Source organism: Anastrepha ludens, chromosome 6, assembly GCF_028408465.1.
Source record: "Anastrepha ludens isolate Willacy chromosome 6, idAnaLude1.1, whole genome shotgun sequence".
In the NCBI taxonomy this organism is placed as follows: Eukaryota; Metazoa; Arthropoda; class Insecta; order Diptera; family Tephritidae; genus Anastrepha; species Anastrepha ludens.
The window spans coordinates 107678778-107750866 of NC_071502.1; the positions used below are offsets into that span (position 1 = coordinate 107678778).

The following is a 72089-nucleotide window of genomic DNA, read 5'->3' on the forward strand; positions in this document are numbered from 1 at the left end:
GCCCTTTGTGGGTCAGCCTTGGCGTTTGAAGCCCCAGAAGAGGGTTAGAGTGGATTTTTTTTAGGTTTGCACTTCGACTGCATGGTCTTTTGTGCTCTCTAGAAGAGGGTTACGGGTACAATAAGGTTGTCTGGAGTCTATAAGAAGGACATGTTCCACCCCCAGAGTAAAGGTAAAAAAGCTGGAGACGAGTTTTCTTCAAAACCTTTGCAGCAACAAAATATACAGCTTACGTTTACAAAATTTTTTTTCAGAATTTTAATTTATTTCTCTGCCCCGTTAAGGTACTTGACCACCTTATAAGTTTCAAAAAATTAAATTTGTTTTTTTTAAATTTTTTCAATCCTTATACTTTTAAAAATCATCACCTGAAACTGTTTTTTTAAATTTGAATTCTAACAAAGTGAAATCAGTGAAAATGTGCAGGCGCATCCTGCACTCATTACTTGCTGACTCAGCGGAAAGAAAATAGCAAGTTTTAACTTTAAACGCGTTTTTCCAGAAATTACTTTTTTTCGAATGGCGGGCACTTTATCTCCGAAACTGCTTAGCCGATTTTAATGATTTTGGTCTTGTTTTATTTGTTAAGATGTTTTGTATGCCAATTTACCACATTTTGCAAAAAAAAAGTTAATAAAGTATTGCTTTTTAAGCATAACATTGTGAAAAACAGGGGTGTTTTCTTAACTTTTTTTCAAACATCCGCCATTTTTTTATTATTTTTTTTTTTGTCAGTTTGTGGTAAATTCTCACGCAAGGAACCTTCCTTTTGAAAATTTTGTTTCTCTCTTTTGTTTTAGAATTACCATTTCTAAGATTAACTGTCCGCCGCAAGACATGATTTTCTTCAGGCCTCGACTTTGGCGCCTCCTGGATATATGTTAAAAAAAGAAATTTTAATAAATCAATTTTTTTTTGTATTTTATAAGCTCTAAATAAAAATTTAAAAAAAAATTTATTTTAATATATTATACAGAACATGAAAAAAAAATTATTGAATATGTTGTACTTTTTAGCTTTCCAAGGTGGTCAAGTACCTTAAAAAAGTTTCTTAAAATATTCTAATTTTTTCCACTGCTACAGTGAGCTAACTCTTGTATTCAATGCAGAAGAGACCTCCCTTTTCCTTTGTCATTACACCAGATATCCCATCGAATAGAAAGAAAACAATCAATTGAGCTGTTTGTTTTATTTAAATTGATTTCTTTGATGATTCTGCAGTACGCTTCTCGTTGAAAGAGCTGTGTATTTTATAATATTTACGACCTAAAAGCAACAGAAGTTTTTTGCCAGATGCCGCTCATCAACATACCCATTTTGCCTTGTAATTTCCAATCATACAGATTTAGTGACGGCCTACTGGGAGAGGCTGAGTAAGGTGAATGGCAAAAGATCTTCCAAAAGTAATTTTTTCATTGTCTGACAAGTTTCAAAGTACTTTATTAGGATTCTATATTTTTATGTCTGAATAGTCTATGGTCATAGTCCAAAGAAGTCCAGCATACCTCCTTTCTTATTAGAATAATGCATTCAAAATTATCAAAATTTAGTAGAATATTCAGAGCCCAGCCACTTCTGTCAGGTTCTCAATTTGTCGAGAAATAATCAAACCTAGAATATTTTGCAATATTAATGATTTATTACGCATTTTAGTAGCTCAGCATATTTGGCAACTAATCTAGGAAATAATCGTATTCAGGAACTGATATTGGACGCATATAAAGGTAGACATGCAATGAATACTAATCAGAAATGTGGCGCATCAAATGAATAAGTCAATAAACGACTTCAGATTATGTTGATAGGAGCAACAATGGCAAAAACACTGTAGAGAATACGGAAACCCATTTTCCCACGTAAGCGGGCATTTTTAATGATGGAGGTATGTAGGTGTATCGTAGGCAAACGAAACTTAATAAAAAGAAAAAAATGTACTCGTAAATTGGTGGGAAGTGATTAGCTGCTCGTTGATACAACCTAAAATGAAGTGCGCAAACGACGATGTCCATTGAATTATAAATAAGCGCCACCGGTCTACTAAAAAACGTGGCAGGAAAGAAGTGTGAAGCGAATTTTAAAACAAATAAAATTAATTCGTTAGCCGAGCACGCGACTATGATTTGAGAGGCTATCAATCAAAGAGACAATTTGAAATGTGAGAAAATTTTCCTAACAGGAAAGAAGAAATGAGGAATGCAGAAAAATATATATAGAGATCTCACTTTTTTATGGGACTTTTTTTTATATTTTTTTGTTGAAATTTTTTTTATTAAAATTTTTTATTGAAATTTTTTTAGTGAACATTTTTTTAATAACAATTTTTAAATTGAAATTTTTTGGTGAGAATTTTTGTATTAAAAATTTTTGGTTAAAATTTTTTATTGAAATTTTTTAAGTGAACATATTTTGATAACCTTTCTTTTTTCGACATTCTTTTAATGAAAACTATAATTGAACTTTTTTAAATGAAAATTTTTTAATTGAAAATTTTTAATTGAAAATTTTTTGTTGAAAAATGTATATTGAAAATATTTTTATTAAGCAGTTTTTATTAAAATTTTGTATTCAAAATATTTTTATTGAAATTTTTTATTGAAAATTTTTTATTGAGATTTTTTTTTGAAAAGTTTTTATTGAACATTTTTTTATTGAGCAGTTTGTATCAAAATTTTGTATTCAAAATATTTTTATTGTTATTTTTTATTAAAAGATATTTATTGAAATTTTTTTATTGTAAGTTTTTAATAGAAACATTTTTAATACAATTTCATTCTTTTCAATACAAATTCATTATTTCTACTCGCGGAAGTAGCCAATTAAACGCATTTAAAATATCATAGTTTTAACACTTAAAGGCCTTGCACAAGTTCAAAAATATAATAAAAAAATACAATTACCAAATATGCAATGTAAACAACCAATTATTATTGTAAATAAACGCTTTACATGCTAACAAAAACACGAGAAAGAGATCATAACATTAAGAGCGGCGCTCACTTACTGCCCATCTCGCTTGCCGTCGCGTGCTGCACCGCCTGGTTGCTTACAAATGGGCAAGTTGTGTTGTCATTGACAACAACTATAACAACGAAAACAACAACCGGCTATTGCTTCCGTTTTTGGCGCAACAATAAGCTCTGACGTCATTTATATGCTCACTTTGCTGGAGAGAGCTGCTGAGTGGGTAAAATGCCGAGCACGAGTTCGTTGCTAAAGTCTTTTGTTTGTAGTGAGCAGAGTGGCGTACTTTACTTTGATTTCATTTTGCTTTACTTTGATGTTTCTTCTTTTTTTGCTGTTATATAATATAATATATAATATATTATCACTTTACTTTTAATTCTAGTCAGTACATTACTTGTTTAACGACAATTTTAGTATGCAATTAAACAAATCAGAAACAGCTGATTCACAACCCAGTTCTCTCGGTTCTGCGCTCACATCGGCACCTACTTTGTTCTTTATTTATTTATTTGCTGTTTTTAGTTTTATGATAATTTTTTCTTGCACTTGCTAGCATAAGGCTTTGGCTAGCACATCTTCGCATAGCGTTGGTTTAGTGTAGATTTTTGCTCGCACGGAATTGGTTGCATAACAAGCGCCGGCGCAGTGTAGCAGACGGAAAGGACAGAAAATTATTTAAAAAAAGTGAATTAAGAAAATAATATGATTGAAATTTCAAATCCATTGGAAATGATAGATTAGAGAATATGTGCTTAAAATTAAATTCTAAAAATTTATAAAGTTAGAATAAAAATCAAATAAATTGTTTTATTGAAATAAGTTTATGAAATAAAGCAAAGTTATAAGACTGATTCTTAAAGGCACATAAAAAGTGATGTGACTATATATTGGTGGAAAATATTTTTTAAATGCTGGAAATTATCAGCGCTTGGGATATATAATATAAACAGAAAAATTGAAATATGTATGTAAAAATAGAATTTGAATTTTTTTCAGAAAAAGTGTGAAATGTGATGAAAAATAAGTTTTTTTCTAAATTTACTTGTGGCATGGGAGATAATAATAAAATAATATTAATGAAATTTGAAAAAAACTGTAAATGTAATATATGTTTTTTTGTTAGTTTGTATTAAAATCAAAAATTAGTTAAAATTGTGAGGAGCTCTGCAACTTTTTGAACTGTATAAAATACTTAAATTGATTCGAAAATTTTACCAAATAGCCAAGAAGCCAAATTTACTTGTAACCTTAAAAGTTAAAAAAAAATATTTAGAAAATTTTTACTAAAAAGTTTTGCAAAAAAAAAAAAATTTAAACACAATTTTTCAAAATCTATTTTCTCTATATAGAAACAAAAACTTAATTAAAGTTTTGAAAATTTTTAAATAAATGTTTTTTTTTTGTTATTTTATTACATTAAAACTGAATTAAAATTTTCATAAACTTTGCAGTTGGGATTTTAATTAAAATTTTGAGAAATTTTTAAATGCCTAAAAATATTAATTAAAATTAAAAAAGACTATCCAGTTGCGGTTTTTGAAGTTGTAGTCAAAAATAAAATAAAATAAAATTAAAAAAAAATAAATAAAATAAAATAAATAATAAACAAAATTCGGTTTTTGAAAATCCATTTTTATTCTAATTCTATTCTTGGCGGCCGCCGTAGCCGAATGGGTTGGTGCGTGATTACCATTCGCAATTCACAGAGAGAACGTCGGTTCGAATCTCGACGAACACCAAAATTAAGAAAAACATTTTTCTAATAGCGGTCGCTCCTCGGCAGGCAATGGCAAACCTCCGAGTGTATTTCTGCCATGAAAAAGCTCCTCATAAAAATATCTGCCGTTCGGAGTCGGCTTGAAACTGTAGGTCCCTCCATTTGTGGAACAACATCAAGACGCACACCACAAATAGGAGGAGGAGCTCGGCCAAACACCTAACAGAAGTGTACGCGCCAATTATTTATTTTTTTTAGATAAAAAAATTAATTATTTTTTTGAAAAACGCCTTTTGTTCTATATTTCTTTACATTAAAATAAAAATTGAATGACAATTTTCATAAACTTTGCAGTTGGAATTTGGGAAGTTTTAGTCAAAAAAAGAGAATAAAATATTGAAATATACTTTATAAAGCCATATTCTAATCTGTGATAAAGTAAAAATTTATCTTAAATTTGAGAAATTTTTGAACGCCTTAAAAAATGAATTAAAATTAAAAAAGACTATCCAGTTGCGGTTGTAGTAAAAAAAAAAAAAAATAAAATAAAATAAAATAAAATAATTAATAAACAAAATACGGTTTTTGAAAATCCATATTTTAATTTAAGTAGAAATAAAAACTTAATTAAATTTTTAAAAAACACCTTTTCTTTAATATTTCTTTATTTCAAAAAATCATAAACTTCGCAGTTGCGTTTTTGAAAGTTTTAGGCAAAAAAAATATTTAATTACAAGATATGAAAATCCATATTTTGATTCATATAGAAACAAAAATGTAATTAAGTCTTGGAAAAATCTTATAAGCAAAAAACAAAAATTAGATAGAATTTTTATAAACTTCGCAGTGGCATTTTGGGAAGTTTTAGTAAAAAAAAGAGTTAAATAATAAATCAAATAAATAATAAACAAGATACAATTTTTGAAAATACATATTTTAGTCTAAGTAGAAACAAAGGTTTAATTAAATTTTTGAAAAATGCCACTCTTTTAGTTTTCTTTATATTATATTAAAACAAAAATTAATTGGAATTTGCATAAACTCTGCGTTTGCGTTTTTGGAGGTTTTGAAGGCATTCAAAAACAAGTTAAATTAAATAAGCAAAATATTAAAACTAAAATAAAATAAATAAAAATTGAATTCAAATAAAAAAAATATTAAAAACATGCTTTCGAATAAAAACCCAATTCAATTATGTTTCGTGAAATTCATTAAAAATTAAATGAATGAAAAAAATTCAATTAAAATTTTAAATGTTTTGAAATGCATTGCTTTTTTACATTTTATTAAAATAAAAATTTATTAAAATTGTGAAAAACTTCAAGCATGCCTTTCATAGGTCTTTTTCAAGTAATAATTTCATTAACATTTAGAAAAATTTTAAGTGTCATATTTTGTGATTTGTATTAAATTGAAAAAGTATTATAATTAAAAAAAAAATGAAGTGACTTTTTTTGTAATTTTTATTAAAAGTAATTTAAAAAAAAGTATTAAAATAAATTGGATCACAAATTTAAAAAAGTTTTTTTGTGACCTGCCTTTTTCTAATTTTAATTTTCAACATTAAATTCGAATTTCAAAAAGTTAATATTTTAATAACTGAAAGAAACTTCTTCACAATTTTAGAATAAGAAAAGTTATTGTAAATAAAATATATTTCGAGTAAAATTGAAATTAGTTGAATGATACAAATTATTATTTTATTGAGAACTATATTAAATAGGTTCAAAAGTTAAGTAAAGGGTTAATTCTAAATAAAAAATTATGCGGTATTAATATTTAAATACATTTTTTTCAAAATAGAAATTCGTATGGAAGTATAATGAAAATAAAATAAAAATATAAAAGGATACTTAAAAAATTAAACTAAATGAAATTTAAATAAAACTATATTCACCCGCAACTAGTTTTTATTCAATTTATATTTATTTTCAAGGCAAACATTTTTTAAAATTTATTGAAGTGACACTTCTTAGGCGTCGATGGACGAGCGAGAAAGGAGAGTAAAATTTCAAGGCCATGCAACGTTTTCGGCATTTTCGTTCCGCGAGAGAGCAAAAAGATATAACGTAGAGGAAAAGGAGAGAGAGGGGTATACCTTATACATATCTTAGATACACTTTAGGCTATTTTTCCTGAGTTTTTCCTTAGAGTTGCTAATTTCTAGTGAGAAATAACACTGCCTACTATTTGACGCTTGTTTTTTGGTGCAAACTTGTTGGAAATATATTTTTGGTGCCTACTTTTTGGCGTTATATTTCCTTGGTGCCTACTGTTTGGGGGCGTTTTTTGGTCCCAATTTTTTTGGCGTTTTTTTCGGTGCCTACTTTTTGGCTAGTGCTCGTGGGCACTATAAAGTGCTATCCATTCCGGCGTCGCATTTATTGGTATTACCTTGCGGTAATTTGTGCCGTTGCTGCGTTTGTGCGGGTGATAAACGCTCGGATAAGTGCGCGTTGTTGCCGCGGTTTGTGTCCGGCGTTTACCTACACCGGTCGACCCTTCTCCGTTTTTTGTAAATTTTGTCTATTTGTATTCTCTGCAAATGTTGTGAACTTGTTTAGATATATATTCTTTCTCTCTCTCTCTCTCTCTCATTATTTCTCGGGTCTCTCCTTCTTTCTTTGTCTGCCTTGAAAGCTGCACTTCTGTTATGTGTATGAAATAAATATGAAAAATATAAATATTTATAAAAGCATTTAAAACTTTCAGTACACTTCCTCATAGTTTTTTTAGTCAATGTGAATAATTCAAGTTTTATATGTACCAGTGATATATGCGAATAATCTTTCAATAAAATAATAAATCACTTAAGGGATAGATTACAGAAGGGATAAAGACCGGTTCCAGTTCTGTAATTACTTACCAGTGTGAGATCATTTCGTATGTTAATTTTTGTCAATTCATTTCAATCAACTTGCTAAAACAGCAAAAAAAAAGCAAAAACCAAAAAATTCTTAGCGCTAAACTTGACCTTCACCAGCAACGAGAATGCTTCCTGCTACTTCAACATTATGTGGAATATTTTCACTACTAATAGGTGAGTACTTAGCACTTATAAATTAGAGACTCGTTAAAAAATTTTAGAATAAATTTTGTGCTTCGACTTTAAATGCGATAAAAATATGAAATGCGGAAGCCGAAAGCTGAATACGAGGAAATCATAGAGCGGTTTGCTAATTATGAGTTTGAATGAGAGATGGGTCAATTATTGGCTGCTGTGCACAATTCATACTTTGAATGAAATGAAGCGTAAATAAAGCAAGAAAAAATTCTAATGGATGTACGTGACTAGAAAAAGAATTTTGTTTTCTCTTTTGAATGCTTCAAATATATTAATTATTATGCAATAAGTTCTAGAAATTATTTTGTGAATGATAATCTGTGAACGATAATTGTGTAGCAAAAAACTTTTATTCTAAGGTCGAAAATGCTAAAAAAAAACAGCAAAAATGCAAATATTATATATTATTAATATGTATATACTATATTTGTGTGTTTATCTATCAGCTAAAATTTAGCTGTCTTCGTTTCTGGGACATGAAACTATGGCTACCACAAGCCCATTCGATAACCCAGTATGTCTCTCTTGTCGGTAGGAGGATGATAATTCGTAGAACTTTCCCTGTTTTTGTCTGGTTTTAGCTAGACATGAATCAGCTAATTAGTCTCAGCCATTCATCGGATTTTGCAAATTCGTTAAGACATCAGGGAAGTTGTAATGTTAAGGCAATGTTAATTTTAAGAAAATGTTAAGTGCATTCTAGAGCACCTCCTGTATCACTGCAATTCGCGATAACATTCCCCCTCTGAGGCCTAAGTCCTGTTATTGTAGTTGTTTTATCAGCATAAGTGACAGTCTTTGGCCGAATATAAATCCGGCACGTTCTGGAAACGTAGAACCGATTGTCGTGTGAACGTCCTCTTCACCCTCTCTTGTCAATACTACGAACCAGTTGTTGTCTAAGTGAGATTGTTGTTAGATCAGTCAACTTAACATAATGTATTTCACCATTTTAGATCTTAAACACAATAAATATTTATACTCTACTCTAATTATGATCTCCTGTTCTACACAAATCCAGCCTAATCCAATTCTTCTCGTAAATTTCTTAAATTTTCAAAAATTGAAGGCGCTGCTGAGCCCAAAATTCTTCTGAGGATTTTTATGCCACTCGTTTGGCTTGATGTGTGGCATAAATATATTTGAATCTGACATTTTTTTATTTATTATAGAAACATATTTGTAAAGAAGGCGTAATCTAAGTATAGCAAAGTACTATGAAAAATAAAAACATTACGCTTATTAGTCCAATTATCACATGTTCAGAAACATTTTAATGCCACTTGGTAGAAAACAAAGAACTATTCAATTCAGAAAAATGACTAACAAAGTGTGAACAAAATGGCCATAAAATATCGCAAATCAGTCATAAAAATAACATAAATATATTTACACAAAAGGCGCGTATATAAATAAATACGAAATATAAACAACACAAAAACTGTGGCTTGTTAAATAGCGCCAATTGAAGTTAATGAAAACTAAACAAAATAAAAAAATAGTTTTACCACGTATAGAGAAGAACAGTCATATTCAATATACATATTTATAATAATAACAAAATGAAGAATCCAGTCTTATACATTAAATAAAAACGAAATAGCAAGAAAAAATATAATATAATGGCATGATTGTTTAGCGAAAACTAGCTAATTGCACACGCAAGCAACGCGAATTTATGAACTAGCGAAGAAATATAGTAAGTTATTAGTGGTATTCACGAAACTGTGTACACGCCTTGTTGATTATAAAACGATATTGCAGAAATTTAAGAGATTTATTTAAATAAAGCCAACACTTTTTTGTGTTATGATCACTACATAAATAATGACTTTTTTACATGTCGCATTGATGTTGAGTGATGTGTTCTGTGACGCTGACACGTAAAACTGCTTCTAAGCACATATAACAGTGAGCGCTAACATGAAACTGCGAAACTGTTTGAACAACATCTGTAAAGTAGCATTTTCCTGGTGCCTTATGTAACGTTCCACTAGTAACAACGCATTTAATAGTGCGCACTAACATGAAACTGTGAACTTGTGAGAGCAACCGATGTAAAATTAGCATTCTCATGGTGTCTTATATCAGATTAACATTCTCTGCTTATATAACGTTGATAGTGAACAACGTATTTAACAGGGCGCGCTAACATGGAACTGTGAGCTTGTGAGAGTAATCCATGTAAATAGGCATTTACGAAGGGCGCTTTTTTATTGTTAAATGTACAAACAACACAGCATTTAACAGCAAGCATCAATATAGAATTTGTAACCAGCAATACAAATATTTAACATAATATCGGCAAATATCTTATGACTTAAGTGAATTTGTAAGGTTTTTTAAAGAGAAGAATCTCATTTATTGCAGTCATTTAATAGATTTCGCCATCATAACCAGTTTTTCATGATTTATTTCATTTGCATTCGGCCGCCGTAGCCGAATGGGTTGGTGCGTGATTACCATTCGCAATTCACAGAGAGAACGTCGGTTCGAATCTCGACGAACACCAGAATTAAGAAAAACATTTTTCTAATAGCGGTCGCCCCTCGGCAGGCAATGGCAAACCTCCGAGTGTATTTCTGCCATGAAAAAGCTCCTCATAAAAATAGCTGCCGTTCGGAGTCGGCTTAAAACTGTAGGTCCCTCCATTTGTGGAACAACATCAAGACGTACACCACAAATAGGAGGAGGAGCTCGGCCAAACACCCAAAAAGGGTGTACGCGCCAATTATATATATTTATATAATTTATGATAAAGTTGAGAAGAATATGAAAAAAGTCGCATAAGAAGTTTTCTGGCATAAAATAGCACCAAGGTTAGATTAGATTGAAGTGGCTACCTACAACTTTTAACTGCAATTGTCATTTATTTACCTATAACGCCGCAATAAAAAAGAATTATGGTGGCATTAGGTAGCAAAAATTAGTTTCTATAGTTTTTATATGCAAAATGATATGAAGCACAAAAATCGATGTTTTATATGGGTCTGAAATTGTGTAATGTAATGTAATTACAAATAAAAAAAAAAAACGAAATGCGATACAGAATTTAAACAAAAAATTGTAGAATTAATTAGCAATAGGTGAAATAATGTACGATAATAATAATAAAAGCATTAATATGGTCAAAGAGAAACTATTTTGTTTGTGTTCCTCCGGTAGACATTTTGCTGTTCTTCTTCAACTCGAAAAAGGGCTATATAAAGTAAATGAATATTGTCGCAAGTCTTAGATTAGGACATCTAACAAACTCCTGCCTTCCTTGGCCTAGCGCCAAATAAAAACAATTCGTACCTCATACGAGCTGCGCCCCTCGTGTTGGTTGGGTGAGAATATACTCATCCTTGGAAACATATAAATTTCCATTTACACAATAGGAAAGTAGTAATTTTGACACTGAGGGTTAGAAATGGTCTGAACAAGCAAAAAAATGTTAAGATGAAGATTGGGAGGCATCACTCAGTGAACAATAAAATGTATTGGTACTTAAAAAGTACAGAAATTGTATGCTAGATGAGTTCAAACCTTGCAAGAAGCGACTTTAGATGTCAAAAATGTGACTTCGACGCCTCAAAAATACTAAGTTCTGACCATAGGAAGTCAAATGTGAAGCCCGGCTAACTCGACACAACGACTGCGTTACCACGACAGTCGGTTCTACGTTGTCGGAATATCTGGATTAATATCCGGCAAAGGACTATCGCTCATATATGGGGAATGTTTATGCTATTACAACAACAACAACAACTTTGAAGTCGAACATTTATTGTACTAAGGTGGTGTTGTGTTGTAAGTGAGACTAGAAGCGAGAGTTTTACAAAGATCTGTTAAAATATAGAATCAGAGAGCTGTTGAACCTTCAAAAATTACTCTATCTGATTTAAAGAGAGTATAAACAGAATAATTACCAAGATTTGAGAACCTAATTTTTCGTCATCACAATATTCAATCTCACTGTTACTATATTAGCTAAAAATTATGTGCAAAATCGTCGAGGAAAAGACATATCGAACACGCATAGTATTCACGTAGTCTGATGACCTTGGCTGCTTTGTATGTTCACTCGTTTCTCTCAAGCAGAAAGATTTTTAAGGAAATCGGTTAATTTAAACAGGAGGTATCAAAAATTTGAAAATCAGATACCCTTTGGATAGTATTGTAGCAGTGACTACTTTATTATTTTTATGTTTAAACTACTATTTTTATTTCTATTTTTATTTTATTTTATTAAATTTTTTTATTTTATTTTATTTTTACTTTTATTTATTTTTATTAACTTTTTATTTTAGTTTCTAATTCTTATTTTTTAATTTAATTCTAATTTTTATTTGTTTTTATTTTTATTATATTTTTTAACATTTTATTTTACTTCTTTCGCTTTTAAAGACTTTTTAGTTGTTATTATTTAAATTGTTTCTTCAATTTTTATATTTTTTTATTATGTTTTTATTTTTATTATATTTTATAACATTTATTTTTTCATTTTTAAAATCATTTTCTTTGCAATTTTTTTAATTATTTCTTTAATTTTAAAAGTTTTTTATTATGGCTTTATTTTTATCATGCTTTTTAACATTTTATTCTAATTTTTTCGTTGTTTAATTTTTTTTAATTGCATTTTTTTACATTGTTTCCTTTACATAATTTTATTTTTATTTTTTTGGTTTTTGTTTTTATTATTGTTTTTTTTTTCAATTTTACTTTTATTTTTACTTTTGCTTTTTAACTTTTTATCTTAATTTCTAATTCTTATTTTTAAATTTTTTAATTTTTTTGTTTAATTTTTTTATTATGTTTTTATTTTTATTATATATTATATCTTACCATTTTATTCTAATTTTTTCGTTTTTCAAAAAGTTTTTTAATTTTAATGTTTAACATTTTTTCTTTTATTTAGTTGTATTTTTTTTTTTGTTTTTATTTCAATTTATTTATTTTTAATTTATAATTTTTAAATACCTCTAATTTTTTAAATTTTTTTCTTTTATTTATTGTAATTTTTTTTTATTTGGTTTTTATTTTCACTTTCAAACGAGCGAAGCGCATCCAAATATGATACTTTATATTTGTACAATCAATATCATCATTAGTAGAGTGCTAATTAGTAATGCAAATTTTCTCTAGCAAACAATTTTGCAAAACAAAAAATCACGCACTTAAGAGAAAAAGTTAACCCAGCGATGCACAGACAGAACCAGAAGAATTGCCGCCGTGATCGCTGTCCATCAGAGCTGAGCCCAAGCAGCAGTTATTGACAAGGTCGTTAGGTGGAGTAGAATATCGAGTTGGTATAAAAAAATGTGTATGCTCGTATTTTGTTTTGTTCTTTTTCATCTAAAATACCAAAGGTAGAAAATAAGCAAAACTACAAAACCAATTACCGTAGAGGTGCCAGTGAAGTATTCTGCTGAAATTAGTAATTTTCTGCAAGCTATTGAAGTTTATCATCTTACAATTATTACTATTTTATTGTTAATTTGTTAGCTTCTTTAACTATTCAACTTCATCGCGATTTGAAAAAGCGGAAAAAAATTAATTCAATATCGCCGCATTGACTCAAATACCGTAGCTTATTGCCATTTGAACTTGCTCATAATTCAAGTTCATGGCTTCGACTAAGCCAAGCACGCGAAGTCATCAGCATTGTTGCCTTAGTTGGTGGCTTTGGTGCCGGCTCTTCTGCGTTGTGGCCTTCAATCGAATGCATGTAAAATTAATAAATTTGCATTGAAGCGAAGCACCGCCAAAAGAAAAACATACAAAATTGTGGTAAACAAAGTAAAAAGAAAAAAGTAGGCGCGAAAACACACGGAAATTGGATGAGGTATGCGAATAAAAAAATGTTTTATTAAAAATTAAAAAAAAATTAAAAAAAATTGATAAAAAAGAAATAATAATTATTATTATGATTATAAAAATGAAAATATAAATTCTATATTATTAATTTAATCAAGCTTTTGTTGTGTGTGCATATACGTATGGAAACCGTGCGTTACAATAGCTGAATGACCTAATCGTTTAAAGGCTTGAGCAAAAGTAAATGGTGACCATTTCGAATGAAAATTTAAATTCTTTCTTTAATATTTATTTATTTATTTAAATAAAACTAGCTTCACTAAAAAAAGTATTATAATTTATAACGGACTTAACTTGTAACAGAACTTATGGCAGGATTAAGTATATTAGGGTGTGCACCTAAATAATAAAAATTTATGAAAATTCTAAACTCTACTCCTAAATTTGTTTTCGTTTTTGTGAGAAATAATATTTCCTATTTTTGCAGATTTCATAAAATAATTCTCAATTCCGAGGAGGTTATTCTAAAAAAATTAACTCAAAATAAAAATATATTTTTATAATAAACATTTTTGTTTAATGGTTGATACAATTTGAGTGTTTCAAATTTTATTATTTTTATTAACATCTATAGTATTATTTTAAAACATGGCGCTTATTCTGACTAAACTACAATATGTACAGATATGAAATATATATCAAAAGAAAGGTTTTGATGAGCATATATCCGGAAAATTATAAAAATTAAAATTGGTTAATTTGTTCATGAAATACTTGCGTGTAAAGTTATCAAAATTCTCATATTGGTAACAGCGATGTCTATGCAAAGCGGAATGACACACAAATATACGCATATATATGAGTACGTTTGCTTTGTTTAGCTCTCTTTCTAATGAGCACAGCATTGTATACATTTGGATTCTCAATAATTGTTTTGTTTTGTTATCTTTGCTAAAAAATATGTATTCATGAACATAGTCCCAACGGGTGCTGCGAATTTTTTTCAAAATTTTGTTGTGATGGCAATAATTGGTAAGAATTGACAATTGACTTGAAATTTCTCAATTCACTTAAAACAACGGTAACAGTGCAAATTAGAAAGAGTTTTGGACAGACGCAAAATAGAATTTATTTTAAGAAAAAAGTACATCCATAGTTAATTTTAAAATATGCCTAGGACGACCAAGTGATATTGAAGTCGATTTGATATGCGCACAAACATTAAAAGATCAGCTTAGTCGAGAACAAAAACACATTTTTGACGAATTATGTAAAATGTTAAATGATGAGGGCATATCTGTTAAAGCTGTTTTTATTGATGGTCCTGGTGGCTCTGGAAAAACATTTCTATATAAAACTCTTACTCACTATATTCGTGGTATTGGAGAAATCACTTATTACCGTAGCTTGGACAGGTATAGCTTCAATTTTGTTGCCAGCCGGCGAACTGCTCACAGCGTTTTTAAATTCCCCATACCGTTGACTGAATCGTCAGTTTTTTTGGTAAAACCAAACACTAAAGCTGGTCAGGCATTAAAGGCAGGAAAAGCTATTATTTGGGATGAAGCTAGCATGGTACCTGGCAGAGCTCTGTTGTGTTTAGATCGTCTTTTGCGCGATATTCACCAAAATGAGACGCCTTTTGGTGGGAAAATTATTATTCTGGGTGAAGACTTTAGGCAAGTTTGCCTGTGGTACCGAGAAGTACGCGAACTGGCATAGTTGGTAATTGTTTAAAGCGTTGCTCTTTGTGGAAATTTTTTAAACCATTTAAGCTCACAATCAATATGCGTAGTCAAAAACCCGGCTATTGTAATTTTCTTTTGCGCATAGTTCACGGCGAAGGGCAAGATAAAGTAATTTAAAAAAAAATTACTGATTTAACTGAAAAAAAATTTTAAAAATGTTATATGCATAAGTTCTTACATATTACATATGATGATTACTTTCCGTGGGAAAAAAGCCTACCCCATTTTCGGGGGATACATACTAGTTTTTATTTATTTCGATGAATTTTGGTAATAATTTTTTTTAGAAATATTTGTATATAACAATAATTTATTATCTGTAAATATTATTGTATTAAGGATTTGCAAATATTATTAAGGATTTCATGTTGAAAAATTATGATGAAAATATGGTTTTGTAGATTTACCATATTTTATAAATAAGTTTTTTCATAAGCTACTAACTAAAATATGTAGTAATGAAAATAAATTTTTTAGAGCCATAGTGTTTAAAAAATGAGTTAGTTTTTTGGACATAAACTACGAAAATATTCTTATATTAGACTCGTCGAGAACTCAAAAACATTTTTAAAAAGTCTATAGTCGCCGTAGCCGAATGGGTTGGTGCGTGATTACCATTCGGAATTCACCGAAAGGTCGTTGGTTCGAATCTCGGTGAAAGCAAAATTAATAAAAACATTTTTCTAATAGCGGTCGCCCCTCGGCAGGCAATGGCAAACCTCCGAGTGTATTTCTGCCATGAAAAAGCTCCTCATAAAAATATCTTCCGTTCGGAGTCGGCTTGAAACTGTAGGTCCCTCCATTTGTGGAACAACATCAAGACGCACACCACAAATAGGAGGAGGAGCTCGGCCAAACACCTAACAGAAGTGTACGAGCCAATTATTTATTTTTTTTTATAAAAATAAGAAACAATATTCTTCATAAGAATCTGCTAAAGTAACGAGAAACCCCACAAAAATCCTTAAAGGAATCTGATAAAATTACGAGAAATCCTATAAAAAAAATTATTAAAAATTAATTAATAAAAAACAATAAAAAAATTAATAAAAAATAAAGAAACAAATTTTCATGAAAAAAATTGGGAATTTGAATCTGATAGATTTGTTTTTGAATTGTCACCCTAATGTAAATGCATCCATTTGATGATTTCTTGGTAAGAGCTCTACTGATTTGGATGACAAAAGTTTCTAGTCAGAGAATATTTCACTTCTTGACTTATATACGATGCGTTATTCTCGCACAAGGTTGCTACCTTTTTCAAATTATTTCAAAAGTTAAAAAAGTTAACAAAATTCAATACGTGCATCAAATGGGAGGTATTATTCGTAGCTTTAATTCAGAAAATCTTTCCATAGAGTTGCCATTTAATTGTAAATGCAAATTTGTTTATTAGTTACCTAAAGAGGGTGTAAGCTCCAACTATTGTTTTGTTTTAGTTATTTGAAATGTTTAAAATACAATGCGTAGGTAACAAACGGTTATTTGAAAAGCTTTATCTAGATATATAGGTTTTGTCAATGGTGAGGTTGCCACATACTTTAAATTATGCATTTTAGGTTATTTTAAATTATATAAATTATTATAGAACTATCAAAAGGGGCAAAGGGGTTGTCAAGCTATCTTAATCCACTCTATTGCTAAAATATTTTTGAACAGGTTTTGCCACCTGTATTTTTTTTGGTTTTAATTATTTTTTAGCAAATTAAAATACATTATAAAATATATAAAGTTTTGATTACATTTTTACGAAAATTTTTAAAAATGTTATAGATCTTGTGCAAAGTGGGAAACTCTGATTTATATTATTTTATATATATGTATATTTTTATAAAATAATAATAAATATTAAAATGTAAAGGGCACGCGGTTACAATTGGGCAGAATATATCGTTTCTATTATTTTGGTCAAGGTTGTAGTATCAAATAAAATAATTGGTAATACTTCACGCCTTTGTTACTTTTCTGCACGTCCAAAGTGGAAAATTCCGTAATTTGGTTTATGTAAATCCGTTTTCAACAAGATTTTATTACAAATCTTTCCAATACTGAAACTTGAAAAGGTTAATAAGGTCCTACTAGGCATTCCTGATATATTCGATATGCAAGTAATACCAAATTCCCTAGATTAAGTGACTAGGGACTTCCGGGTTTGACATCCCTAATACACATATGTACATACATGCATAATATATTTATATAATTAGCTCTTAGATCCAATTTACTTTATAATAAAAAAATACTGATATCCCGAGATATTATAATCTCGAAATTTCGGGACTGATAGCACTAATATATGTTATTGGCACGTATATCCTTTATTATATCCTGATTTTGTAGTGCACGCCTCGGTAGGGCGAAAAAAATACTGAAATTCCGAGATTTCATAATTCTGAAGTTTCGGGATTGCCATCCCTAATATATGTTACTGGTGCGAAAATACTTTATTATATCCTGTTTTTGTTGTATACGCTTCGATAGTTCCTAAAAAATAATGAAATCCCGAATTCCAAAATCCTGAAATTTCGGGTTTGACAACACTAGTATACGTTATGTTATATCCTTTATTACATCCTGTTCTTGTAGTGTACGCCTCGGTAGTACCCGAAAAATGGAGGGACCAGTAATGTTTCAAATTTTTCAGTTGATATTTCTGAGAAGCTTTTCCATGGCAGAAATGCGCTCAAAGGTTTGTCTATTACCTGCCTTGTGCAAACGCCTTTCCTTAATTTGACTTTTTATTTTGTATTAGATGTACATTGAACTTTGAATGCGGACCAACCGAATTGTAGTTACGTCCGAACCCACTCGGATACGAAGGTCGCACTAACACTAGTCTAAGTATGTATGTATTGTAATTAAAAATACATACTATTAGACTTGCTTAATAAATGCAATTATCAACATGACCTCTGATGACTGGGAGTAATTAAATTAAGGAGAATAACAACAAAAAAGTGAAGCTAATTAAATTATTGCTCTAAATTCCATTGTCAATAAAAACTGAAAATCTTAAAAAATATTCTGGACTAGCCAATTTAAATCTCGTACTTGGTATTTGTTTTATGGCTTCTAATTTGTCTGTTGGCAATTTGCCTATTACACGGGCTGGTGCACACTCATTACTGTTCGTACGCCTAAGTGCGAGTGAGCATAATGTCATTTAGGGAAGAAGAAGAAGACTCTGGGCTGTGATAATTATGACAAATATTTATAATTTCATTTCCAAATGCAAAATATAAGCTTAGTTGGAATGGGGAATGGGAGTTATGAAAATAATTTGGGGATTACGTTCAGAAGAGGGGAATTTAATTAAGCGTTCACCAGGGACTGTGATTTATTTAAACAAAATATGCTATATATATTTTCAGGTGTATTGATCAAACGGAATGGTTAGACTATGAAAGGGGTTAAAGTACTTACTTTTTATTAATCTTCATTAAAAGTTTTTTAAATTTCATATTTTATACTCTGGTATTTTTGGGATGCCCATAAGTTTACTGAACTCGAACCACTGAGCCATTTATCCCGTTTGTACATCGGGGTCTGCTTGGTATATGGATATTGACTGTGGGTTGCGAAGTTTCTTCCTGCTGGTTCGTCGGCCCCTAGGGCTGAGCTGCAAGTGTTAATAGATGTAACTTCTTTCGGTTTGGCTGCTATAGAGTCAGAATAAGTTGCGAAGAGAGAGATTTTTCGGAATGAAAGAGGCTTTTAAGAGGGCAACTATTGGTTAGAACAAGACAAAATCGCTGAGCCTATAGCTCGAATGACCCGATAACTTACGACTACAACCGCGATCTGAGACTTGTTGAAATAAACCGGAACTTCTGAGTCTGAGTTTCTTAATTATAACTCATTTGAGAGAGAAACTCTTGTTTAGGAAGCAAAGATCGCTAAGATTATAGTCAGATCGCGTGACTTACGAACGCAGCTGCGATGAGAGGCTTGTTAAAAGAAATCCGTACCTCTGAATGTTTTTCACTGTTCAGACATTAACCGCTCACAGCAATTTCGCATGAGAGACATCATGGGGATTCTAATACTGTGCTTGTTCCGCTGAATTGGAAGATTAGCCACATGTTTTGTTTGAATCCCTGAAGTACTATGCGAAGAATCTTCTGAAGCACTATGCTAAGCATCTCCAGATAGCTGCCGCAAAAGAAAGTCGAAATTGTGCTGAAGTTCACCTCAGTTATGCCCATTGTACAGCATCCTGTTAGGACACAAACCGCCATTGAGAGTTGTTACTTTGTTCGTCTTAGAATCTCCCTCGAACGTCTCTGATCCACACATGACCATGGTACATATAAGTACAGAGACCGAAACTTAGTTGTGGTACAACGAGGATTAGGAGCTCCCACAGCTCACTGCAACTTTTTCTTTTTAAAAGGTTCTGTCCTGAGCTTTGGAAAGCTTGTCTGCGAAGTCAGTTAAAAACGCATAGTTACCTTGGTTTCAAAATCTTACTTACGCAGTATAGATTGACACTGGGAGCAGCGGATCACTTAGATCAAACGATGGATCCCTTTTCTTGTGGATCTCGGGTCTGGTTTTTCTGCACTTTTCCCTATAATACCCTGTAACATCCTCGATGATAGCGAATACATCAACACTTTTTAATGCGAACACAACTAGATTTATTTGCAGATCCCATTTTGGCTACGTTTACCGTAATATCCAGCAGCAGTGTTTCACAATTTGTAAGGAGGTTTTACATCTCAAGTTCATATGCCATGCAGTTGCTCTCTAGGTCACGGGCGAACCCAGGTAGAGTTTTTGGGTGTTTGAAAAATTTCAAAGGCAGAAAAGTATACATTTTATGTTGAGTTGATTAAAGGAAAGCGAATAATAGTATTTATTAAAAAATATTCTCCTTTCATAACTAATCTTATTTGACCAGAACGAGCCAAGTGCTGTAACGGATAGGTGAGGTTAGGTTAGACTTGGTTGATCCTCCAGATCGCACATAAACCAGAAATTGATCCATAGTGATAGTATGGGAAGTTTATTTTATATTTTTTCTTTAGAACACAGTATGAATAATTTAAGTAGGCTGCTAATGTTTTGATCTACTACACTTTCTAAAGTTCAATATGACACAGAACATATTTTCAGGGTTCCAATTTGTCACGGCCAAAGTAATTTTTTAATATTTAATAAAAACATTTTTCATATCTGCCGTTCGGAGTCGGCTTGAAATTGTAGGTCCCTCCATTTGTGGAACAACATCAAGACGCACACCACAAATAGAAGGAGGAGCTCGGGCAAACACAGAAGTGTACGCGCCAATTATTATTATTTTTTTTTAAGTAATTTTTTAAAAGAAATGACCGAAAATCTTAGAAACGGCGTAAGAATGCATCGACTGGCGACTGAAATGCAAATCAAAATGTTCAGGTTTTTATCAGAAGCAACACGACATCCAACACAAATACATACAAACATACATACGTAGATATGTCAATGATGCTGCAACTGTCTGCCAGCCGACCCTTATGCTTTTCCGTCTTGACGCCACCTACAGCTGAGACTAGACGTGGCCGCGCTGTTTGAAAAAAATAAAATAAAGAAAATATCGCAATTGCAGGAGGAAGTCAGCCGCAATTTTTATATTTTCATGTCATCCATACACCTACATAATCATAAACAAGTATTTATGCGCGCTGTTTGGTGTACAATTTTTCCGCTACTCTCTACAACTCACCTACTTCGCCTTTATGTGTTACTTCGATTTCGTTCAACTGTATTTTTTTGTCATGTTTTATGTGTTTTCCATTTCTTTTACATTCACTTTACTTGTATTTGTGCTTGTGTAATAGTTCTCGTTTTACTTTTATTTCACAGCTGGTTCACCAATATTCTATAGTCCTGCGCCACGTGGTGTCTGCTCCAATTGCTGTGCGATACGTGAACGAGAAGATATTAAATTTCTGCTCTACACGAAGTAAGTACACCCATTAAGTAACTAGGACAATGAGGATGGAAAAAATACGCAATTCTCATAGCTTTACACATTTCTTAGTAGGAATTTCACTTATATATATGGACTTACACATATAGACCAGGTATTGGGTATTTCTATATGCACTGCATGGCTCTGGTTAAAAACAAAAAAATAAAAATGGAAGAGTTGCAAGATACGCACTAAATTCTTCCAAACCAAAAAAAAAAAAATCCACACTGGTGCAAAAAAATATTTTTCTAACCAAAAAAAAATTTGAACTGGTTATTACCTCTTATGGCTTCCTTAACTACTTTAATGAGTAATTTTTCGATCACAAATTGTATGGAGAGTATCAACTGGGCCAGAACGACTCATCAGTGCTATACAATTGCTCCTAATTTTTTACTTATTTTGTGTTACGATATAAAATATTTGCTCCGCCACGCCTGGTCTCTTTTCTTATTTCTTTGTAAGGCCACATTTTTAGCGTTATTAGCCGCTCAGTTGATTTTAACTCGCATTGGAGGACCGCAAAATATGGAAAGAAATGCTGGTAATATGAATTGCTCTGACTCTGCGTTACCTGAGCCTCCAACGGGAACCTTTCTAGAATTGCAGTTTCTCGTATATATAAGAAGAAATTACTTTCAATGTCAAAAAACCTTATCAAATGCGTTGGCCTATTTTGCTCTGACCACGTTAACGGATATGTGACTATCCACGCAACCCTTTGTTATACTTTTTGATCGGCCATTGAGAACTCTAAGGGAAGCAAGCAAACAAGTATATGCGTCGAAGCATTGAAGTACTTTGTGAATGGTATTAGCGGTAACTTTGATTATTCATGCCCGAAATAATCGTCTTACTCACTGAAAGACCTTAACTAGGGAGCTTAGACTACGAAGCTTAGCTATCTTAATATCTACATCAGTAGATATGAGGATAAAGCCAAGAAAAGACGAAATACATTTTGAGTCCATGCAATAGTTTAAATACTTAGGCGTAGTACTTAGGTACTTAGCAATAAGGATCCGTCCTTATCAATACAAGATCGTATTTAGGTAGCTAACAAAGCATACTTTGGCCATATCAAACTGTGATTCAAAGTTTTCCTTGATGTCAAAGGAACAAAAGCTCCAGATGAACAAAAGTATAATAGGTAGGTAGGTAGCTAGGGAGGCTGTCGCAACGACACCCCTAGACCTTTCGTAGGTCCATTGTGATACCACTGGAACTTATCCTTACCCTATGGGTTCGTTTCCAAGCCATCCGGTAGCTTTAATAAACCAGCAAAGCTTCGTCAATTTTAGAAGCGCTATGTCCGCGCTAAATTAGTTAAAAATGCCGCATCAAGAGTGCGCAACCTCCTGATAGCTAAGCTTTCACACTCACCCTGTATTGTCTTAATATGCAAATATCGAAGTACGGGAGTCCTAACCTTCCAGCGTGGCTGCCTATTAAACAATGACCAGTTAATACCCCTATCATTTTTCTTATAGCTTCTCTGTTAAATCTTAACAAGCTTTTTGATCGACCGCTGTTCCATTGCGGCCATATCTGTCTGCTTAGTTTGCATGTAGTGAGGATTTGACAGTTTGTAATTATTTACCTTGTCGATGGTTTCCCTATCTAGAAGTAATTTACAAATGGCTATAGATATAGGTATCAGCGTCTTATCTGGTTGAAGAGGTTGTACCGGTTCAAGCAAGTTCATCTACCTTGCGGTTCCCTGCTATATTCGTGTGACCTGGCACCGAAATAAGGTGTACTTTGTCGTATTTAGATACGTCATTTACAAGTTTAAAACATTCTAAGACTGTTTTTGACGAGTGTGTTTTAAATTTTAGCGCTTTTATTGCTGCTTGACTGTCCGAGTATATGAAGACTTCATATGTGGATAATAATAAATAAATAAATAATTGGCGCGTACACTTCTGTTAGGTGTTTGGCCGAGCTCCTCCTCCTATTTGTGGTGTGCGTCTTGATGTTGTTCCACAAATGGAGGAACCTACAGTTTCAAGCCGACTCCGAACGGCAGATATTTTTATGAGGAGCTTTTTCATGGCAGAAATACACTCGGGGGTTTGCCATTGCCTGCCGAGGGGCGACCACTATTAGAAAAATGTTTTTATTAATTTTGCCTTCACCGAGATTCGAACCAACGACCTCTCTGTGAATTCCGAATGGTAATCACGCACCAACCCATTCGGCTACGGCGGCCGCCTGTGGATAATACTCTCGTTTTTATTACCGTAAGTCCCTCTTTTATGACAGTGATTTCCGCCTGAAATACACTGCAATTATCCGAGTTTATCGAAGTAAACCCCTTCACCTACTCTGTTGTCTAGTTTTGAGCCATCTGTATCGATGTCTATATATCATTTTTTCGAACAATCAATCAGCAACAATCAGCCCGTTGGCTCATTCCGCTTTGGAAGGAAATACTGTGACGAAGAATTTATTTAAATTGATATCCTTGGTCTTACAGAAATCCGTTGTACCAAGAATGTAGGTTCTCATAATCTGAAAGCTGCTTTGGCAGCTGTTAATTGCTCTATTGGTAATAGGTATAATAAGACCGGTTGATGACGTGAATTTACTGATACGATTTGAAAGAAAAATTCTCAGAAAAATATTCAGCCCTACACGATTAGAGGACGGTACATATCATATACGGTCTCAAGATTACGGTGGTGTGGATACATTCTAGGAACGAGCAGCGAAAGAGCGACCAAAAAAGTTTTTGAAGCACATCCTGATGGACAAGAAGGAGAGGCCGGACAAGGCGACGATGGTGGCAAGACGTAGAAGATGTAAGATGAGAATCTCACAACATGGAGCGAAAGCGGCTATCGAGAAGAATGGTGGCGTATTGTAAGGAGCTAATGGCCCACCCCGGGCTATGCCAATATGATAATGGATATGAGGAGTAGAATTTTAGAGAGTACAAAACAAAAAAATTGTAGCAGGGAGAAAATTCATTATCCTTCACTTAACAAGACTTCGGACGGTAAATAGACAGTCTTCGAAAAACCATCTGAAAAGATGATGGTTAGGTTGGGTTAAACACTGCCCTTGTAAAAGAAAGGCTCACTAGGACAGCGACTGAGAATACGTACATAGTGATACTATTATATAAAAAAGAGTAAGGGAAAGACGATGATTCAGAAGTCATATTTGTAAGACGACATTGTGTGCGCAGTAGAAATTCTGCTTGTGATTATGAAACTGGCGCATGAGTCTAATAAAGCAATGGGATATCAATCCAGGCGGAGCTAATAGGTAATAACTAAAAACTTAGTCTCGCAAAGGCAACGCAGTTGAGGAGTAGGTGCTGAGACGTTTCCACCTCAAACGTCTCCGATCCGCACATGGCCAGAAGGTCGTAGCGTCAGAAACTCTTCTCGTCTAACTCTCGCTGAGCCGGATTCTATCACCCACCAAGGTCCACCTTTCAAAGACCATAGAACCAAAGAACATACCATATGTAGCCAAGGGAACCTTTATTCTTTTCTTGTACGTAGAAGACAAATCAAGAATTAGGTTTAAGGAGCCATTAAAACATATGCACGATGTATTAACGGATCCACCCTCTTGAAGCCTATTAAGACGAGCTAAGTTTAGCTTTTGCTGGAGACGCATTAGCAAGCATTGTCGATGTTATCTTTGGCAGTTTAACTAACGTTGCAAACATAAAAGAGCGTAAACAAGAGGGATATTGATATTGGGGGAATCCTGATAAAAACAAGAATTAGGAGATCGGGTAGTAAAAATAATCTAGGTCATAGCTCTGCCCAGAGAAGTCGTTTGATGCTTATACCTGCGTCCTTTAAGACTGGAGGGAACTTTTTATACGAAGGGTCGGCACATATTAAATGATAGCCAGAAGTTCAATTTAGTTTGTTATATGAAATTAATTATGCAAGTAACTTATTAAAGCTCGTTTAGTTTAAAATACTTTAACGCAAATTTTTCACTGTCTAAACTTGAAAAACGAATAATGCGAGCCCAAAACCTACGTTGGGATATCATAATTTCGATTGGGGAAGAAAGATGCTATTCATATAATACGCTAATGTTGAATGCCTTCAACTCGAACACTACTGAATACCAAAACTCGCCATCTTTGACCTGGAAATTAATTCAAATTATATAATATGAATCATGAAGAATAAAAATCGTTGGCAATTCCTGCCAAAAAGCTCGTGTGCCCTTGTAAAAAATATGTGCTTTTTTACTTAACTTTTCCTAACTATCTTTTTAATTTTTCTTTTGCAGCAAAAATCCGCAAAAATCACAAAATCTCTACCTGGCCGATGAACGTCGGTTGGCTAAAAGTAATTTCGATTTGCAACAACCGTTAGCTTTCTATTTGCATGGCTTCTCAGAATCGGCCATCGGTGACAATCAGAGCAGCCAACAACTGAAGGATGGTGAGTGAATGAATGGATGAGTGAGTGAGAAGTCATTAAGCGAGGGCAGTGAGGAGTAGAAAAGCTAAAGCGCAAAACGTAAACACCACGTCGTTCGTCCGTCCATGGCGTCCATTCGTGTTAAGTGATTGGCCAAGCTGTAGGCGCTCTTGTATACGTTCATATTTCAGCAATCGACGATTACTTCCGTCCTCGTTGTCAAATTAAAATCGCATTCAAATTGAATTGCAATCAATGAATGAAAATCAAAATCCGAAATGTGAAGTGAAATGAAATGAAATGCAAACATAAATTGCTTTTTGGCGCTATGACTGAGTTTTGCAGGATCAGCGCTTGATGAAGGCGTTGACTGGGGAAGGCCTAGTCACTATTTAGATACACTTTTCATGTACTCATACTTCATATACATCTGTCACCCCATTTAAACGGCCATTTTAATGGGTTTTCAGTGCTTTTGCTATCCGCCAATCTGTTTTTAATACTTTCTACCTCATTTCCTTGCCCCAGTCACTTGTAATTCGATTTTTTGTTCTCATTTACTTTGCAGCCTTTTTGAAATCGGGCAATTACAATGTCATCCTCGTCGATTGGAGTCCCATGACGGCGTTGCCTTGGTATACAAATGCTGTCGAAAATTTGCCGGTGGCGGCGCGTTTCATCGCGCGTTTTTTGCGTTTTCTTGTCGCGAGTGGCTATCAAACGCGACTCATTCATGTGATTGGTTTCAGTTTGGGCGCCGAGGTGGCAGGTTTTGTGGGCAAACAATTGTTGGAGTGGGGTGTGGTCTTGCCAAGGATAACCGGTGAGTGAAGAGGGGGGAAGTGGAAATTTTGCTGGACATTTTTTTAAATTACTTTTTAATAAAAAGGGAAGGATTTTAAGAAATACAAACATTGGAATATTTTGTTGTATTTAAAAAATTTAAAATTTACTTTTGATTTTTATTTTAAAATATTATTTTGGTAATAACCTCGTTAATCATTTTTGAATTTATGTTGGCAATAGTGGATTATTGATTAAGCTATGGTCCACCACAGGCTGTGAAGCTAAGAGCGAAAATAATTAAAAAAAATGAAAAATAACTTTTTATTAAAAAGAGGTGAAAATATTTTTCGTGAGATTGAAAAATTAAGAATATTTTAGAAAGAAAAAAATTGAAATATTAAAGAGGAGCTAGAAATATTTTGGAAATAAACAAAATCAAAAATCGAAATTTGTTTTGAATTTAAAAATGTTCAATTTACTTACAATATATTATTTATTTTAAACTATAGTTTTATTTAAATTATAGTCTTACTGAACAATTTTGAATTTCTGACGGTAATATTAAAAAAAAATTGCTTTTTATTAAAATATATATATATATACAATAATTGGCGCGTACACCTTTAATGAGAAGCTTTTTCATGGCAGAAGTACACTCGAAGGTTTGCCATTGCCTGCCGAGGGGCGACCGCTATTAGAAAAATGTTTTTCTTAATTTTGGTGATTCACCGAGATTCGAACGTTCTCTCTGTGAATTCCGAATGGTAGTCGCGCACCAACCCATTCGGCTACGGCGGCCGAAAATAGGTGAAAATTATTTTATAAGTCTGAAAAATTAAGAATCTTTTAGAAAGAAAAATAGAATAATAATATTAGAGTTTTTTATAATAAAAATTAAAAAAGGAAAAAATGTCAACTTCACTTTTTATGTATTGGGAGGTTGAATTAGTTTTAAAGTTTATCACTTTATCGCGTTGGCAATACTGAATATATATTCATGACAAAGCCTCATCCCTAGGCTTTGTTTATCAGTATCTGTCATTTCGCTGAAGTATAAACAACGCAGTGCTCCGAATATGTCAACTTTCGTGCCGTCGAAACGCAATTTGCGGGAAGCTTTGCTTTTCTGCTTCAATTTGAAAAAAAATACAGCCCAAGCCCGTGAATTGCTGCAGGAGGCCTACCTAGACCATACTCCGTCGATTTCAACATGTGAGTACTGGTGGTGATTTTCACACCGAAGACAAGGAGCGTCTTGGCCAGCCCAAAAAGTTCGAGGACGCGGAATTGGGGGAATTGGTAAACGAGGACTCGTGCCAAACCCAAGAAGAGCTTGCTGAATCATTGGGCGTTGATAAATCAACCGTTTGCAAGCGTCTAAAAGCGATGGGAATGATCCAAAAGCAAGGACATTGGGTCCCGTACGAGTTGAAGCTGCGCGACGTCGAACGGCGACTTTTTACGTGCGAATTGCTGATCGAGCGACAAAATCGGAAGGGTTTTTTGCATCGGGTGGTGACTGGCGACGAAAAATGGATCCACTACGATAACCCAAAACGCAAAAAATCATGGGGTTTGCCCGGCCACGCATCAACGTCGACGGCCAAGCAGATTATTCACGGCAAGAAAATCATGCTCTGCATTTGGTGGGATCAGGTCGGCGTCGTATATTTTGAGCTGCTCCAACCGGGTGAAACAATCACGGGGGATCGTTACCGGCTGCAATTGATGCGTTTAAGCCGGGCATTGAAAGAAAAACGGCCGGAAACGGTAAAAAGGCACGACAAGGTTATTTTGCAACATGACAACGCTCGGCCGCATGTTGCTCAAGCTGTCAAAAAATACCTTGGAACGCTTGGCTGGGAAGTGTTACCCCACCCGCCGTATAGTCCAGACATAGCTCCCTCCGATTATCATTTGTTCCGGCATATGAGTCTCGATTTGGTGGACCAGCGGTTCTCCTCGTACGAGGCTACCAAAATATGGGTTGAGTCATGGATAGCCAAGCAGCGGCCAGAATTTTGGAGAAACGACATCCGGAAATTGCCCGAAAGATGGGCGAAAGTTGTAGCTAGCGATGGCCAATACTTCGAATAAAATATTTTGTACCGTTTTTTCACAATAAAGCCCCAAATCTTCGAAAAAAACCTTTAAAACTAATTCAACCTCCATAGAAAAGGTTAAAATATTATTCGTTTAATAATTTTGTTAAACAATTTTGAGAGCCAATTTTTTATTTAAATTTACACATCAACTTCAAGTTCCCTTTGAGCATCAGCCCCCTTGAACCACCAGAATCTTTGTATTTTTATTCATAATTTCCTTGAGCATTTAAATAAAGAAATTCATTTATGCGTATACTCATACATAGTCAAAATTGCGTAAATACTGAATGCAAAAGTATTCCCAGAATTTTATAAATTTTACTAAATTTGCATATAACAAATATTAGAAGTGAACTTGCCAAACGAAGATTTACAACAGTTTATAAATATGCAAATTTACTTCTCATATTTGTGAATGTAAATGCTTGTTTAGTTCACAGAATGAATTAGCATAACATTAAGGTGGCAAATGCATTTTCAAGCAGAGTAAATAAAATGTAGGGGAACTAGCAAAAAATGAAAAAAGTAAACACACATCTATACATGCTTAATAGTTATAGTTGAAGTTTTTGGAAAATTTTCTGTTGCTGAGTAATTTTTTTTACCTTAATAGTTTGTTCAAAGTCGCAGTGATCGAGGCGTGAATTTTGTATGACAAATTCTGATGAGTTAGGGAAGGCAAATATTGGTAATCATAAAAAAAATATATTTGTGAGGTATTGTAATTAAATTCATTTTTTTTTTAATTTTTTTTCATTTATATGAAATTACAAAAAAACATGAACATGAAAAAGAAAAAAAAAAATTATATAAGAGCTTTAATTTTCCAAGATTAAAAAATAAAAAAAAACATTTAAAATAATAAAGAAAACATTTCAAAGAATTAATTAATAAACAGCAATAACTATAACAATATTTTAAATTTTAATTGCTTTTCAATTATTATTTTTAAATAATTTCTTTAATTTCAATATTTTTTTAGATTTTTTTGTAAATTTAACCTTTTTAATTATTAGTTTTAAATATTGTAATATTTTTAATTTCTATATATTTATTTTAATTTTTATTGTATTATAAATTAATAACAAAAATTAATAAATTAATATTTTAAATTTTGTAATTTTTTCAAATGTTTTTAAATTTTTTTTAGAATGTTTGTTGTATTATTTTAATTGTTATTGTAATTAATTGTAATTTTTTTCAATAAAATAACCATTATTTTTAAGGGTAAAATAATAGCTTCATTATTTGGCTAACAAAAATCTAATAGTTTTTCCAAAACCTTTTCCTGCAATATTCCGTTTGGTATTAAAAAGTGAAAAAATTTAAAAACGACCAAATTTTCCTCAAAAATATTGTAATATTCCATACTTCTGATAAACAGATATTTTTATAAGCGAGGCGAGAAAATTTCGTTATTTTGCAAAAAAAAAACTTACAGTCAAGTTCAGAAGAAATGTGGACCATATATTGACAAGTTTTCACTATCTACTTATTTATTTTTTAGTTTTAATTAATTTTATACAAAAATATAGTTCATAGTCCTACAAAAACCATATGGCCAAAAAAAGGTTTTTGTGCAAAATTTCGAGAAATGCGGAAAATTTCCATCAAAAAATTTCAAGTATGTCATTTTATGGCTGCTCATGAAATTTTGGTACAGTAAAATGCTAGATTCAACTGGTCAAAATCACACTGGTTTTTGAGAGTTTTTTTCGGTCGCTATCTTGTGTATTTTCTGCAATTAACGCCTGCCTCATATTTTTTTTTATATAAAAAAACGCGATTTTTTGACCACTTAAAATTTGAGTTTTATTATACCAAAATTCAATGATGTAATAGGTCTATTTATAAGTTCGTGCGGTTTTACAACAGATGGCGTAACTTGATTATTATTCCATCGATCCACATTTCCAAACATTCATTGGAGAGCTACTGTCGTAAGGCACAAACGTCAGTATAAGTTTTTTATTTGAAGCGTAAACAACAATATTTTTACCACACTTGAAAATGTCGAATTTCGTGCCAAATAATGTGTTTTTGCGGGGAATTCTTCTTCATTATTTTAATATGAAGAAAAAAGCAGCCGAAAGTCATCGTATCTTGGTGGAAGTTTATGGTGAGCATGCTCTATCTGAGCGAACGTGCCAGAAGTGGTTTGCACGCTTTAAAAGTGGTGATTTTGGCTTGGAAGACGAAGAACGCGAGGGTGCGCCGCCAAAGTTCATGGATACCGAATTGGAGGAATTGCTCGATCAAGATCCGGCTCAAACGCAAGAAGAGGTTGCAAAAACTTTGGGAGTTGATCAATCAACCATTTCCAAACGTTTAAAAGCCATGGGAATGATCCGAAAGGTAGGCCATTGGGTGCCGTATGAATTGAAGCCAAGAGACGTTGAACGCCGTTTTATGGCATGCGAACAACTGCTTCAACGGCACAAAGGAAAGGGTTTTTTGCATCGAATTGTGACTGGCGATGAAAAGTGGGTCCATTACGACAATCCAAAACGTCGGGCAACGTATGGATACCCTGGCCATGCTTCAACATCGACATCGGCGCAGAATATTCATGGCCTGAAGGTTATGCTGTGTATCTGGTGGGACCAGCTGGGTGTTGTGTATTATGAGCTGCTGAAACCGAATGAAACGATTACGGGGGATGTCTACCGACGACAATTGATGCATTTGAGCCGAGCACTGCGAGAAAAACGGCCGCAATACGCCGATAGACACGACAAAGTTATTTTGCAACATGACAATGCTCGGCCACATGTTGCACAAGTGGTCAAAACATACTTAGAAACGCTCAAATGGGATGTCCTACCCCACCCGCCGTATAGTCCAGACCTTGCGCCATCCGATTACTATCTCTTCCGATCGATGCAACATGGCCTGGCTGACCAGCACTTCCGTAATTACGATGAAGTCAAAAAATGGATCGATTCGTGGATTGCGGCAAAACCGACCGAATTTTTCACAAAGGGAATCCGTGAATTGCCAGAAAGATGGGAAAAAGTAGTAGTAAGCGATGGACAATATTTTGAATATTAAATTTGTAACCATTTTACGTCAATAAAGTTTCAAATTTCGAAAAAAAACCGCACGAACTTATTCATAGTCCTATTAGTATAAATTTGCATACTCGGCAATTTTTCATCAAAATTTCAAACTTTTACTGAGAATTTCTGAAAAAATTTCAAGTATGCAAATTTAAATTTCATTAAATTTTGGGACAATAAAGTACAAGTTTCAAGTAGGCCAAAAATTACACTGATTTTTGAGAATTTTTTTCGGTCGCTATCTTGTGTATTTTCTGCATTTAACGTATACTCAACATTTTTTATATGCAAAAACACCCAACATCGTCAGCAGAAAAAATTGCCAAAAATCAACGCAATTTTTGAACCATTTCAAATTTGAACTTTATTATACCAAAATTTAATGATCTATAAAACTGCTTACCGAAATTTTTCTAAAACTTGTGAGAAAAAAGTTTGAAATCTTGATGAAAATTGGCCGAAGTTTTACAATTTTTATACAAAGTTCGGAACTTTGCTTTACATATAATAATAATAATAATAATAATAATAATAATAATTTAATAATTTAAAATAATTTCATAAATAGTCAAAGCTTATCAATATGGGGTGTACATTTGCTTTTGACGTTGAGAATATTTACTAAATTACTTATAATATGTATACATATATATATATATATATTATTTTTCTCATAGTCCACAGATGGAACTTAAGACTTAAATGCACAATGTGAGATTAGTCTAGTCAACCTAACCTAACCTTGCAACCTCTAAATTTTGAAATTCAAAAATTAATTTAATAATTTTTTCGAAAATAATACCAATTCTCTTTCAACTATAAAGAACGACGACAAAAAAATGTATTAAAAAATATTTTAATTATATTTTTTTTCTTATATTACTTTGATATAAGGGAATGAAGTAAATTCGAAATAAAAAATTTTATATTTAACATAAATTTATTTAATATTTTTATCTTTCCACTCAACCATTTTCAGGTCTCGATCCACCTCTACCGCTTTTCGAGGTAGACAGCGGCAATCGCCACTTGACCCACACCGACGCACGCTTTGTCGATATTATACACACTGACGGCGGTATACTCGGCAATCCGGAGGAAATGGGTCATGCAGATTTCTATCCCAATGGCGGGCGACCCTTACAACCGGGTTGTGCTAGGCAAGAGATAGCCAACAATCGTTGGTTGGGCATACTGAGTAAGTAGGAGGAGGAGATTTTTCCCCTGCTCTTTTGATAATTTGCTGATATTTGATTTTTGGTTTTTCAAGTTGGTTGCAGTCACCAACGCGCTTGGGAATACTTTGTAGAGTCTATAAATAGACCATATGCTTTCCCGGTGGACAGCTGTGAGCCAACGGAGCAATTTGGTAGATGCAAGGACGGCAATGGACGAGCGTTTATGGGCATAGCGGCGGATCAAAGGTTAGTGAGACGTTTCTTTGAGAGATTCTAAGGCTTCTTAAAGTACTGAATTATGAATCATTTTTAGTTATAGATCATAAAAGGCAATACTCAAATATTTAATAACAAATAAATACTAAATTCTTACGGCGGTACTACTAAATCCTTAATAACAATTCACAAATCAAAAAACGAGAAATGATAACTCGAAAATCGTTACTTTTGACTCATAGTAAAAATGTCTTCTGATTTTCTATCTTTCCACCCCTCATCCCTCCCTTCTCATCATCACTCTCATTCAAGTGCTGTCAACGCACCTAAGATACTGTCAATTACCTGCCAAATCACAGCCTTAGTACGCACTATGAATTCCCATCTCAAATGTATTCTTTTCCCTAACTTTAATGCTTTTCTCGTCTTCTTCTTGATTTTCAAAATAGCCTCCTCTCTGTTATACATTTTTTCTATTTAATTCACAACTAATACATTAAGTTTTGACACTCTTTTCGTCCTCACTTCAGATTGCGTGGTAAATTCTTTTTGGAAACAAATGATAAGCCACCTTACGGCCGCGATGCCGAAGCGACAGCGCCGACATCCCCAAGCGAAATAGCAACAACATCAGAGGCTGTTGCTGCGTTGCCCATGCTGCCAGCTGTCGAGAAAATTAATGGCACTCGAGGCCATGACAGCAATACCTTGAGGAGAACAAGACATACAAAAGCGGCGACAAGAATATCAACAGTGGCGAAGGCGCCAACACCAACAGCAGCAAGAGCAGCGAAAACAATAAAAAGAGAAACAACAGCAACAACAAAAGCGAGAACAACGCGAACAAAAGCAATCTAATGCAACAACAAGTACAACTCCTTCGAAAAAAATACAGATAGTTAAAGGCAGATGCATTAGCGAGCAGCTTCTGGCCAGTGGGGTGTAGCGGGTGTGTGTGGGGTTTGGGGTGTGGTTGGCCACAAGGCTATTGTAGGCGCAGCTGTTTTGCAGCAACAACGCAATAATGTCCAGAGTGAATTTGAGGAGATTTGAACAGATTTGCTTTCAGTGCGCGCATAAAGCCGCGGTCGCAGCCAACAGCTGAGCTACACTCAAACAGCTGAGGCAATAGCAATGGCAGAGGTGGCAAATACAGAAGCGGGAGCAGAGGCATGTAATCATTTTGTACTTGCAGTCAAAAGGATTCGAAGGACTTAGCAAACAGTAAGATGATGCTGATGGAGATGCAGCAATGGGTAAATTAGGGTGGGGGTTGTGTTGCTGAAAATATAAATTGCTACGATTTTCAGCAGCGCAAATATTTAAGTTAACACTTTTCAAATGTTGATGCCAAAAAGTAAGAAAACTACTTAGTAACTAGGATTTGATGAATGATGATGACAGTCTGACAAGAGTGAATAATAGGCTGAAAAGCCATAAAACGACAATAGTGGTGCTGTAAAAATTCATATTGGAATATTGTAAATTTAATTTGATGTAAAGTAAAGCTGTAAAGGTTACAGTAGGACTTTAGTTTTAAAACTTTTAGAATATTTAGATAAAATAGTAAAATCATGAAGCGAGTTGTCTAAATATACGAAGTATTTAAGAAAAAAATTCAGAAAAGGCAAAAATGTAAATAAAATAGTACATTAATTAGTCATATAAGCTTTTAGTAGCAAGTAAATATGTTCCAGGAAATGATATATTTATTTATAATACATAGATTAAGTGCGAAATATGATTGTATTTATATATACAAATTTATATAAGCCTTCATAAGGAAAACTTAAATTTCTGTAAATAAAATTTTTTATGAATCTGGATTTTTTTCTTCCATATCGTCAAAGTGAATTTTTCAAATTATTGCAAAAAAAATTATCAAAAAAATAAGGCGCGGTATTAATAATGAGAATTTTATTTTGACCGAAAAGTGCTCCTATTCAGTGCTAGCAGTACTCGTCTTGCGCTATTCTGCGCTTAAGAGAGCTTTGACAATTTTTTTCTTTTACTCTTGATTATTTATGTAGAAAATAGAAAATAGAGCTCATTGACTAACAAAAACCATAGAAATCTAGAATTGAAATTTTTCGAAAAAAATCAGAAAAATTTCAAAATTTTTCATCCCAATTGTACGGTTTTTAATTAGAATTTCTAGAAAGATTCTAGGTACACAGTACCCCCATTATAGCCCATTAAATTTTAGCTTAACAAAATGCAAGTTGGAATTTTACCATGTGATTTGTGACCAGACTTTCTTCTCTGCATATGTGAAGATTTTCTTCCATATAACAAATGCACAACATTTTTTTGAATGGAGGAAATACGAAACACCCTCAGGGGGGGAAATATATAAAATCAATAGAATTTTCCAACAAGTTGAAACTTACACTTTATTTCTACGACTTCCCGGACAGGTGGACTATGCAGTCCCGCCTATTCTTGCCATTACAGCGTTCACGACCCTCCTACGTTCGAGGGAAGAGTGGGAACGGTAGATAAAACAGGGCGAGTCTATTCACATGTACTCAGAGGGCTTAAATCTCGAAGGTAGGGTGGGTGAAAATCCCTCGCAAAGCAGTCGGCGCTGGTCGGCAAGGTAGCTATGAAATGCCACACATCTCTTAACGAGACGGCCGAGTCATCGGCACCAAATTGACGGATGAGGACATAGGCAATGATATAGGCATACGCTTGCAAACCTGTAAACTGCTTATCTTTGAGGAAATTGTAAGAGCAGCTAATGAAAGAACGCGTAATGAATCCACTTGTAAAATCGCCCGACAGCTGTGGCCGACACTCAATGCGAACGCACGGAACTTCTACTAAGACGAGATAAACACTGATTAGTACACTGATTTCAATTATAACGGGGCATTACCTAATCGGCAGATAAGCCCGTAGAATGGGTGCTCAAACACATAACTTCTGCAGAAGTTGTCTAAATAAGGAAGAGGAAGAAGAGTCCTTCCCGCACCTTTTGTGTCACTGCTGTGTTGTAGACAATTTTTTAATGAATTGGAAGATCTCAGCTCTGTCGGAGTCAAGGATCTTATAAAGTTTTTTTAAAGTGCACACTGATTTTAGGAGAGATAAGGACAAATTCTCTATTTGCATCACAATGGGCTTTGGGCCTGAGTGTGTCCCACAGTGGACAACTGCTTCAACCTAATAAGCTATAAAATTGGGCACCAAAAATGTTTCCAAAAATTCTAAATAAAATATGTGGAATTGGTATTAAAAGTTTGTCAAATTTTTCTAATTTTTGTATAAAGTCAGAAACTTGAATTTTTATGATTTTCGTTAAATAATAAATTATGCTTTTATAAAAAAATAATCAATACTCAAAACAAAAGAAGAAAAGTTGTCAGATCTGGTTAATAAAATTTTGATGTGCGTTATTTGTCGCCGGATGTATACGAGGTCTGTTCAAAAATTAAAGTGAATTTTCAAATTTCGCGGGCTAGGTACATTTGACTTGCGATTATTATTTTTTTGTATGTTGGTAATAAACTCGTATGCACTGAATTTCGATCGCAATTGTGGTGGCTCAAATTGCGTAAATATTTATATCTGAACTCCAACGCCACTATTGGGTAAATTTTTACAAAAGAATGATTTTTTTGATAGCCAACCCAAATCTCGAATTAATCGGACTCCGATCATAATTTTTTGAAATACCTATATCCGTGTGCCCCTTAGCGGGTCAATTATTTTTGCAAAAATACTTATTCTATATTTTGTGTTTTCTGATTAAGCGTTAAATCGAACCATAAATGCGATTTTTACAAGCATACAAACTTCAGCACCATCTAAACTTTATTTCAACAAAAGTCATGACTTGTGTCTGCAATATTTCAATTACTGGACTCAACAACCAAAGATTACTGTTGATGGACTTGAAAAAGTGAAATTAATTTTAGATGTCCCATTCATTTCCCTACATGACATGATGAACGCTGATACATTCTGCGGTAGCGATAAATATTAGATCAGCAAAAACTAAAAGGGCTATCCGCTAGCGCCACATGCTTTTGACAATCAGTCAGCCGTGCGGTCAGCAGAACACGAAAAAAGTTTAGACACTTGAAATGTAAGCGACAGCAGATACTCGTATAAGGCGCTACAGCGGCATGGCATATCAATACGAGTGAATTCTTTTAATTAAGGAAATGGCATTGGGGAAAGTGATGTAGATATCATGTAAAATTTGATTTACGTACCCAATGGAAATGTACTTATAAATAAAGAAGTACACAAAATTTTAGATTTTTTTTTGGCACAGAAAAGCGATCATTCGCTTATCATTCTGAAAATACATCGTAAGTAAGCCATTTTAAAAGAACAAAGTTATAGTCCAACATGTCTCAATTTATTTTGTACAGTGACCAAACTTGCCAAATTTTGGTCACGCAAGTCTTTATTACATGTGGAAAAAGTGTTATAAGCTGAAATCTGATGGAAATGTTATTGTGTATTTTTTATAGTAGATTTTCACGAGCATCATTTTTGTGGAACATATTAAGCCTCCAGCTGTCCTTTTTGCCGGTCAATTTGACCCATTTTCTAAGAAAGGTCGGAAAATTATATTTAAATAGAACATTTGGGGAATAAAATGTTCTACGAAAATATTTATGAGAAAATTTTAGTGGGGGTCACCGAACACACAAAAACCGTCAATATGAGCGTTTTTCAAATATGAGACTCTCATAAAAATCACAACTAACTATGAATGTAAATTCTTACACTACATATACAAATATTTATAAATAACTGTATACATTAGGGATAAATGTATGCAAGGCAAGTATCTTAAATTGATTTTTGAAAAATTGAAAGAAAGAAAAAAAATATTTCTTTTTACTCGACAGAAATACCCGACTCTCATAAAACCTTTTACTGATCAGAGGTGGAAGGTGTCGCGGCTAAGAAACCAAGTAGGGAAGTAATTTATGTATACTACATACCTACATAACTATAACTATATACATTAGCGATAAATAGAAGGCAAGCATTTTAAATAATTTTTCAGACTTCTTAAAAAAAGAAAGCAAAATTAAAAATATTTTTTTTTAATACATTTAAGTCTACCACTAAATCACTCTACAAAGTGTCCGAGTTTAATAAATTTTCAAAGGTATTCTTTCTGCACTCCAATATCCTGTAAATATATTACATAAATACCCTGTCACCATGTGGGTGTGTGTGAATAGACGCACTCACATGTCATGTTTTAGGAATAGCTACGAAAAGCAATTGCAAGTAAAGCAAACAAAATTGAAGCTAAAAAAGCCAACAAAATCGTGGTAAAATAGTTTTAAGGCGGAACCTGTCACTGAAAGGAATTAAATAACTCAAATAAATATGCGGCTAGAAATGCGGTCAAGACTAAAAAAAAAAAACAAAAATGCAAATACAAAAATAACAAACTAAGAAAATAGTCAAATAGGAAGTGCCAAAAATTGCCACACGTGGCAAGCTGCACTTGAGACAAAGGAGCAACTACGAGTAACTGTTGTGGCGCACAAATACTTAAAAGGCCAAAACCTTTGAAAAGGAGGGACCAACAAAAAAAAAACAAAATACGCAAATGCCAGCTACACAATACACTGAAAAAAGGTCAGTGGGAAAATACTTAAAAGTTGTACTCGTTGCCGACTTTTTCGCTGCCACAGCTGCTGACATGTCGCTTGGTCACTTATGTAAGTTGTTTTTTGTTTTTTTTTTTTTTTTTTGAGTTTTTTATTTGCCTTCTGCCACTTGTCTGCATTTTTGCACGAAATCATTTTGTGGTTTGTTTATGGAATTTTTGTTGTTATTGTAATTCTTAGCGGTTTGTTTGCACAAATATTTTTATAGCCACTCGCAAGTCTGCGGTACATTCCGGTGTGACTGAAGGTGGTTGAATGAAAATTCAATATTTTTTCCGGACGCCTTTTGCTGAACAGCCTTCGCTCTGTTGACTTTGGAGGCATCTACTCTTGATAGTTTATTCGTATTGATCTGCGTTTTCTCAGAGTATCAACGGTGGATGTATAAAGGCGTTTCATATGACCTCAATGGTTAAATCAAGTCGCCAGCTTGCAATGCTCGAGCAGAATGGCCAGGGTTGTGAGGCACGTGACATCACATATGTCGCAAGTATTCTTCTCATCTAAATTAGGCCAGCAGACAAGCAGCAATCATCGATCTGTCGCGCATGCCTCTGATTCCGCCAGTCTTAGATGTATGGCAAACAAAGACCTTTAGAGACTGGTAGCGTTCTAGAACCGACCATTTGTGTTAATTAAAAATAATAACTTGGAGCTCAAGCAAAAGATTGGCTCAGCAAAGGGTGTAGAGTGTTTGGTCGAGCTGCCCCTCCTATTTGTGGTGTGCGCCTTGATGGTTTTCCACAAAATGAAAGACGTTCAGTTTTATATCGCCTCAGTAGGACCGATGGTTTTTTATGGGGAGCTTTTCGATAGCAGAAATACCCTCTGAGGTTTGCTCTGCCGTGAGGTGACCGCCAACGTTCAAAAACTGTTTTGCTATGGCGGCCGAATGGATGTTTACTCATCCATTAATCGAAAAGCTATCTTTGACGAAAAGATGATTTTTTTTATGGAGTTCGCACAACTTGCAATTGCTGTAGGTTGCAATCAGTGAAGGATTGCTTATCGCAAGTCTGTGGCCCATTTGGATTTAATACAACTGAAGACTCTGTTTTCCTCGCATATCTTATGCTTTGTTAGCGCTTGACTACTGACTGATTATTGCACTACTTGCTATAAAATGTATCCGAAATGCTTCTCTAAATAACTTGGGCATATTCTGCAAAGCAATAATCTTCTAGGATACGTTGCTCCGGTTTATTTAGAAGGAATTTGACAGCTGTTCGTTCGACCACAACAATTCTGAGCTCCCCTTTTGGTAGCCCAATCGTTCATTAAAAAGTTTAAACGTTAAGAAGTTTAGCTATTAAAAACCAAACATGGTTTTGAGAGTTCAAGATCAATTCGAATTTCTTTTTTTGAAAATTGGAAAAGTAAAAACAGGACATGAAAAATGATGCCGAAGATCTTTAAACTCTCACCGAAACTAAAACTGCCCGCGTAAGTATTTTGTTAACCGGAATGTTTTGAAATAATTTTTTTAATTCACGTCTACACCTCCAAATGCTGATTAATTTCAAGGAAATCGTCCCAAAGAGTCTATGGGTGAGTCAACGTGAAAAATGCTCAGCGCTTTATAATTGTGAAAAAATTACACTGACTTACAAATAATTAAAGATTATTTTCCTTAAGAACCAGAAAGAAGACCAACTCGGCTCCATCTTTAGTTTATTGAAGCAGCTGGCTTTGGATGAGTTACTGTAATGAGCAGAGGGCACAAAAGGCGAAGTGCGTACCTCATTTTCATTCATTACTCTAGAAGAAACAAACCATAGAATAAACCATATAATCCAACAACCATGCAAAATCGGCCACTGACTACTTAAGTCCGATTATATTTTATTTTCATATGTCTTAAATCTTTTTTAGCTGTAAGATATTTAAGCAATAGGTAAAAACAATTTTTCCAAAATATTTTTGGAAAAAAAAAATGTTTTAAAAATAATTTTGGGGAAGAATTTTTTTAGATATTTTTGCAAATAAAATTTTTCGAAAATAGTTTTGTAAAAAAATGTTTTCGAAAAAATAAAAAAAATGTTGTTTTTATTTGTAAATATTTTGAAGACGTGTAATTTTTGTTAAAAGAGCTTTTTCGAAAATAATTTTCTAATAAAATGGTTTTCGAAAATATTTTTAATGATTGAATATCTTGAAAACGTTTTATTTTTGTAAACAAATAATTCTTCGAAAATATTTAAAAATACTTTTATAACAAAATGTTTTTCGAAAATATTAAACAAAGTTTCCCAAATTATGAATTTTGTTTTTTAATTTTTGTACGGAACAATTTTTTTTTAAATAAAATAAAAAAAAAAACAAAAATAAAAAATACATTTCTGTAAAATTTCGAATATATTTGTGTAAACTTTTTGTTTGAAATATTTATGCAAATACAATTTTTTTAAAACAATTTTGCCGAAAATATTTTTGTAAAAAAGAGGCTTTCGGAAATGTATAACATTTTTTTTAAATTTGTTAATATCTTGAAAACGTTTAATTTTTGTTAATAATTTCCAAAACATTTCTGGCTTTCGAAAATATTTAAAAAAAAGTCCTAAAATATTTACCTTTTTTTATTTTAAATTTGTGAATACGATGAAAACGTTTCATTTTTGTAGACTAAATTTTTCAAAAATATTTTTGACACTTAAAAAAAATGCTTAATTTGTTTTAACTTGTAAATATTTTGAAAACGCATAATGTTTGTAAAAGTGCTTTTTCGAAAATAATTTTCTAATAAAATGGTTTTCGAAAATATTTTTAATATTTGAAAATCTTGAAAACGTTTTATTTTTGTAAACAAATTTTTTTTCGAAAATATTTTAAAATTTGGTTGTAAATATTTTAAAAACGTTTAATTTTTGTTGAATACTTTTGGAATAAAATGGTTTTCGAAAATATTAAAAAAAAATTTCCAAAGTTATGAATTTTGTTTTTTAATTTGTGCACGGAACAATTTTGTTTTTAAATAAAATTAAAAAAAAAAACAAAAATAAAAAATACATTTTTATAAAATTTCGAATATATTTTTGTAAACTTTTTGTTTTAAATATTTATGCAAATACAATTTTTTTAAAACCATTTTGTCGAAAATATTTTTGTAAAAAATTGGCTTTCGAAAATGTTTTTTTTTTAATTTTTTAATATCTTGGAAACGTTTAACTTTTGTTAACTATTTCGAAAACATTTTTGTAATAAAATAGCTTTCGCTAATAATACAAAAAAATATAAAGAAAAAACCAAAAATATTTAAATCTTTTTATTTTAAATTTGCGAATATCTTGAAAACGTTTAATTTTTGCAGACAAAATTTTTCAAAAATTTGAAAACAATTTTTTTTTACACAAAAAAAAAAGTTTAATTTTTTTAACTTGTAAATATTTTGAAAACGTATAATTTTTGTTTAAAATTGTTTTTCGAAAAATTTTTCCAATAAAATGATTTTCGAAAATAGTAATAAACAAAAATATCCCAAATATTTCAACTTTTTTTTAATTGTAAATATCTGGAAAACGTAAAATTTTAGGAACAAGTGTTTTGTAAAATTTTTTTTCGAAAATTTTCAAAATTTTGTTTTTAATTTGTAAACATGATAAAACGTTTAATTTCAATCAAAAACTAAGTACGAACGAATGATGTATCATTGGTTTTGATCGGTTGATCGATTCTCCAGCTTATATAATTCGTTAAGACCTACCTTGTTTTCTTTGATTCAAAATTGTATTTATAATCACAATATCTCGAAAGGTACCAAAAAAAAAAAAAAAAAATAAATTTTCGAACTAAGCGACTGATTTCACATGGGAATTGGATGGTCTGCTTCTTAGATTTGTTTTCGGCCGTAAACTAATGTTATCGAGGCAACAGCACAATACCCGGACGCGATCTCAGTACTGGAAGGATGACAGGGAATTAGAGGTAACTGCAACATAGAAAGTCTTACTCACTTCCTGATAAGGGATTTATGAGCTATGTAGGCTACCAAGAGGAAGCTTTCAAACTAAAAAAAGGGGTGGAATCAATTTTTAACGATATTATTGATACGCTGAAATGAAAGAATTTTTCGGTTTCGAAATTTAAAAATATTCCATTTCCTTCTCTTGGTATTCTAAATACCGTGACAAATTGAGCTAATATAAAAAAAATTAATAAATCAATAGTTTATTAATAAAAAACTATTTTTCCCATTTATGAAGGTACAGTGTACTCTCTTCTAACGGACATTTCTCTTGAGCAGACACCTCGCATAAGCGGACCCTTTTTTCAGGACATATCAGAAATTCTTTTTAAATTTTTTCTTTCTTTTTTTCTTTTGAGCGGACAACGCTCCCATAACATATTAACTTTTAGCTTAACAATTCACTTTTCACTCCAACAAGCGGACAAATTTTCCAGTGCCTTAATAGGTATCCTACGCATTAGGCTAATCAAATATTATGTTTTAACAAGCTTCCAGGTAGCGCGTTGCCAATTTAGCGACTCTTAACCCTAACGCAAAGAGTTTGACCGCTACTTATGCCTCTTTGCATCGGCTTGTGGAATAGTTAATGAACTAACCTAATTAGTTGCACAAGTAGCTCGGGAAAGAGCTAAACTGTACTAGCAGCCACTTAACATCATTTCCACTCTTATTGAATGTCTGACGCGCTAATTTGCTTTCAAACTCAAAGCATTCATTGTTGCCCTTATTAGCCGACTTTACTACTCCCTAAGGAATTTCATAGTTATAGGCAATTTATTTGATCATAATCACTGTAAATGTTGGAGCCAAATAAATTACATAATTAATAATTTCTATAAAACATTATTATGGTAACTTAATTCGAAGTGCAAAGGATAAATGCACCCACACACACAGGGGCAGCAAGGGGGGCAAGTATTGCTACTAATGAATGTAGAACTATGAGTAATAGTGGCAATTGGAATTGTGAAGCATAATAAGTGCACTTAGAGTGACCTATAAATTACGCAACTGGCACGCAAACACATAGACGCTTACTTAAACAAACATACATACAGACATACACAAGAAAACTCAACAACCTGTGAAGCACTTATAAATGAATGAACGAATGAATAACTGAATGAGCACAAGAATGACTAAATAAATGATTTATTGGCGCACAAATATGCATTAATGGCATGTACCTATATACGCGCATATATATATGTGTATGCCATATGTACATATATATAAAAACACGTACACCAACTTAGAAATATATATTTCAGAAATAAATCTCATGAGAGGAAAAACTATCCAACTAGCAGCCAAACGTTTACTAGCCGTGAGAAAAAAGCTGAAAATAAGACACAAAATCGTAAGGTGGCTTCCTGTGCGACTGAAGTGCAGAAAGCGGGTGCCTTTGGGAAGGAAGTGGCATACAAAGCTCAAAGGCCATCAACATCGAAAAAAACTGCTCGTTACCGCTTGACAAGCAACTAATTTCAAACGGAATGAGTTTGTGACCTGCATACATTCTACACGATTGTCATCCATTGATTGGTAATGGAACACTTGTTCAAATTCATGCAGCTGCTGATAGTATAGTGCGTGTGTGTGTGTGTGTGTGTGTGTGCATGACTACATTGAGCTAGCTGGGCAGACACAGGCACGTTCATACAATTTCGATCATTTATAAATGTCAATAGTGACATTTGATTGTGTAGAGACTGGCCATTTTTAGTGCTAACGCAATGGTATGGAGCCTGAAGTGGTAGCTCATAGTTGATTGAAACATTTTTTTGCAGTCCGGCTGCTACTTTCGGGTGTTTCAGATGTTCAATTTACTCGTACTTTGCGTCGAAGATTCAAGACACGAAATGCGACTTCTAAGTTATGGGAATTTGTTAGTTATAACTCGGAAACTGGAGGCACTGTGTAGTAAGTATTTGCTTGAAAAGAGGGGGCCTGTCATCAGTTCCTGCTGAAGTGTGAAATGGATAGCACTTTTGGAGGTTTTCTTGAAAATAACATTTTTTTTATTGGCGTTGTGGAAATGAGCAAAGTCAAACTGCGAGTGCTAGTCTCGTCGTCCTCTGAGAGACGGTACAGATCCGCAAACAAAGCCATCATTGGTTGGAAAAGAGTGTGCGGAAAGGCTAACGAATGTGAGGAAGACGACGAAGGCTCCATGGTTTCTTTAGTTTTTTTGATTCGATTCCATTCTAAATGTGCTTTTGTCAATTATAAAGCGATCAAACAGTTCCATAACGGTGTTACAGAGCTGACACGGGTTTCGAATTTTCCTTATCCGCCCCAAACTCGCCAAGGGGTGAATCTTAAAACACGGCAGCGCACCGACGTATTCCTCGTTCAATATGCAAGAGTTTTTGACAAAAAAAAAAAGACTTTTCAGCGTTGCAGCATCTATCCTAAAGTACCAATATCGCCCTATGAAATTTTGTCTTATTCTCCACGACCCCAAGGGAATCAATCATGATGGCCTGCAAGAGGTCAAGGTTGCTGTAATTACTACGATGTGGGGTTAACTTTACAGTATTAATATAGCAACATTGGAATTATTGTGTATAGTCAGAGGGATACTACATATGGAAAGGTCGCTGGTGTCTCTTTGATTAATTTCCGGAACTTCATTGCAACACTTCCTGAAAAAAGGCTTTTCATAAAAAACCACCTTCTGTTTGGAGGTAGCATTAGCCCTTCTATTTGAAGGTATCTTCATTAAAATGATGTTGTCTGTGTCCTTCCTTATAAAGCAAGTCATAAGTCTTTTATACGGAATAAACGGAGAGAAAAATTGTTAAAGCTAAACGCGATTTCCGAGCCACTTCAAACTTTTAATTTTTTATACTATACAACTGCGCCCCGAAAATTTTTTTAATGACTCTTATTAAGGGGGTAGTATGGTTAATTCGGTGTAAAACAAGCATATTTTTCGAAATTTTTTTTGTCGACACAGTTGATTTATTCAAAATTTTAAAATTTCTTCATTATAAAGTCATATTTAAAGAATATTATGTGAAATTTTCATTGATTTTTATGAAGAAATGAGTTGGTGGCAGCGAATCTTCGCGGACGTCTCATAAAAAAGTTTTATTGCGGTGTCCCTCAGAACTCATTACTGGATCAACTAAAATCAAAAAACCAAATTGATTTCATCAGCTAATAAAGTTTCGCAGGTAACAACGTCGAATTTTTTTTTTTTTTTTTTTTTAAATTTTTTAAAGCGCTTTGAAGTCAAAACACCGATTTTTCATAAAAAAAACTTGAAAACTTTGTTGTTTTAAAATATGACAAAATTTAAAAAAAAAAAAAAACTCGACGTCATTACCTCGTGAATAAAGTAAAGAAACAAAAAAAAACAAATTTGAAAAGAATCGGTGCAGTAGATATGAATCTACAGTGGACACCGACCGTAAAAAAGGCAAGTGTGAGAAAAACGCGTTTAAAGATTTGTGAAGATTTTTACAGCGTGAAATCCGGTTGGAGAGGTAGATACTTAATCCTTTGTGTCTTTGTCAATTTTACTCTAATGCACTTCAAACTTTCACACAATAATCTTAAGATGTTATAGAATAATTAAAAAAAAAAAAAAAAAAAAAATGAAAAAAAAAAATACCATACTACCCCCTTAAGAAGTTGTGCAACTTTTTTACATTGCTTAATTTTTGGTGAATTTTATAAAACGTTTGGAACTTTGATTTATAAGGCCTTTATTATGCAATAAATTATATTTTTATAAAAAATGTACGAAAACAATTTTTCATAGCAAATATTGCAAAAAGATAAAATGAGTGAATTATGAGAGCATAATTCCAGCGGCCGCCGTAGCCGAATGGGTTGGTGCATGACTACCATTCGGAATTCACAGAGAGAACGTTGGTTCGAATCTCGGTGAAACACCAAAAATTAAGAAAAACATTTTTCTAATAGCGGTCGCCCCTCGGCAGGCAATGGCAAACTTCCGAGTGTATTTCTGCCATGAAAAAGCTCCTCATAAAAATATCTGCCGTTCGGAGTCGGCTTGAAACTGTAGGTTCCTCCAACATCAAGACGCACACCAAAAATAGGAGGAGGAGCTCGGCCAAACACCCAAACAAGGGTGTAAGCGCCTATTATATATATATATTACATATATGATTCCATACATATAAAGTGAGGGACGTAAGTAGGTATACATGCAGCAGCATAAATTCTTATTTTCCAGAAGGTATACAATAATTGAAAAAAAAACTGTAGATGTTGGTTTTTACGGAATTCATATTTATTTAAAAATTTACAAAAATCAAAACATCTTTTGTAACAAAAAAATTTTCAAAATGACAAGTTTTGGTTCACTCAAGCAAAGCAAACCTTAAAAAAATAGCTGTAAGGTGCCGTTACTCAAAAATTTAAGTTAATACGTCGTCGTTGCTATTACATACATACAACATATGATGTTTTATTTTTTTTTTTCTTGTTCGTCGTCTACTGCGTCAAGTGGTCACTAAAACAATCTCTCCTCTCCATCTGGGGTAACACCTTTCCCGGGACTACTTTTTACATTAGTGCGGGAGACCTCAGAATGGCATCCATAAAATACTAAATCTATTGACCCACGTCTGGGTCTACTGTATTTCATGATATGGGCTCGTCTTTTTGTGCCTCTATCTTTGCGGTTTCGCTTTGTTGCACTGCGTCGAGGTCTATCTTTTTTTTCAAAATACGTTCTCGATGTATTTCTTTAGCGCGTTCCAGCTGCCCTCGTATTCGAGTATGTCGCCAACCTGCTTCCTTAAATCATCTCTTTTCGCGAGCTTTCGTTACAACTAAAAAACATGTGTCCAGCGTCATCGCTCGACGCTTCGCAGTATATGCACTTGGGATCGCTTAACTTGTCCCTGCGATATAGGTGTCTCCGGAAGTATTCGTGGCCCGATGGTAATTCACTTCCCCGAAGTTCCTTTGGACCCATTTGCCTATTGAGCGAATAAGTTTCGCCGTCCATTTGCCACTCGGCTCAGCGTCCCATCGGCTTTGCCTCCGCGGTTTGTCATTTCCGTTACGCGACATAAGCGATGACGTGCTTCTTTTTGGAGTCTCGCGCATCCATTCCTTACCGGGCCATGAGATTGACGAGTATCACCCCACTGATCGCAAAGACCGCGGCGCGAGAGACAGTGCGGTAGGCTGAGGCAATTCTGCACATTCTTCAGTGCTTTGCGCTTGGCTTTGCAGTTTAGCGCATGCCCCCATACTTCACCGCCACACAGGAGAATTGAGTTTGTGGCCACTATGATTAGCTTTCTTTTGTTCTGTGTTGGCCCACCAATGTTTGCCAGTAATCTACTTAGCAATCCCGTGACCGTTGCTGCTTTGACAGCCGCATGCCCTATTTGGGCCGAGAAAGTAAGCCTGCAGTCAAGTTGAATATCTAAGTATTTCACTATTTTTTGGGTTACTAAGGAGGTGCCACCTATGAGCACGCTGACCTCGAATGGCATGTGACCTTGTGCCATAAAGATGACTTCGGTCGTATGTTTGATGAGTTCCAGTCATATTTGCGTTCTTATCATAGATTGGTTCAGCTTTCTTCTAGCGTCCTCAGGGTGCCGAACCGGTATGACCGCCTCTATATGTATTGTCCGCGTATCCCAGTAGATTTATATCTTCTGGCATTTCAATGCTCAAGATTTCGTCTTATACGCTCTATGATGTTTGGGAGCTTTTGGAGGGAAAAATTCGACAAAGTATAGTAATTGGCGCAAAATCAATAAAGAAAGAGTTGATGGCGGCATGGAACCAAATAACGCAGGAAGTGCCCACTCAACTAGTTGTATCAATGCCATGACACTTTCAAGCAGTGATTGATAACGGTGGCGGACCTACTGAATACTAAAAGTATTCAAAAGGGATAGTTTTAAAATGAATAAATTTGTTTTGGTTTTTTTTAAAGCTAATTGAACTGCATGTAGACTTTTGCCATACAGTTTTTAGTTGTTTTTTTTTTTTGTTATAAAGCAAGTGAACTAATTTAATTTTGGTAGACTTATGAATAAATATGAATTCTGGAAAAAAACTACTTTAAATTGACAAACTTTGTCGTTCAGAAACTACATCTCAATTTAAAATTCTATTAAAATGTTTCTCTTACTAATTTCCGTTTTACAAGTTCAACTGTACTGGATCGCAGAGTATCATATAAAATTTCCCTTTTACTTTGTTCCACAAGTTCAGCTGTATGTTAAAGCCTATTTAAAGCGTTAAAGCCTGGTAGTGTTTCACAAGTTCAGAGTAGTACAATTAAACTTGGATACTTCACCACTACTTGCTGACGTATTCGCACATTTTATGTATGTGAATTGCGCTGAACAGTATGCAATAAAAAAAATAATGCCCGCACATTGAACTATTTCAAAAAGTAAGCCAAGAAATTGATAGGCACTCTTAGTATAACCACTCTCGAAGTTCTTTTTTGCAACTATTTTATTCGCAAATTGCAATTGATTGACGCTCAATTACGCTGTCAAAAGGCATTGTGCGCTTACAGGTTTGATGCATACATACACACGCTCTTGTATTGTCTGCTTTGCGTGTGTGTGTGTGTATGTGAAAGTATCGCGAATTAACCCGCACATCTCTCTACTACTATCCTCTTCATTCCATTCACTTTGCCCATATTGTTGTGAGCCGTTGTGTGTGTGTATGTGTCTGTGTAGCTACTCATTCTCATTGCTTTTACGAAGCGCTGTTGGCGAACAAAGGCGACAACAACGGCCGTTATTGCTTGGATGAGCCAACTTTTCGATTAAATCAATTTTCGCGCTTTCAAAGGCATACAAAACAACGACACCAACAACAATAAACAGCAATAAATGTAATAAAATATACGCCCCCCACGTTGTCATCGACCTTGCCTTTCCTAAACCGTGTTTTTACCTCCCTTTGTTCCACTTTTCGCTTTGAGTTTGTTATTTAATAGAGTGTGCGAGTAGTCAAACCTGCCGGCTGGATATTTTGGATGCCTGTAGTTTTTCTCTCCATTTGCCATACGATATACTGTATGTTGTGTGCTTTTTTATTTTATTTTTACCTTTTCTATTTTTCTTTCGTCTCTTTTACATAGTTTGTATGCACATAGTTTCTATTATTGAATACCTAAACGGCTGATTCAACTAACGTCGGCTTCACAAACTCGTCTGTAGTTGGACATCAATACGCTTCAATGGCGCTCTTCGTTATGCTTCAACGACACGTTGACTAACAATTTACATCACACATACTCGCGTATGCTCAATACACTCGCATATACATGGCACATATACGTGTTCCTACTCTGGTATACCGTTGAACTATAGCATACTTTCAGGCTGGTGCTAGTGCTGTTGCTGGTTCCTTTTATTACTTTCGAGATGAAAGCCCAGTAGCGCGAAAGGTGAGGTGGTTATGACCTGTATTTATAGATTTTGGGAGTGAGATATAATTTTTTTATGAAAATTTTAATTAAAACTGCATAACGACGGAGCTAAGCTTTTTAGTAGGTGACAAAAAAAAAAAAAACTAATAAACAGAAAAAAATCATCTGCTTACAGGTGACAGTTGGCACTGAATATCATCAAAATATTAGGTTTAGTAGATTCGGTGGATTTTTGATGCTGGTTGGCACACTTTACATCTTTTTATAGTGAATAGTTAGACCTGCTGGAAGATGATAGCGCTGGTGTTGTGTCTGAAAAATGCTATTGGAGTGACACTCCATGAGTTGATAAAATCTGGCCGCTTCCGCATCGTAGACCTGAAGTTTGTTCCTGTCCATTTCTTCACTTCTCCATAAAATTAAACCATTTAGTACGCTGGACGAAGCATAGAACGAGATAAACCTTCTTTTCGTGTACTAAGAGGCGGTCACACCGATGTTGCTCTAGAGTTGGAGTGCCAGCTAGACAGCCTTTAAGGCACTGAAAAATGTCTACATGCCCTCAAAAATTACCCGCTAATCTTAGCTGAGACTAAATTCTGTCATAAAGAGAAACAAGCTTGAACAGTTGTGGGCACTGTAGTGTTTAGCGCAATGAGCGGTTTAAAAAGCAGTCTGCAGCTCACTCAATGGGCACAGAGCCTACTGCGGGTTAAGATTTAACAGGAATCTAATATATCTAATGATGCCGGGGACAACCTCAACAACTCCGTAACGAAGAAAGATTTCTTGAAAACAACTGAAAAGCGGAATTCTTATCACGATGTTAAGGAATGAGCTACAAATGCTGATTGCTGAGCACAGAACACAATATATGACACCAACATATGGCTGCCTTGGACATCATCTGCCAATAGGTGTCTCCCATCAGAACAAGAATGAAAAATTAGAGCACTTTTTCTGCTTTGGCCTGGCTTTTGCAATGCCAAGCAGACGCTTGTTTGTGCCAGACGTATTGAGGATGGATCAACCTCGTTCAATATCCCTAGAAAACATCTCAGATGCATCAATCAGTCGCGTTCAATAGGTTTTGTCTAATCTCCTGATCTACTCAACTGCATCCAGGTTCGTGATCAGCAACGCATTCAATAGTTTCTACGGAACCCCATTTTCAAACTGTTTATCGTTCTTTCTTAAGATTACCGAGGAACTTATCGTAAACAATGCCGCACTTGACGGCAAATTGTTTTCTTACAGAATGTTTCGATGGTTTGATGCTACTCAGCAGACTCCATTAGCTGGAGTTATTGTAGTTAATTGCCGAGGCTCTATTAATTTAGTCTGGGAAGTTTTGCAAGGTTAAAGAGACGGTGTGATTAACTAAGAAATAACTATTCATCTTGAAAGCTATGCCATATTTTAGGCTTGAGAAATGAAAAATATTTTTCAATAGTATCCCACTTTCAGAGTAATATAATTTAAAATTGGAGCTGTTTGATATTTGCAGGTCAGCGATGCCGCGTTGGCTATTTAGTCGCTCCTATTGGATTCTGAGTAAGCTGGGAGATCTAAAAAACCACGAGAAAACCAAACCCCCTTCCTTAGTTGCTATCTCTACTTATGCAAATAAATACATTTATTGAATCTTTCTGTGAATTTGAAATATAGATTTTCTTCAAAGCTGCCTTGCTTTGTCAGTTCGCGTGCAATGAAGTTTTGTACAGAGTGTCTGTATTGCTAAGTTTTCGGATCAGATCTGGTGCTCTTCTTCTAGGTTCGACCTATTTAAAGGCACGTTAAGGGCTTGGCTATCAAAATACATATTCTTCTCCTTAAAGATTATTACACTACTCAGCAGCCCATAGATTGATTGTTTGATAGTGGACACCTACACTAGAAAAAATGCTGAAGTGAGTATTAAATTTGCGTCTATTATGGACTAATTAGCAGAAACTCTTCCAATATTTTCCACTTAACTTCGCGCCAGCTGCGAACACAGTAACTGAGCCTTGTTTCCAGATGGTGCTCAAAGTTCACCACTCTCTAGAGGAAATACCGATAGATCCACTATGGCTATGCGCCGGTCAATCTCAGTGCGAATGAGAACGAAAATGGTAAGGGAATTGAGACTACAGCTTCCACTTGCCCAGCTATCCAGGGATGATATCATTAAGGTCATAAAATTTGAAAAGAAGTTCAGTATTGAACTGGAGTGTACCCTGTACTGGTACACAGATGGCTCGAAGAAATCAGAAGGCTTAGGAATATATGGGCCCAGAACCAACAATTCTGTGCCGATGGATAGTTTTCCAAGTACCTTCCAAGCGGAGATGTATGCCATCTGTTTATGTGCAGAGATCAACTTAGACAGGAATTTCGGGAATGATCGAATTGCCTTCCTGAGTGATAGTCAGACGGCGCTCAAGGCACTATCATACTGTTTGGTTAAGTCCTCACTGGTACGTGAGTGTATTGAAAAACTGGATTTCTTAGGAATACACAGTCGCGTCCGGCTTATTTGGACCTGAGCCCTTTCTTGCTATGGCACTACACACCATCAAGGAGAAACTTAGGAGTTAAGAGCTAAGACTAAGAGAGGTTAGTTGGAACCAAATTATGGGGCTACGCAAGGCAAATTCTTGAAATTGAAATTTAAACAAGACAAGCAAAGAAGCACCGAGAGATTTGGTTTCTTCTAAAACACTGAGGCTAAAAGACCCATTCTATTTAAAGCTCTGAAAAAAGGGTAGATAGTCAAGGAAAAAAGGAGAAAAGTTACAGAAGGAGAGAGATAGGATAAAAAATAGATATAGAAGTAGATGGACTTGAGAGAATTTTTCAGATTCATTGGCAAATTTGAAAATATATTCTAGTTTGAGAAAACGAATTTATTCGTTTTCATGATAGCGGAACCCAAACTTTCTAGTGTTTCTCTAGCAAATGCATTACACTCACATAGAAAATGCTCCTCTAACTAAGATAGGCAAATCGAGTCCTTAATGATTTCAATGGTGATCATATGCTGACCTCATGTCCTGCAATAATACCGATCATCAGCTGAACGTTTTTCTTCCATGTTTTAGAAGAAAGTTCGACAGTTTTCTGTTCGGGCTTGTCACAAAACACTTTGTAGTTCTGCGGTATTCTAGACAGGATCATCACTCTTTATATAGATTGCATATATAATCGCTGATCCAATTCATGATTCCTGCAGAACTGATTTTGATTATTGGACAGTACCCTGTGGGGTAACCGCTGATCCACAGTAGGTCAATTCAATAGCAATTTCATTCCCTTGAACCCACATTGCTGTGGAACCCACATAGGTACAAACTTATGCTGTCCTGAATTCAGCTTCTTCTTACGAAATCCTCACTGGGGGTTCAATCAAAAGAGGTTTAGAAAACTCCTAACCCTCCCTAAGGACAAACTGCGAATGGCAACAGGCAATCTCCCGCGGTCATCTATACCTTCTCCTGCGGCGTTACAACACGGAAAAGATGGAGACATCTCATCTCTGTCAATTGCAGACAAAAGAAAGGCACATACGCTTAATAAGGGAACTAGGCTTAGATGAGGCACTGTGATGAGCAGGTGGCACAAAAGACCATGAGGTCAAAGAGCAAACATTAAATTCTCGTACCTATCTAAACCACCGCCGTAGCCGAATGGGTTGGTGCGTGATTACCATTCGGAATTCACAGATAGAACGTTGGTTCGAATCTCGTTAAAGCAAAATTAATAAAAACATTTTTCTAATAGCGGTCGCCTCTCGGCAGGCAATGGCAAACCTCCGAGTGTATTTCTGCCATGAAAAAGTTCCTCATAAAAATATCTGCCGTTCGGAGTCGGCTTGAAACTATAGGTCCCTCCATTTGTGGAACAACATCAAAACGAAGCATCTGGCAAATTCGAAAGCCATTTTGTGGACGAAATGAAGTGTAGAACATGATTTTTTAACCATTCTTGGTTCACACGAGCTTTATGAGACGGTGCCGAGTCCTGTTGGAACGTCCATGGTCTATGACCGAAATGTTTGCGTGTCCACGGCTCTAGAGCAGTTTCCAAAACATTTTCCCGATAATAGGTCGCATTCACTTTGACACCAGGCTCGATAAAAACGATTGGAGAGCGTCCATCAGCGGTCACTGCGGCCCAAACCTTTACTTGCGATGGGAAATTGCTTCGAGTGGCCATACGTAGGCTCGAATTCTCGTATGAGCGCTTGGCCAAGTAAAAACGATCGTTTTGAGTGTTTATGAACTGCTCAATTGGCAAATTTTTTTCATCAGAAAACGCAATGTTAGGAAATTCGCCACGTTCGTAGCAACTCCTTTGCTCTTTCGCACCGAACTTTTTTTTGCTGGGGTGAAAGAGCGTGTGCTTTTTGGAACTTGTAAGCCTTGACCTTGAGCTCATTTTCAATATGCGTCGAATGCTGTCTTGCGATATGTCTGAACTGTCATTAGAACAATTTTGACGTTGATGTCATGAGCTGTTTTACAGATACAAGCAGTGTGAAGTTGGTAACACTTCATATCGTTCACCCTGTATATATATGTATCTAAACCCCTCGTATTGCGAAACCCTTTTTACGTAAATATGCCTGCACACGTTTTTTTGGCAAAATATCATAGCGTGATTCTGCATGTTTGATATTTTTATGCTATTAAATAAAATGTAATATTTTCGTACCTATCCTTTATCCATGTCACCATAATCGGTGTACTACAGGGCAACAGTGGCCCCGTTCATATGGGTGTATGTGTGCTAATGGGTGTACATGAGATTCGTGTTAACAATGACAGACAACAAACATGCAAGTAAAAACTAACACAATAAATATACATTTGCGAGCAGGCGAATATACATATACACATACATATGCATTCATACGCCTCATATCTACAAGTGTTGCCCCCTTCAATATGACGTATTACATTTTTACCTGCTTTGGCTGTCATAAATTTGTATGTATCCATATTTGTAAACATGAAAATTGCATTAGTTCGTACCGATGTGTGTTTGTCGAAAGTAAAGTCAGCATTTGGATGTGTATTCACTCAGCGTATAAATAAATATGTACATATACACACATACATACAAATGTCATAGATGGAAATGTTGAAATATAAATCTTTGTATATTTATTCACGCAAGCAATTTTTATTTATACTTGCATGCTTATTTTTACACTTGCGCTTGTATGTGTGTGTGTGTATGTGTTGGCACCGCCTTCGCAATTTAATCAAATTTCACTTGTTTTATTTGCATGTAGGTAAGTACACTTGTGCATGTGCAAACAATATATTGCTTGTGCTGTATCTTTTTCCCTTCCTGCTAAAGAAAATAACATTTGTAATTTAATTACAGGAAGTGACTACGAACGTATTGTAGTTTGAAACCGAGATGCTGTAACGGAAATTTAAGTGCTTTTGCAAGGCACAAAATGTAAATGGAATTTGCATTAGAAACTACAAATAAGAATCACACGCCAATGAGCGGGAAGCATTTAGAGTAAAAGAAAGCGAATTAGCTGAAATTTTGCGCTCTCCAACTTCGATGCGAAAGTAAGCAAATTAAAGAAAAAACTTTAAGAAATTTAGTGTCAGAAGAAAATATATATGTATATACGGAGAATTCTCTGTAAATGTAAATATCAAAATTCTTTCCTCGGTCATTTAACCCTTTACAGTTGGAATTAGTGGTCAAAGTAGTGAGCTGAAAGTTGAGCTTACGCCGAAATAATTTTTTGCAATTGCATGCACGCGAGAAAGTAGAAGACAACTAGTATTTTCATTGACACTGTCCCACTTTCGTTAAAGCTGCATGCCAGACTAGGACTGGGCAGATGCTCACAGAAGACAACTCTTTTTCAAGCAAACAAAATAATTCAGTCACACTAGGAAGGAAAGCGAGGCGTAGATGTGCATATTCCGCCTAAGTATGGCTTTCTGCATTCCGTGTTAAGCGTGAAAAGTCTTAACAAAACAAAAAAAAATAAAAATAAAAATAAGGAAGAGGCTGAAGAAGAGCTTCTAAATTTAAAGCGTAAAGCTGAATTTTCGTTTAAAGCGTGAGAAGTAGCAAGAAACGATACAAAAAAAAACTTATCATGAAACCACATAACTTAAAATCATGAATCATAAAAATGAATAAATGACAATAAAATTATATGACATTTTTGCTTTTTTATGGTGGGTGAGGTAAGGCCCAAATGCCTTCGCACTTAAAGTGACCGTCCTCTAATGCATTGAGTGTTGCGACCATCAAAACAATACCTCCTCCTCTTCTGCGAGGACTCCCTTAACGGAACTACTTTCTGCATTACTTCGGGAGGGCCCAGAACGGCGGTGGACCACTTCTATTCTATTCTACGTCTGGGTTCACCATACTTGTAGCTATAAGATCGCATTCTTATGTCTTTTTATGTGTCGCATTTGTATCTATTAACCATAATTGGTTCCTGCGCTCACGATGCTCTTCTTTTGACATATGGGGATTTTATGGAGCAAAGGTACATCGGAAGTAAGTGATATCAAATATGTTAGTATCGACTTAGTCCCGTCTGATATAGTCGTGAGGTAACGATATTACATGACATCATAGTATGTATTAACACAACATAACATTACAGAACGTAATACAACATAACAGAACTCGAAAAAAATAACATGGAATGCCAAAAAATTACTGCTCACCTTAATAGCGTTAACAGCATAACATAGTATCACAGCACATAGCATAGTGCTAATATATAAGTAGCACAATACAACATAACATACAAAAAATAAATATATATACCATATATATCTAAATACCATAACAGGAAAAGGTGAACTCCGCTGTTCAACACTGTCGCTTCGACTAGAACTGGCGCCTTTGCTGAAATTTTTTTATGGAGGTTTCACTATAGATGATGTTTGTTATACGTTATTTTGGGAGTTCGTTAAATTGCTGATACTCTAACGCAGAAAAACATAGCAACGCAGAAAAACATATCACGACATAACAAAACATAAAACCGGCATAGCGAAATTAACATAAAATAAAGGAAAATAAAAAAGAAACAACATAACATAAGACGACATAGCATAACAAAACATTACAGAACATAATAAAACATAACAGAACTCGAAAAACAAAACATAAAATTCCAAAAAATTATAGCTTATCACAACGCAGAAAAATGTCCCACAACATAATAAAAAATAAAAATATCATAGCCCAACATAACCAAACATAACACAACATAACATAAACGGCATAGCAAAAATAACGGAGCATTAATAGTAAAAAAACAAAAAATATAACATAAAAGGACATAGTAAAAATAACTTAACATAACAAAACATAACATAACATAACAGAAAATAGGATAATACAGTTTAATCAAAAAACAGCATGACATAATACAGCATACCACAACATAATACAATCGATACATAGCATAGCAGAGCATTAAACAACATAATAACACTAAATAACATAAAATTTCATAATAGATACATATAACCCGTAAATTATGCTGCGGTTATTTTCGGGATAACATAACATAGCATAATAAAAAATAGTATACGAAATAAAATATAACTTTTTCATTAGACGTATATTACGTCTTAACGGAAGATCACATACTATAACCTTGTTTACGAACTTGTGGTCACATTTGGAATGTGGCTTTGGTTTTGATTATTTGAAACGGTCATATTCCCATTACGCATATTTTACAAAATCTATTAAAAAAATCAATCTAAACTACTAAAAAATTAAACAAATTAATGCAAATATTTAATTAAAAATATACTTATTGCCACCATCTATATATATATATATAATCAGCGCGTACACTCTTTTTGGGTGTTTGGCTGAGCTCCTCCTCCTCTTTGTGGTGTGCGTCTTGATGTTGTTCCACAAATGGAGGGACCTACAGTTTCAAGCCGACTCCGAACGGCAGATATTTTTTATGAGAAGCTTTTTCATGGCAAAAATACACGTGGAGGTTTGCCATTGCCTTCCGAGGGGCGACCGCTATTAGAAAAACCTTTTTCTTCGTTTTTTTATTTTTCACCGAGATTCGAACCTACGTTCCCTCTCTGAATTCCGAATGGTAGTCACGCACCAACCCAACGGCCGCTGCCATCTACTTAGTTTTAATACTCCCATTTCTAGCTTTACTTCACCATATACGTCGCTACTCTCCAATTTTTTAATTTATAGTATTTGTGCCAGCTACTTTCACTTAATCGAATTAAAAATATATTGAGATATTTACAACTTTGCATCAATACATGCATATACAAGTAATCCTGTAAACAAGAAGATCAGAATATGCTATCTGCTGCAAGAACGCCGAAAAAGACAACTGACATATTGTGGGGCGTGTACCGAAGAGAAATTTATGGCAAATATGCAATTGGGCTGCTAAATACCAGCCACAAGTAAACGTGTTTTTTTTCTCAAAAATCAAACCTGATTCATACGAGTATAACATAAAATTAACAAGCAAACTAGAACAGCAAAAAAGACAGGAACTGCGAATGCGTAGTGTGCCAAATACAACCAATCCACAAATGGTCAAATAGTGCAATGAAGGCCAGTTGGATTATTTACGAGTGCTTACATTTAGAGTTACGTATACGCCCAGGTGACGTTGCTGGAAGAGGTGAAGCACAAAAGCAGCTGTAGCTGAAGCAGCGGAATGAAAGGATAACTAACAAGCAGTAAATACTAGTAGCACTTACAGACGTGTATACATATGTAGGTAGCTGCAAATACAGATTTAAAATTCAAACTTGCCAGGAAACAAACACAAGTAAAAATTGAGTTGCACTGCCATGCTTACCTACCCGTATGGCTTGTGTATGTGCAAATACTATAATACGACCGTGACCTTTTCTATTTATTTTTATTTCGCACTGGTTTTGTGTTTAGCTTGTTTCCGGTTGGCTATTGCTGTGTAATTTTAATTAAAATTTTACAAATTGATTCATATTTCATATTTCACATTTCTCATATTTATTATTTTTTATGTGTAGTTTTAATTAAATTAGTTGGATAACTGAGAAAGGTAATTCAAATTTTATTTATTAATGAAAAACTCATCAGCGCTTATTTAATTACCGATAATGAGTACGCTTGAGTAAATCAGTGAATCATACAGCAGTGTAATTTAACTAAAAAAAACTTATTCCATAGTTTTTGGTCGGTGAATGTTTTCTTATAAAATTTTAAGCATTCTACGCCACTCGTACGATATCCTAGTACTCAGGTGTGACCAATTCTCAGGCGTGTTAAAATTTTGAATGTGAAAAAATATATAATAATATTTTCAGATACTTTGAAAGTTCGGGCTCTCTAGATTGGTGTGAGTTGATAATAGCCATGCGCATCCGAATGATGACTATTTAAAAATTTCATGGGATAACTGTTTATATGATAAATAGGGAAAATTGTAGACTAATGATTTACAAGCTAGAGAGGATAATTTATCAGATACAAATCCGCTCAGATGAATATTTTCAACATCCTTACTTATAATCTTGATTCCGCATCACGACAAAGATGCTTAGCGTATGAACAGTTTCATGAAAGATTTTTAGTTTTCACTGAACTCGGTAAGTGAAGCGCAGAGAAAGTACTGAAAGCTACTGAATGGTATATCATTTACAGAACACTAATTTTTCCGGCCTCTAGTCTTCAGTAGTGCCTGAATTTGTTTACTTTAAAACGCACTTCACTAAAAAAAAATCATAGAACGAAAGTTTTCATATCTTTTACCATAAAAATTCCCAAATTAATATTTAAATACCTCAAAGCTCTAGAAAAAATACCGACTGTTATGATTATATTTAAAATAGTAAAATAGGAACGATTGCGTTATGAGATTTATAACAAATAGTAAATAATTTTTGCAGAGAATTTTTTTAAATCATAACATATTTTATATCATAACATGAAGTATGTTAGATATATACTATGTTATGACATAATAGTAAAAACATCTTTTTTGTAATTTTTTAAATAAATAATTTTTAACCATTGCATTACTAATAAATATTTTATGACAAGACATATTTTAAAGCATAACATATATTCCATCTAAACATAAAATATGTCCAGCATAAAATATGTCTAACATAAAATATGTCCATGGTGGATTATAATATGTTTTGACATATCACAAAAATCTTTCTATTAAGGGGGTAGTATGGTTAATTCGGTGTAAAACAAGAATATTTTTCGAAATTTTTTTTGTCGACACAGTTGATTTATTCAAAATTTTAAAATTACTTCATTATAAAGTCATATTTAAAGAATATTGTGTGAAATTTTCATTGATTTTTATGAAGAAATGAGTTGGTGGCAGCGAATCTTCGCGGACGTCTCATAAAAAAGTTTTATTGCGGTGTCCCTCAGAACTCATTACTGGATCAACTAAAATCAAAAAACCAAATTGATTTCATCAGCTAATAAAGTTTCGCAGGTAACAACGTCGAATTTTTTTTTTTTTAAAGCTCTTTGAAGTCAAAACACCGATTTTTCATAAAAAAAACTTGAAAACTTTGTTGTTTTAAAATATGACAAAATTTAAAAAAAAAAAAACTCGACGTCATTACCTCGTGAATAAAGTAAAGAAACAAAAAAAACAAATTTGAAAAGAATCGGTGCAGTAGATATGAATCTACAGTGGACACCGACCGTAAAAAAGGCAAGTGTGAGAAAAACGCGTTTAAAGATTTGTGAAGATTTTTACAGCGTGAAATCCGGTTGGAGAGGTAGATACTTAATCCTTTGTGTCTTTGTCAATTTTACTCTAATGCACTTCAAACTTTCACACAATAATCTTAAGATGTTATAGAATAATTAAAAAAAAAAAAAAAAAAAAAATGAAAAAAAAAAATACCATACTACCCCCTTAAAAAAATCTTAACCTCATCTCTACATTTTGTCCACATTGCTCTGTAATTTGTAAAATAAATGATTTTTAAACAATGCGGCCTCGGTAGTCTAGACCCTATGCTCCCGAGAGGAGTGAATAAGGAAAAAAAAAAACAATGTCTTATTTATAAATATTTTATGTCAAAAGGTTTATAAAGCGCTACACATTTTCTGCCATACTATAAAATATGTTAGACATAAAATATGTTATGACATATCGCAAATATCTTCATATGTAAAAAAAATCTTGACTTCTATTAATATTTCAAGCATACCGGATTTTCCATTATAACAATTTTTATGGCACAACCTATAATCAAAATGTTTCTATACAGCTGGTGCAAAGATAATATGACTTTTTAAATTATTTCCAAACATATTTTATATATTGTCCAAAATCTTGTCTTTTATGTAAGACAAATTTTGCGATTTACGTTCAAATTTTTTTGTATGAAAAATCTCTAAATACCAGGAAATATATTGTGCCAAACATAGTTCAGCATGCCATATTTTTTGTCACAACAGGCTTTATATAATATTATTAAAATTTTTGTATTTTTATATCCGACAATTTTTATATTTTGTCTTTTTTTACATATAAATACTTGTAAAAATTCCTGGTTAAAACCAAAAAGTTTTTGTCAAAAGATTTTTCAAAGCATAACATATTTTGTGTTACAATAACTTTAATGTCACATTATTAAAATTTTTAATTTTTTTACATATGAATACATGTAAAAATTTCTCATATTTTCTGTTATAACATATTTTATTGTATAACATTAAAATCTTTTCATTTCACTATTTTTAATATACATTTTTTATATCCGCTCATAAATATATGAAAACACCAGTCATCACCAGTAAGCTTTATAAAATCTCTGTGCCACTCACCCCCACAACTCTAGCAAAATAGTTAGTGGAATTTCAATATACAAAAATTCTTGGCATCCTTAGCAGCTCTATTTACAAATTGGCTGCGCACATAAACGCATTTATAGCACACACACACACACACATCCCCATGCGAGAAATACTTAAATAGTGCCTGTGCCATAGCAAATTGACAACAAGCAACGGCTATAAAAGGCCATAGCTACCAGGGAAATGCAAAATTGCTGTAACTGCAGCTGATGCCACGCCGTCATTACCAATATTATGGCAAAATTACATTTACTCGTAGTCGAATAGTAAGCGCTTCAACTGCTCAACCAACACAACTGTATTATCCTCCTGACTATGACAGGACAGCAGCCAGCAGATGCATCTGTGCTCTAAATATGTGCGGATGTATGTTTGACTACAACCATTCAACTGCCTGACATTGTATTGTCAGCACTTTTATTGCTGCTAACACCAGCTTCCTCAACTCACCAACTTCCTCACTTCTTCTCTCTCTCTCTCTTTATTCCTCACTTTCCCTTTCTAGTCTTGCTCGCATGCACACACGGATGTGTACAGATTAAAATGCAATGAAATGTCGGCAGTAACTGCCAATGTAGCTGCCACATGCTGACATTCTGATGGAATAATTACAATGCAAGTGCATCCACATATACTTGAAAGCCCTCTACGTGGGACTGTGTGTGTGTGTGTCCACATATGCGGGTACAGCTGTGCATGTATGTTTCATAATTTTGACACTTTGTCATTATTTTCAATTTGCCTTGCACTTGCACTTATACACACACACACACAACTGGGCATATCCTTTTAATGAACACTTTTTGGCTGATTTATTTTACTCGTTTTCACTCAGCTGAAGGCTGAACTGAAATGACATCCAAGTCAATAGGTTGTCTGGTAGTTGATTGGTTATCACTTTGGGAGATTATTATATTTCACTTTGTGAAATATTTTTTTATTAATGCATCATTTTGAAAGGCGCATAAATGTAAATATATATGTATGTTAGAAGTGACACCTATTTTTTATTGACTTTATAACCATTTAGGTAATTTCGGGCAACTTGAGTAATGCGCTCTACTCGTATTTTCTTTGAATACTGTTTAGATGTTGGGTATAATGGATGGCGAAATAATAATAAATTTCAAGGGCCGATGTTTAATGTGAACCACACCTAAACGTCGACGACACCATTGGACTTCTTTGTTTGGGGTTATTTGAAAAAAAAAGGTGTACGTCGATAAGCCAGCAACAATTCAAGAGCTAAAGGATGAGATAATTCGGCACATTAACGGCATAGAACCTCAATTATGCCTCAGCGTTATTGAAAATTTGGACCATCAGATAGAGGTGTGCCGCCAAGGCCGCGGCGGCCATTTGGCCAATATTTGGTTTCATGCGTAGTTGAGCCACTCCAATATTATCATAATAAAGAGAAATTACAATAATTTCCTAAAAAAACTGTATTTTATTCAAAATCAACACCGGCGCTTAAAACTTAACCATCTTTATAATTGGCACTTAAATCCTTTAATGCTTATTTGGTCGATCTTCTTCTACATTTAAATGATATATGTAATTATATATTTCATGGAGCTCATTAATGTATCTAAGCTTTTTGTTTGCGTCATCAGGGATACAAATTATTTCTGAATTAAGAGTTCAATTCCACCGAATCAACACGGATTTGTATCGGGTCATTCTACACTTACAAATCTGACTACCTTTAGTAAGTATTTTATCTCTGCTTTCTATTCTGGTTGCCAAGTTATTTACGTTTTCAGTGGCTTTTCAAAAGCCTTCCACAAAGTTTCACTACCTCGCTTGCCTGGGTGAAACTCTACATACTTTTCTGCAATGTATCAAATTGAATTGAAGGCGACACATTGTCACACCCGATGATTTTCAATATGAACTATATTTCGCATCTTCTGGCGTACCAACTTGTGGTCCATTCCTGGTTATTCTGTTTATAAATGACATTAGTTCTTGCTTTTGTTTCGCGAACATTCTATTATACGCCGGCGATCTTAAGATTTATTCAGTCGTTACGAATACCGCAGATATGGTGAAACTCCAATCCGAACAGATATATTAATTATATTCGTAATGCTTGAGATCACTTCTTTCATTAAATACGTGAAAATGAATTCATTTTTTTCTCCAAATCACGCAATTTATTAAAAACTCAGCACAGTTTCTATGGAATTTAAGGATCTTGGCGTTTTTCTGATATACAATTTTTTTCATTCACAGACATATTAATTTTGTCTTTTCAAAGCCATGTGTTATGCTTGATTTTGTGTGTCGTAACAACACGGAATTTACCGATCCGTACACCATAAAACTACTTTATAACTCTTTTGTTCGTTCGCATCTCGAGCACCCTGCAATTATCTGGCGCCCTGCTATCCGTTCCACATTGATCGGATAGAGTGCGTTCAGAAGGTGTTTCTCCAATTTGCCCTACGTTCATTGGGTTTCTGGGAATCTCTACCTTCGTATATTGCACGTTTAATGCTGCTCTAATTGAAATCGCTCGACAAAAGCGGGACAATATAATTTTTCAATTCTATTTTTTGCATTATCCATAGAGATTGTGACTGTTAGTCATTTTTGGAAAAAATAAATTTTCTATGTTCCTTTGTACTTTGTTGCCTTTTTATGGAGATAATGCTAGAGCGATTTAAGCCCGTAATGCTTCGTAGGGCTATACAATACTTAACCAAATCTCAACATTTGACGATCTTCGTTTTTCTTTGCCTAAAACAATTTTCACCAATATTCTTAACTTGATGCCCATGTTGGAAGTATAAATATTAAATATTTTATTTCATAAAAGAGGTTGTCTGTAAAGTCGGTTTACTGACGATAGTTTAACGTGATAACGTCATAAGAAAATACTGATTGAATGGTTGCATTTTTCAAAAGAAAATTTTAATTTTATTTGTTTGATAGATATTTTGTATGGATATAGAGAATGAGTTAACATTAACATAACATAATATAACATAACATAACATAACATAACATAACATAACATAACATAACATAACATAACATAACATAACATAACATAACATAACATAACATAACATAACATAACATAACATAACATAACATAACATAACATAACATGACATAACATAACATAACATAACATAACATAACATAACATAACATAACATAACATAACATAACATATCATAAAGCATTCATCAACAGCTTTCATTTGATACCCATATTGTACATACACGTCCGAAGGTTACGCGGGTCCACGTTTTGACCTATATCTCGAGACCCTATCTACCAATAGGTATTCAAACTATACGGAAATCATCTTCAATACCTACTTAACAATGTGTGTAAGTTTGGTTTAATTCGGTTCAAAGACACGGCGGGTCCACGTTTTGGCATATATTTCGAGACGCTAGTCATCAATAGGTATGAAAATTACCCCGTATTAAAGCACTTATCAACAGCTTTCATTTGATATCCATATTGTACAAACACATTCTAGGGTCCACGTTTTGGTCTCTATCTCGAGATCCTAGTCACGGAGCGGAAGGAAATACTCTGAACTAAAGCATTCACCAACGGCTTCCATTTGATACCCATATTGTACATACACATCCGAAGGTTACCCGGGTCCACGTTTTGACCTATATCTCGAGACCCTATCTACCAATAGGTATCCAAACTATACGGAAACCATCTTCAATACCTCCTTAACAATGTGTGTAAGTTTGGTTTAATTCGGTGCAAAGACACGGCGGGTCCACGTTTTGGCATATATTTCCAGACCCTAGTCATCAATAGGTATGAAAATTACCCCGTATTAAAGCACTTATCAACAGCTTTCATTTGATACCCATATTGTACATACACAACCAAAGGTTACCCGGGTCCACGTTTTGTTCTATATCTCGAGACCCCAGTCACGGAGCGGCATGAAAAATACTCTGTACTAAAGCATTCACCAACAGCTTCAATTTGATATCCATATTGTACATACACATCCGAAGGTTACCCGGGTCCACGTTTTGACCTATATCTCGAGCCCTATTTCCAAAATAAAATATAATCCATGTTACTCGTGGATGATGTAGCTTTCGAATGGTGAAAGAATTTTTAAAATCGGTCCAGTAGTTTTGAGCCTATTCATTACAAACAAACAAAGTTTTCCTCTTTATAATATTAGTATAGACAACATATCTTATAAGGTATATGGTAAATATTAAAATACATTTTTTCCTTCATATATAATAAAAAAATTAATAATTATAACATTAAAACAACAGGTATTATTAACAAACTTGGTTTTATTTTAAATTCTTCAAGTGAATCAAATTAATAATAATCAATAAGAAGGCATATGCAAATACAAATACGTGAATTTATATATGTACATATGCGCAATGAGCAAGGTAACTACATATGAGCAAGGTAACACTAATGAGCAAGGTAACACTAAAGAGCAAGGTAACACTAATGAGCAAGGTAACTACATATGAGCAAGGTAACACTAATGAGCAAGGTAACACTAAAGAGCAAGGTAACACTAATGAGCAAGGTAACTACATATGAGCAAGGTAACACTAATGAGCAAGGTAACTACATATGAGCAAGGTAACACTAAAGAGCAAGGTAACAACATATGAGCAAGGTAACACTAAAGAGCAAGGTAACACTAATGAGCAAGGTAACGACAAATTTTTTCGTGCGTGCAGCCTGTTAAATCGAATTATAAGAATTATTGTTGTGTGCGTTTTTCCGAACGTACAATTTTACGGCTCCGAACGGCTGATGGTTTTTAAGAGGGGGTTTTTCACTGAGACATTTACCAGGCTAAAACTGCCATAACATTTTATATGGTAAAACAATTTTACTGGAAAAGCCTGCTAATATAATACATAAGTATATGCAATACGAAAGAGCTGCAAGGCATCATAACATATTTAATGTCATGAGAATTTTGTTTCAAAACATAATTCATGGCAAAACATATTTAAGTTTATAAGTGCGCACTCGGGCAAGCTTCTGAAGCTGAGAAAATATCAGCTCTTTAATCTCGTGGGTTCTCTCACAGGACACAATGCGCGAGGAATGCATGCTGTGAGACTTGGAATCACCTCGAGTCCTTTTTGCGCTGGATGTATGGAGAATGAGGTGGAATCATCTCAGCACCTTGTCCTCAGCTGCCCTGCTCTGGCGGGGCTAAGATCTAGGCATCTTGGCTCCTACTTTCTTGCCACGCCTGCTGATATAGCTGGCGTTGACATTAAAAATCTGATGAATTTCATCAGCAGCATAAAGCGGTTGACGCAAACATACTCATCGTTCGTAATCCGCACACTCCTAACCATCCCAGCACCACCTCTCCCCGCCCGCTCCCTGCATCCTATCGGTCTTTCTCTCTCACCTCACTCCCTTCATAATGGTACCACAAAGGACGAATCTTTCTTCGCCCAAGTGTGCCCATTCTCTGGACAACCATACCAACCTAACCTAACCTAAGTGATTCTTATAGAATAATTATAATTTATTATTATTTTGACGGCCAAAAATTCTTCAGGTAAAAGTTTTCGTAACATATTTTATGCCATATTTTGTGTGAAAATGTTTTTGGTGGTACAACATTTTTTTTGTTCAAACTAATATAATTTACTGATTGTTTATGTGATGCAAAGAGAACAGTTAAAAGGTACTTAAGAAGGGTGAGTATAGTAGGCTTAGCAGATTAAAATTTCATTGTATAAAATTGGCATAACATTTTTTATGTCTTGAATATGTTGTGTCACAAAATATTTTATAGCCAAATCATGTTTACATGCGATCCAGAAATAATTATTCTAATATGTCTTAACATATTTTATGTAATAAATATTGTGTGCTGAGAAATGATTCTGCAAACCATTTCTACTGCCAAGTCACATTTCCTAATCTTCTTTGGATGTGTGATCTCAAGAGGTGGGTTGTAAGGACAAGTAACATATTTTATGGCCAAACTGGATTTCTCTCAAAATATATGTTTAGACATTTATATAATGTAAAGAAAAAAGTTTTAATGTGTCATGCCATATTTTGTGTCATAACATATATTATGGCAAAACAGTTTATTTACTCAAAATATGTTTACACACTTATATAATGTAAAGAGAAAATGTTTAATGTGTCAAGGTGTATTTTTTGTCAAGATATATTTTATGACAAAACATCTCTATGCTTATATGACATGCAAAAATGATTGCAAGGTTTAATGCATGAAGATGGTAGATTCTCTAAGCAAAAGTGATGTCATATGCTTTATACCATGAATATTTTGTGAAAAAATATTTTTATGGCATAACATATTTGCTAGCAAAACATATTTACTGCTAGTATATGGAATACAAATCGTAATATTATAAAATATATATAATGACTGATGACAGTAGATTTACCGGACTAAGATTGGCATAACATATTTCATGTCATAAATATTTTGTGCCAAAAAGTATTATATGGCCACACATTTCTTCCACCAAATGATATGTAAACATGTTTGCTTATACCTATATACATTTGTTTTTTAAATAGCCTTTTAAAATTGGAAAAATCTGTCTGAACGCATTTAATTTTTCCTCCATATGTCTGTATGTATATATTTATTTGTTGTAAACATATTTGTATATGTATTTCCAGTTCCCAAATTTAGTTACTCTATTACAGTAGATTAAATTCAATTTCAAGCTAGCACCAAAAACAAAAAAAAAACAATTTAGCAGTGAATAAAATTCACTATGAGCTCATTCTTCGGCGCTGAGCAGGCGGGACGTAGCAACTGGCCTAGTCGCTGGCTTTTATGTGGATGCGTCAAAGCGTGACAAACCTAATTAGAGGCTACAAACGGACACAAGCACATTTGCTTATACAAAAGAATATGAATATGTATGTAGGTGAGGAATCCATCCCTACGTAGATGTATGTGTGCGTGTATGTGTACACAAACTTTGCATGAAAACCAACTGTGCTACTTCGCGCCGGTTCTCGCAGCAGCACAGCATCAGCAAATTAGTAGGACAACCACACATAGCAACGCAGTTTGTGCTTGTAGGTAAAATGTATGCACGAATGTAAGCAACTACATACGCAAATGGTGCTCTATATATGAAGTAGTTTATAGAGATACTCGACCATATTCAGCAAACCGAGCGGAATAGCACTTCAACGCCTATGCCTCACTCTTTCGAAACTCAAAATTATAAGTATAAGCATAGTTTGTTAAACTTATATGCATGTAAATGCTTGTGTATGTGTGGTTGTGACTTTGGCATTCATCGGCATTCAGCTAGAAAGATGTTCACTTGCATTAGTGGTGGCGGAAGCGGCGGCAACCGTGGTCGCTGAGTGCAATTCAATGGTGAATAAATGAAAACCGAAAAGCTGAAAATGATGTGACACTAAAAATGCAAGCAGGAAGTGTGTAAGTGTGGTAGCATAATTCTACATAGGTGTCTACAATTTTTGTTAATAGTAAAACCCATGTGCGTGTTAGCAGGCAAGGAGTTACACTTTGTAGTTTAATTTGTTCAGTGTGCAACTTTTTTGTAGTCTGCTTTCGGGAGCTGAATATACCTCTGTCTCTATATTTTACATATCTACAAAATATAGGTCCTTGCGTGAGAGCTTAATGTTTCTTATCCGACGAGTTGTCCATGAAGATCTTCGGTGGAGATCCTATGTAATGCACAAAATACAGTTTATATTGGGGCAAATACGAGAATAGTGAGTTATCTGATCAAAACGCCTTCTAAACACCCTGAAACGGCTGAGATTTTATGGTTTTTCTGAAAAAAAAATTTTTTTGACCAAGACCAAAAGACCAACCGCAGAAATGACCAGCGTGACAGATTGCTAGGCTTCAAGTAAGTAAAAAGGTTCAGTAAAAAACTTATTCTAAAACAAAATCGGATGAGTAATTGTAAATAATAATAAATTCTAAACTTATCATCTTTACCTTAAAATTTGCTTACTAGATATAAAACTGCAACATTTGGAAAAATTTCTGATTGAAACTTCTTCCAACTTTTCCTTAAGCCTTCGAGATGTCTTTACAATACACACCGTACACCTCAAATACTTAGGTAAGTAAAAGTGAGCCCATTTGGACGTAGAATTTTAGTTAATTCTTTGTGATACCATTGCAAGAGATGGATTACGAACATTTACTAATTTGCGGTCGTGCTAGCCGCTTTATGCTGCTGATGAAGTTGAATAGATTATTTGTATCAAGGTCTGCTATATCCGCAGGAGTCGAAATAATTCTGAGTCTCACGGCATGTATACCTCGCGTATAGTGCTCCGTGAGGACGCCCACGAGGTTTGGGAGCTGAAATTTTGTCATCCTCAGAATATTCCTGGAAAGCGTCTGACCCACACTTGGCCAGAAGGGTGTACAAGTTTGTCTACTGGCCCAGTGCTCGCTGAATTGACGCAAAGCCCATCGTTCCAGCAGTAGAGCGCAGGTTGTCAGGATCCTCTCCTTTCGCGGGACCACTGTTTGGACCACACTGCAGTGACCCGGAAACCTGAATTTGAGTCTGATGGGGAGCTCTTTGCAGAATATGTCTCCTCCAACCCTACCGACCAACTTCGAACCATCCGCGAATAGGTTTACCAAGCCCTGTCCACAAGTGTTTCACCCAGACCACTCCGTCTTTGATGAAATATGGGTGGAGAAAGTTCCGCTTGGACTAAGCGAGCATCTGTTGTCGGGGGCATGAACCCAAAGTTTCCATGGGTACTTGTGTGTCCGTAAGTGAGGTCAAGTTTGAATCCCCAACCTCTCAGCCTAATTGTGGTACGTGCAACGGCCGTTTTGCTCGCGATGCAGGTACCACATTTAACATTACATTAAGCGCCAGAGTAGGAGTAGTTCAAAGTTCCAGAGAGTTCCACCAGACAATGACTTCACATAACAAAATTGGCTTTATTATGGTATTATAGATCCAAAATACAACTCTAGACGAGTGGTCTCTTCTTTTGTCAGTGGCGTTCTTGCATCCATACAGGGCTATTGTTGTCTTTCTTACTCTCTCCAAAATGTTAGGCTTTCATGCTAGCGTAATGCCAACGATAAGGCCTAGGTACTTCACCATGTCAGAAAGCACCAACGAAGCGTCCCCTATTGAGGGGAGTTGAGCTCTGAGTATTTTATACTTCCTCGTGAATAGCACGAGACCCATCTTAAGACGATTATCTGCTAATAAATCCCCTTTAATTTACTCCTGGAAATTCAGCTCGCTTCACGCTGCCCCTCAGCATTTGCTTTAGGTGAGCAGCAGAAATAGACTAGATGCCTACTAACTTATCCTTAAAGTCTTAGCATACTGCCATTAACTGCACCCTTGATTTTGCGGCTTTTGTGTTCGGTAAGCTTTAACTGGCCTATGCGCTGGCTGGCTGGAGTTCTCTAACTACGCCGATTAAAATTGAAAAACCGCAGCCGTTGGCTAGTTGCAGTAAAAAGCGCACAAAGCATGTGCAGTTGAAGCCATATGTTACTAGCCAAAAAGTATGCAATGGACTTTGTAGAACTTTTTGTATGCATCAGCAACGAGTTTGAAATTGAATTGAGCGCAACGCTTCGCAAAGATAATAAAGGAATAATTTTATTAAAACTTAGTTGGGTAGTATAGCTTTAGGCTATGCGGCAGCTGGCATGAGTGGCAAGCAGTGGCTAAAATAGTTTTGCTCGCTTGTTATGTGGTTAGCCGAAGCCAAGTGAGTATAATATTTTAAAATTTTTCCAGAGTTAAGCGAACTTTTGTGGTTGCTCTTTTTAGTTGCACCTACCAATGCAGTTTTTCCTCACAATCTAATTGTATACATATGAACATATACCTATGTATTTGCATACCTATGCATTTCTATAACTTAAAATTTGTAAAAAATGTGTGTGTATGTGTATCCACATATAGGAACATGTACTTACATTTATGCTGTCTTCCGCTGTGAGTGCTTTATTGCTCTAGCGCCTATAAGCATGCTTCATGCAATTGTAATGCAATCGTGCCATCACAATATTGACCCACTTCAAATGTACTTTGCGCCCTATCATTTTTCCATTCACATTGCAGCCAAGTTATTTGTCTGCCTGTGTGACTATTTACGTTCGATTTCAAGTTTTTTTTTCTTCATACTTGCGATTGGTAGCGAAACGCGGCAACGTTTGGTTGACTTTATTCGCAT

At 34.2% G+C, this 72089-nt stretch overlaps 1 protein-coding gene across 6 annotated transcripts; it reads left to right on the forward strand.

The window, feature by feature from the left end:
* The first annotated feature begins 3534 nt into the window (after nt 1-3534).
* On the forward strand, nt 3535-34755 carry LOC128865756 (pancreatic lipase-related protein 2). Of its 6 annotated transcripts, none has more exons than XM_054106074.1 (8): nt 3535-3928; nt 7394-7721; nt 21140-21239; nt 25518-25672; nt 26220-26474; nt 32581-32799; nt 32872-33025; nt 33526-34755. In XM_054106074.1, exons 2-8 carry the CDS (start codon nt 7673-7675, stop codon nt 33851-33853), a joined length of 1260 nt encoding a protein of 419 aa, XP_053962049.1. In that variant the 5' UTR covers nt 3535-3928; nt 7394-7672; the 3' UTR covers nt 33854-34755. The 6 variants fall into 6 exon arrangements, with proteins under 6 accessions (XP_053962049.1, XP_053962050.1, XP_053962051.1 ...); XM_054106075.1 differs by having other exon boundaries at nt 7409-7721; XM_054106076.1 differs by having other exon boundaries at nt 7452-7721.
* Nucleotides 34756-72089: the final 37334 nt, after the last annotated feature.

What these genes read in the sequence shown, in the direction of transcription:
- LOC128865756 (XM_054106074.1), top strand. Translation starts at nt 7,673, where the DNA reads ATGCTTCCTGCTACTTCAACATTATGTGGAATATTTTCACTACTAATA. An exon ending in AAATTTCTGCTCTACACGAA is followed by an intron (nt 21,240 to 25,517) that starts GTAAGTACACCC and finishes TTTCTTTTGCAG; the next exon opens with CAAAAATCCGCAAAAATCAC. An exon ending in GGCATAGCGGCGGATCAAAG is followed by an intron (nt 33,026 to 33,525) that starts GTTAGTGAGACG and finishes TCCTCACTTCAG; the next exon opens with ATTGCGTGGTAAATTCTTTT.